Below are 72,089 nucleotides of genomic sequence, written 5' to 3' on the forward strand. Positions count from 1 at the left end.
ATGGATAGATTCCTAGAAACAAGAAACCTTCTAAGATTGGATCATGCAGAATTTAGAAATCTGAACAGTAATGAACATAGAGATTAAACTAGTAATTATAAGTCTCTCAACAAAGAAAATCCTAGGACCAGATGACTTCATGACTGGTACTACCACACATTTAAAAAAGAACTAATACCAATTCTTCTCAAACTCTTCCAAAAAAAAAAAGTGAACAAGAAGGAATACTTTCAAAACTCATTTTATAAGGCCAACATCACCTTGATAACCAAAGCCAGATGAAGATATTGTAAGAAAAGAAACTACAAACCAATAACCCTGATGAAGAAACATGTAAAAACCCTCAACAAAATACTAGCCAACAGGATTCAACAGTACATTAAACAGATCATCCACCATGATCAAGCAGAATTTATCCCTGGAGTACAAGTTTGGTTCAACATTTGCAAATCAGTAAATATGATTCCATAATAACAGAATGAAGGACATATGATTATCTCAATAGATACAGAAGGAGCATTTGATAAAATTCAACATCTCTCAAATTAAAAAGCTTCTGCATAGCAAAGGAAAAAATTAAGAGCATGAAGAGAGAGCCTACAGAATGGGAGAAGATCTTTGTCACTGGCTCCTCAGATAGGGCATTAACATCCAGAATATATTAAGAACTCAACAAACTTAACACCAAAACCCCCAAATAACCAAATTAATAAATGGGCCAAAGAACTAAATAGACAATTCACAAAAGAAGAAATACAAATAACCAACAAATATATGAAAAATGTTCAACATCTCTAGAAATTAATGAAACACAAATCAAAACTACATTGAGATTTCATCTCACTCCAGTCAAATTGGCAATTATCAAGAATACAAATAATTATAGTGTTGGCAAGGATCTGGGGGAGAAGGTACACTCATACACAGTTGGTGGGACTGAAAATTAGTGCAGTCGTTCTGGAAAATAGCATGGAGATTCCTCAAAAAACTAGGAATGGAACCATCATATGACCTAGCTACCCAACTTCAGTATATATCCAAAAGATCTAAAGTCAGCATACCAAAGGGATAAAGCTACATCAATTTTTATAGCAGCACAATTTACAATAATAGCCAAGCTATGGAACCAACCTACCTAGGTGCCCTTCAACAGATGCATGGATTAAAAAAATATGACATATGCACAATTAAACAGATCAGCCATAAAGAAGAATGAAATTATGGCATTTGTTGGTAAATGAATGGAACTGGAGATGGTCATGGGAAGTGTAAGAAGGTGAATCCAAAAAGTCAAAGGGGGAATGTTTTCTCTGATAAGTGGAAACTAGTCCAAAATAAGGGAGTCAAAGAAGATGGGGAGCATTCCACCAAAATAGATGAAAGGTAGGTGTGCTAGATGAAGAGGTTTAAGAGGAGAGAAGAGGTATGGGATAAGGGAAGAATAGTGAAATGAATCTGACCCAACTTTGCTATGTACATATATGAATATACCACATGCTTCTCACCATCATGTATGTCCATAAGACACTAACTTAAAAAAAAAAAAAACTAAGTAAATAGCAAAAAGATCGGTAGAGGAGAGGGAAGGGAACAGGGAGAGGGAAAGGGGAAGTACTGTACTGGGGACCAAATTAAAGCAAATTATATTCCATACTTCTATAATTATGTCAAAATGAATCCTAGAGTTATGTATAAATAAAAGAACCAAAAAAAAAAATTCAACAACAAAGATATAAAAGGAATGTTTCTCCACCATATAGAAGCCCACAGTTAGCATCATGCTTTATGGGGAAAAGTTAAAGACTTTTCCTTTAAGATCAGAAGCAAGACGAGGGTGCCTACTCTCACCATTTCCATTCAAATCATTTTATGTGAGCCTTGATATGTAGAAGACCCTGTCCATCTTGAAACTATTTGCAGGTAATCATCTTTCTGACCAGTTATTAGGCTGGCTGTGGTAGCTCATCGCTTGACCAGTGAAATGGAATATGTATGTTCTGATTGCAGGGTAGGCTTTCAACTTGCTTTCTTGACAGAATTTGGTTGTTGGTTTGATGCTTTGTAATTTTTCTTCTTCATAAATATGGGCTACAGATTCCATATACATCATTCCTTGAACCATATAATACAGCACTCTTTTTCCAAAAGTAATGCTCAGTCCAGCAAACCAAATAATACTTTTCCAAAAGAATTGTCTCAGTCTTCATCAAATCAAATACTATTCATCAAATACTGTTCTTCATATTCAAGTCCTGACCATTTTTGGCAGTATGAAAGCATTTTTAATATAGAAAGCATGATTCTTGCAGTGACTCTCAGATCCTAAATCAACTTAAATTAACATTCCATCTTCCTTGGATTAAGTTAAAGGGTCAACATTGCAAAATTGTGAACTTCTAAGATATCACTTTGAAATGTCTCCTAAATCACTGTTCAACTAAAGAACAAAAAGTTGCTATTATTTGAGGATGTTTCCTTACAGGTGCCAAAGGGCCTTGCAGGCTTAGGCAACTTAAGAAAACTGGGAATGCTTGACAAGGACCTAATGATTCTCTCCTCCATATTTCTCTTCCTTTTTCCCTGAACCTAGTGTCCCATACTGAACTGCATTCCAAAATACCTGCAAATTAGATCCCACAGCCACTATAAGGAGTAAAATTATTTTCCCTGTAACAAAGGCCTCTGCATTTTGACCGATGTCCAAATTTCAAACAAAAAGAAGCTAATTTAGCATGCAGAAGTCCCACTGGGATATATCCGGACCGTCTTTCTTCTTTTCAATTTTACTGTGATCCTGAAACTGCTCTAAAAAAAAATGTAGTCTTCTTAAAAAAAATTCCCATTGGTGCTTGGAAAGAATTTGAGAGGAGGAAAGTCCTCTATGGAAAGTTCCATAGTCCCTGAAACTGCAGAACATAGGGGTCTCCTATTCTGCCTGCACGTGGAGCTGCAGACAGCATGGATGGGGACATGGGCACTGGGAATAACAGGCCAGGCACTGGCAGTGTGGGTGGAACTAAGAGGAGGCCTATGTGTGTCCTGTATCCTCAATCCAAGGCCCTTGCCTGTTAATGGGGCAGTGACTTCCTAACCAGTGAAGATCTCAGGCAGTGCTTAAGCCCTGCGTCAGGTGCTGATAGGGTTCCACGCATGGGACAATTGAGGTCAGCTGGATAATCTAACACCCCTAACCCTCGGGCTGGGAATGACCCTCCACTGTGCAGCTCCTCAGTGCTATCTGCCCCACACCCTTGGCAGTAAATTCACTCGTTCATCATTAGACAAAAGCTCATGGAGCAAATGCTAAATGCCAGGCAATATTTTGGTACTGAACAGAGACCAAAATCCTGGCTTAATGGGACTTACATTTTATTATCTGAAAGAGAAAATATAAATTAAATATATTCACAATGTCAGGGAAGGGTTAGGAGGGCTTAGTGTGAAGCAGGGAGGGTATGATTTTAGTTGAGGTGGTCAGGTCTGAAAATCTCTACCTATCATCGAATTCCCACTGGAACCGGGCCCACAAGACTGGGTGAGACAGTGGATACTATTATGCTCATGTCACAGATGAAGTAAGCAACATTCAAAGAGGTTAAATAACTTATCCAGAAATAGTGAAAGGAGGTACACATCCCAGGTTCTCACTACTTTGCTGTATCGCCTTCTTGGAATGAGAAAAGAGAACAGCAGACAGGTCACCCAAGGCCAGTTATGGCCCCTGAAGGAATCCTAGGGCAGTTGCTATGGCCTCACCAATGCGCACACACACACAGGCCCTTCACCTGTCTTGTCTGACTTTGTCATTTTTTTCTAAGAATTTAATTCTGTTTGAGCTCTATGAGTTCTCACTGCTAAGTGGATCAAATGAGGAGGATTAAAAAACACACAGTCGACTGGGTCCATGTAATATTTGTGCCAATGAAGGTCTGGTTGCTTCAGCCCAGCCTGGCAAGCAAGGCGCGTAATGTTACTCCAAGGCTTACCACGAACCATCGATTACATTTAATAACTCTGTTTTAGATGGGTCAGAGGGCAACATATTTTTATAAATATTTTCAACCCAATTGACTATTCAGGTTAAGTGATATGCTTACCTGAAGAATGCATTTATCTAAATACTGAAAAATGATATCATTTTGTATAACTATACACTCTATGTCTGAACCTCTGCATGTCTGTACACACATTTACGTGCAAATATGTGTGAATAAAGCATTTCAGTCTCACTCAAATAAAAATAACTATTAGAAATTATAATCATTAATTATAATCAATAATCAAATCAAAATAAACTATTAGAAATTATAATCTTTAATTAGTTGTTCTTTAAGAACACGTCTTTTCTAATAATGTGAATCAAGCATTTTTCTTTTTAAGAAAGCAGTCTTTTTTTTTCTTGTAAACAAATGGGATACATGTTGTTTCTCTGTACATGGAGTAAAGGCATACCATTTGTGTAATCAAATTTATGTAGGGTGATGTTGTTTGATTCATTCTGTTATTTTTCCCCTTCCCCCCCACCCCTCCCACCCCTCTTTTCCATCTATGCAGTCCTTCCTGAAATCAGTCCTTTTTAAATAAATGAAGATAGAGCATGAAAGATTTTTATCAGCTCCTCTAATATTCTTTCTACAAAAATATTTACCTGGATGTCTCCCCCTCAATGTCTCCCCCTATATTTTATGTGATAATATTTTTTGTATTGATTTTATATGCTGATATATTTTAGAGCTATTTTCATGCATATGATCTCAACCTATATTTGAGAGAATTTAGGAAAGTCCAAGAATATAAAAACTCTAAAACATGCCTGTTCCCCTCTACTAACCCATGCCTGAATTGTTGACCAGGAGTTCATCTGTTCCCTTGGTTGAAGTCTTGACTTCTCAGCAGTAGTTAATAGTACTCACACACCTGGGGAGAAGGGACCCATCAGTTGCCTTAACAGGAAAACACTTTTCTCCATGGAAAGAGTTGTGACAATAGATCGTCCCTGTGCAGCATGGGAATCCAAGGTCTGGCACAGAACAACACTCAAAACCTCTAAAAGGATCACTGAACCCAAATAGTGGTAGTAAGCGCAAAGCTCTTGGGAGTGAAACAGCACTAGAAATGGTCCCTGCTCCCCCACCTGGTTTGGCCTTCTCTAAGCTGCCTGGAGAGCTACTCTTGCTCTTCCCCACTCTTCTCTGATAAGCCCTGGCCTGCTTTGCAAACTGGATGCACCACACCATCAGCAGGGAATGCTCCCTGGTTCTTACTGTGGACCACGTCCCTTCCAAGCATTCTGATTCTAGGGAATCCTCCCCTAAGCTTGCTGTGGTCTTAACACTCTGTTATGCAGAAGAGGAAACAGAACTCTGAAGACTTCCCGTAAGGGATGAAGGTGGAATCCACCCTCAAGTCCAAACCCCCAGCCCATCCTTCAGATGGTCTTAATCCATTGGGGTTGACCCACTTAAGGTAACTGAGGATTTCGTCCCTTGCTTTGTTGGAAAAACCTAGAAGTCTGATGCACATTGAGTACTGTACTATGATGTGATGCTACTTTCATTGACCCCCACATTACATGGGGCCAATTATTTGCACAGTTAAAGTCTTTCTATCTCACACCTGCTTTTTTCTCACTGTTTTGTTGAATCCTGGGCTGTCACAGTCACTTTGATCTGCTGTCATTTTATTATTTTATATTTCCCTATTCCCTCTTAATTGCTTTCACCAAATCTGTTAGGGTGCTGGAAAGCACAGACCATGCTCCTTAAAATTATGTGTGAATTGAAAGTAAAGAGATACTGAATCAAGTCCTCAGGCTTCACTATGATAAAATATGTATGCAATTTGTACAAACCTTTGAAACTCAAAATGTTTGGGTTATTTTAAATTTAGAATCGCAAACCAAGTAGGCTTTGCTTTTTTTTAAGTTTTTTTTTTGTTTTTTTTTTTACAACGACCATTGTTCTAACAGGTGTGAGGTGATCTACCATGGTGATTTTGATTTGTATTTTCCATGATGATTAGTGATGTTGAGCGTCTGATGACATACCTGTTGGCCATTTCTATGTCTCCTTTGGAGAAAAGTCTATTCAAAACCTTTTCCCATTTTAAAGTTTATTTTAAAGTTCAGGTTTATTTGGTTCTTTTTGTTTCATGAGTTCCTGAGGTAGGAACTCAAGGAGTTCCTGATATATTTTGATATTAACTTCTTATTGGACGCATGGTTTGCGAGTGTTTTCTCCCTTTCTATCTATACATTGCCTTTTCACTCTGTCAATTGTGTGCAGGGATTGGAACACCTGTGTACTACTGGTGGAAATGTAAAATGTGCAGTTGGAAAATAATATGGAGTTCTTACAAAAATTTAACATAATACTATCTTATGATAAAGTGATTCCATTTCTGGATATCTATCCAAAAGAATTGAAATCAAATCAGAATCTTGAAGAGATCTCTCATCAGTGCACCCACACTAGCAATAGCCAAGAGAAGGAAGCAACTTAACTGCCTATCAATGGAAGAACGGATAAAGAAAACACGTATATACATGCAAAGGAGTATTATTCAGCCATAAAGAGAAGAAAGTCCTGTCACATGCTACAACATAGAGGACATTATGTCATGTAAAATAAGTCAGATACAGAAAGACAAATATTTTTTTCTTTTTTTTTTATTGTAAACAAATGGGATACATGTTGTTTCTCTGTACATGCGTAAAGGTATACCATTTGTGTAATCATCAATTTACATAGGGTAATGTTGTTTGATTCATTCTGCCATTTTTTCCCTTCCCCCCCACCCCTCCCCTCCCTCTGTACAGTCCTTCCTTCCTCCATTCCTGCCCCCCTCCCTAAACCCAACTCCAACCCCAACACTAACCCCTCCCACCCCCCATTATGTGTCATCATCCACTTATTAGCGATATCATTCTTCCTTTGGTTTTTTGAGATTGGCTTATCTCACTTAGCATGATATTCTCCAGTTTCATCCATTTGCCTGCAAATGCCATAATTTTATCATTCTTTATGGCTGAGTAATATTCCATTGTATATATATACCACAGTTTCTTTATCCATTCATCAATTGAAGGACATCTAGGTTGGTTCCACAATCTGGCTATTGTGAACTGAGCAGCTATGAACATTGATGTGGCTGTATCTCTGTAATATGCTGATTTTAAGTCCTTTGGGTATAGGCCAAGGAGTGGGATAGCTGGGTCAAATGGTGGTTCCATTCCAAGTTTTCTAAGGAGTCTCCATACTGCCAGAAAGACAAATATTACAGGGGATTCCAGTTATGTGAGATATCTAAAGCAGTCAAATTCTCAGGAACAAAATGCAGTATGACAATTGCCAGAGGTTGAGGAAAGATTTCTTCTAGAAGCTGGGTAGAATGGGAGTTGCAGTTCAATGGGTATAGAGTCTCAGTCATGCAAGATGAAAAAGTTCTAGAGATCTTCTGTGCTACAGTGTGATGTGGTTAATAGTGCTGTCCTGTACGTGTGAAAGTTTTTCAAGAAGGTAGGTTTCATGATATGCTTTTTACCACAGCAATAAAAAAGAAAGCAATTTAATCCCGGCAGCTCAGAAGGCTGAGGCAGGAGGATCTCCAGTTCAAAGTGAACCTCAGCAACTTGGTGAGGCCCTAAACAACTTAGAAAGACATTATCTCACAATGAAATATAAAAAAGATCAGGGAATGTGACTCAGTGGTTAAATCCCTGGTACAAAAAAATATTTATCTAATTCAGCAACTTTTTTTTTAAATGTGAAAAAACTTGAGGCTTAGAGAGTAGGTGGCTTTCTCAAATCACAAGTGGACTAGGGAGAGACCCAGACTTGAGCCCACACACTCGGAGCTCTGCCCCTTCTAATGCTGAGATTGCTACCTCCTTTTCCTCCTGCTTCCCCTACAGAGTCCTCAGAGAGAAGCCCAAGAGTTGAATCAGGCCTGGAGGTGGAAAGACCACGTAACCACAGCCATTGAATCCAACTCACTGCCTCAGAGGGAAAAGCCACCTAAAATACCTCTGACAGCCAGTCCACTGACTTCCACCTGAATAAAAAGATGCGCTAATCCGCATCGCCAAGAGAGCTCCTCCCCTTGTTGAACAGCAACAATTTTTAGGAAATTATCTCTCGTGTGAAATTGCCACTGGACCTTTACATCTTCCATTTATTTATTCTGCCAGTTAAGAAATCAGCAAGAAAAAAAAATGTTCCTTTTTTTCTTTTTCCCAATATGGTAGCCTTTCAAGTATTTGGAGACAACTACCTTCTGTCCCTCAGTTTTTCTCTCCAATAAAATATCTTCACGGTCAGGTTGGACCTCTGAACCCACAGGACGTGAGGCATGTGGTTTCCAGGCTTACCCTGGCCATCTTACCTCCCTCTCCACATAAGCACTAGGCTACTCAGGCTGCGGTTCAGGCAGGACTCCACTGTAGAACACATGTGCTAGATGTGATCAGACTAACACAGCAATCCCCATCCCCATCTAGATACTGCGCTACTAATTGTAGGGTCTGAGGGAATATTAGGTCTTTGGCAAACACACCCACAACTGGAGCAGAAAATATTTCTGGCCAAATAAATCATTCCTAATCTTTTTTTTTAAATTATAATTTAACTGCTGGCAGACGAGTTCATCCATATTCCAGTTGTACAGTTTTCTTTTTACCTGAGTTCAGATCTTTGTTTATCACTTTCAAAAATCCTTGCTATTTCTTCTACGTCCATCTCACATACAGAAAACTGTCATCTGGTAACTGGCCTTTCCTGACCTTGCTGATCTTGGAAACCTTTCTACAACTTCATACAAGCCATTGATGAAATAAAACTTCTGATCATGTCTAAGGCAGAGTCCCATGCAACTCTACTAGAGACTTTGCTCCATCTTTATAATGGTCCATTAATCTGTACCCAGAGGCCAATCACTCACCCAGGTATATATTCACCCAAATAAACTAGCATCCATGTTGCTCCCCTGTTTTTTTCTATGTATCACAAAATGTCAGAATCCCTTCCTTTTTAGCTTACATTTTATGATTTTTAAATTTCATATATGTATACATATATATTTTTCCATTTATTTATTTGTAAGTGGAAGTCAGTCTGCTTTATTCGAATCCTGGTTCCATCACTTACTAGCTGCGGAACCTTGAGAAAATTTATGAATCTCTCTAAGCCACGGTTTCCACACCTGTAAATTAGAAATAACAATTGGTACGGGGCTCCAGGTGGCGGCTCAGAGGAGGGGCTGCATAGCCAGGCGATTAGGTGCAGAGCAGGGTCCCAGGAGCTAGGTGGCTTCTTGCTGGAGGAGCCGCACAGAGACACGCCTAGGGGTGGAGTGAAGTTTCCAGGACTGCGGGCAGATTCTCTGGGAGAGGCAGCCTAAGGAGACTCGTCTGTGAAGGGTGAGGCTCCCAGGCCCAGGAGGTAGGTCCGGGTCCCTGGGAATGTTGCAGAGGAAGACAGCCCAGCCCAGGCGGTAGTTGTAGATTGAGGGGAACCTCTAGGAGGGGAACTGATCAGCAAGATGTCCCCACCGGGTGAGTCTTCCCTGCCGGGTGAGGTTTTCCCACAGGGACGGTAAAACCAGAGACACAGGCACAAACAGGACTTGCCTCAGCCCGCAGCCTAGTTCCCCGTTGGATGACCATTGGTCAACAAGTGGAGGCACCTCTGCCCACTAGCAGGGAATATACCCCACCTGAGGGTCACCACCCCTAGAGAGGCAGCTTCTTCGTGGAGCTACGCATTATCAACTTCCTCCAAGACTGCAGGCTACTGAAGGATAAGAGGGGATATACTAGCAATCTTCAGGGACATTATAAGTCAATAGAGGAAATCTGCAATATCTTAATGACCCACTGATTCCTGAACATTATGAGAAAACAAGGGAAGAAAATGCCCCAAACAAATCTAGATGTTACATCAATAAAATCCAACGACAGCATGGCAGAAGAAATGACAGAAAGGGAGTTCAGAATGTACATAATTAAAATGATCAGGGAAGCAAACGATGAGATGAAAGAGCAAATGCAGGCATTGAATGATGAGATGAAAGAGCAAATGCAGGCATTGAATGATAGCACCAATCGACAGTTAAAAGAGCAAATACAGGAAGCAAAAGATCATTTCAATAAAGAGTTAGAGATATTGAAAAAAAAACCAAACAGAAATCCTTGAAATGAAGGAAACAATAAACCAAATTAAGAACTCCATAGAAAGCATAACCAATAGGATAGAACACCTGGAAGACAGAACTTCAGATATTGAAGACAAAATATTTAATCTCGAAAGCAAAGTTGAACAAACAGAGAAGATGGTAAGAAATCATGAACAGAATCTCCAAGAACTATGGGATATCATGAAAAGGCCAAATTTGAGAATTATTGGGATTGAGGAAGGCTTAGAGAAACAAACCAAAGGAATGAACAATCTATTCAATGAAATAATATCAGAAAATTTGCCAAATCTGAAGAATGAAATGGAAAATCAAGTCCAAGAGGCTTATAGGACTCAAAATATACAAAATTACAACAGACCCACACCAAGGCACATTATAATGAAAATACCTAACATACAAAATAAAGACAGAATTTTAAAGGCTGTGAGAGAAAAGAACCAAATTACATTCAGGGGGAAACCAATATGGATATCAGCAGATTTTTCAATCCAGACCCTAAAAGCTAGAAGGGCCTGGAACAACATTTTTCAAGCTCTGAAAGAAAATGGATGCCAACCAAGAATATTATACCCAGCAAAACTTACCTTCAAATTTGATGATGAAATAAAATCATTCCATGATAAACAAAAGCTAAAAGAATTTACAAAAAGAAAGCCAGCATTACAGAACATTCTCAGCAAAATATTCCATGAAGAAGAGATAAAAAACAAAGAAGCATATCAGCAAAGGGAGGAATTATCCTAAAGGAACTGTCAAATAAAGGAGGAACCAAGATGTGTCAAAAAATAAATAAATAAATAAATAAAATTTTAAATATGAACCAAATGACCGGGAATACAAATCATATCTCAATAATAACCCTGAATGTTAATGGCCTGAATTCATCAATCAAAAGACATAGACTGGCAGATTGGATTAAAAAGAAAGATCCAACAATATGTTGCCTGCAAGAGACTCACCTCATAGAAAGAGATACCCATAGACTAAAGATGAAAGGATGGGGAAAAACATACCATGCACATGGACTCAGCAAAAAAGCTGGAGTATCCATCCTCATTTCAGATAATGTGGACTTCAAGCCAATGTTAGTCAGAAGGGATAAAGAAGGACATTTCATACTGCTTAAGGGAACCATAAATCAACAAGATATAACAATCATAAACATCTATGCCCCAAACAGTGGCTCATCCATGTATGTTAAACAAATCCTTCTCAATTTTAGAAACCAAATAGACCATAACACAATAATACTAGGTGATTTTAACACACCTCTCTCACCACTGGACAGATCTTCCAAACAAAAATTGAACAAAGAAACCATAGATCTCAATAACACAATCAATAATTTAGACTTAACAGACATTTATAGAACATACCATCCAACCAAGAGTGAATACACTTTCTTCTCAGCAGCACATGGATCCTTCTCTAAAATAGACCATATATTATGCCACAAAGCTAATGTTAGCAAATACAAGAAGATAGAGACACTACCTTGTATTCTATCAGATCATAATGGATTGAAGTTAGAAATAAAAGAAAGAGTAAAAAACAGAAACTACTCCAACAGCTGGAGATTAAACAATATGCTATTATATGATGAATGGATAACAGAAAATATTAGGAAGGAAATTAAAAAATTCTTAGAGGTAAATGAGAACAAAGAAACATCATATCAAACTCTCTGGGACACTATGAAAGCAGTACTTAGAGGAAGATTTATTTCATGGAGTGCATTTAATAAAAGAAGTAAAACTCAAAAAATAAACGACCTAACACTACAGCTCAAAGCCCTAGAAAAGGAAGAACAGACCAACACCAAAAGTAGTAGAAGACAGGAAATAAACTCAGAGCTGAAATCAACGAAATTGAAACGAAAGAAACAATACAAAAAATTGACAAAATAAATAGTTGGTTCTTCGAAAAAATAAACAAAATTGATAAACCTTTAGCCACACTAACAAAGAGAAGACAAGAGAAAACCCAAATCACTAAAATTCGGAATGAACAAGGAAATATCACAACAGACACGACTGAAATACAAAACATAATTAGAAGCTATTTTGAAAATCTATACTCCAACAAAATAGAAAATTTCGAAGACATCAACAGGTTTCTAGAGACATATGAATTGCCTAAACTGAACGAGGAGGACATACACAATTTAAATAGACCAATTTCAAGTAATGAAATTGAAGAAGTCATCAATAGCCTTCCAACAAAGAAAAGTCCAGGACCAGATGGGTTCTCAGCCGAATTCTACAAAACTTTTAAAGAAGAACTCATTCCAATACTTCTCAAAGTATTCCATAAAATAGAAGAGGAGGGAACCCTCCCAAACTAATTCTATGAAGCCAATATTACCCTGATACCTAAACCAGACAGAAACACATCGAGGGAAGAAAATTTCAGACCAATATCCTTAATGAACATCGACGCAAGAACTCTCAAAAATTTTAGCAAATCGCATACAAAAACATATTAAAAAGATAGTGCACTATGATCAAGTGGGTTTCATCCCAGGGATGCAAGGTTGGTTCAATATCAGGAAATCAATAAATGTCATTCACCATATCAATAGACTTAAAGTCAAGAATCACATGATTATTTCGATAGATGCAGAAAAAGCATTTGATAAAATACAGCACCCCTTCATGCTCAAAACACTAGAAAAAATAGGGATAGTGGGAACATTCCTTAACATTGTAAAGGCCATCTACGCTAAGCCCATGGCTAATATCATTCTAAATGGTGAAAAACTGAAAGCATTCCCTCTAAAAACTGGAACAAGGCAGGGATGCCCTCTTTCACCACTTCTATTCAATATCGTCCTTGAAACTCTAGCCAGAGCAATTAGACAGACCAAAGAAATTAAAGGGATACGAATAGGAAAAGAAGAACTCAAACTATCCCTATTTGCTGATGATATGATGGTATACTTAGAGGAACCAGGAAATTCCACCAGAAAACTTTTAGATCTCATAAGTGAATTCAGTAAAGTAGCGGGATATAAGATCAATGCACATAAATCTAAGGCATTTTTATACATAAGCGATGAATCTTCAGAAAGAGAAATCAGGAAAACTACCCCATTCACAATAGCTTCGAAAAAAATAAAGTATTTGGGAATCAATCTCACAAAAGAGGTGAAAGACCTCTACAATGAGAACTACAGAACACTAAAGAAAGAAATTCAAGAAAACCTTAGAAGATGGAAAGATCTCCCATGTTCTTGGATAGGAAGAATTAATAATGTCAAAATGGCCATACTACCAAAAGTGCTATACAGATTCAATGCAATTCCAATTAAAATCCCAATGATGTACCTTACAGAAATAGAGCAAGCAATTATGAAATTCATCTGGAAGAATAAAAAACCCAGAATAGCTAAAACAATCCTTGGCAGAAAGAGTGAAGCAGGGGGTATTGCTACTACAAAGCAATAGTAACAAAAACGGCATGGTATTGGTACCAAAATAGAAAGGTGGATCAATGGTACAGAATAGAGGACACGGACACAAACCCAAATAAATACAATTTTCTCATACTAGACAAAGGTTCCAAAAATATGCAATGGAGAAAAGATAGCCTCTTCAACAAATGGTGCTGGGAGAATTGGAAATCCATATGCAACAGAATGAAACTAAACCCATATCTCTCACCATGCACAAAACTAAACTCAAAATGGATTAAGGATCTCGGAATCAGACCAGAGACCTTGCATCTTATAGAAGAAAAAGTAGGTCCAGAGCTTCAACATGTCGGCTTAGGACCAGACTTCCTCAACAGGACTCCCATAGCACAAGAAATAAAAGCAAGAATTAATAACTGGGATAGATTCAAACTAAAAAGCTTTCTCTCAGCAAAGGAAACTATCAGCAATGCAAAGAAAGAGCCTACAGAGTGGGAGAAAATCTTTGCTAATCATACTTCAGATAGAGCGCTAATCTCCAGAATCTATAAAGAACTCAAAAAACTCTACACCAAGAATGCAAATAATCCAATTGACAAATGGGCTAAGGAAATGAATAGACACTTCACAGAAGAAGATATACAAGCAATCAACAAACATATGGAAAAATGTTCAACATCTCTAGTAATAAGAGAAATGCAAATCAAAACCACCCTAAGATTCCATCTCACCCCAATTAGAATGGCGATTTTCAAGAATACAAGCAACAACAGGTGTTGGCGAGGATGTGGGGAGAAAGGTACACTCTTACATTGCTGGTGGGGCTGCAAATTAGTGCAGCCACTCTGGAAAGCAGTGTGGAGACTCCTTAGAAAACTTGGAATGGAACTACAATTTGACCCAGCTATCCCACTCCTTGGCCTATACCCAAAGGACTTAAAATCAGCATATTACAGAGATACAGCCACATCAATGTTCATAGCTGCTCAGTTCACAATAGCCAGATTGTGGAACCAACCTAGATGTCCTTCAATTGATGAATGGATAAAGAAACTGTGGTATATATATATACAATGGAATATTACTCAGCCATAAAGAATGATAAAATTATGGCATTTGCAGGCAAATGGATGAAACTGGAGAATATCATGCTAAATGAGATAAGCCAATCTCAAAAAACCAAAGGAAGAATGATATCGCTAATAAGTGGATGATGACACATAATGGGGGGTGGGAGGGGTTAGTGTTAGGGTTAGAGTTAGGGTTAGGGAGGGGGGCAAGAATGGAGGAAGGAAGGACTGTATAGAGGGAAAAGAGGGGTGGGAGGGGTGGGGGGAAGGGGAAAAAAATAACAGAATGAATCAAACAACATTACCCTATGTAAATTTATGATTACACAAATGGTATGCCTTTACGCCATGTACAGACAGAGAAACAACATGTGTCCCATTTGTTTACAATAATAAAAAAACAAAAAAAAAACAATGCAGTAGAGTGACAAACGTGATTTTGGAAAGAGACAAGAACAATAAATACATTAAATTATACTGACTCTTAAGCCGGTGCTAAAATAATAACTATTTGTTTTAATCTTTAATAAAAAAAAAAGAAATAACAATTGGACCTACTTCTTTAAAGAGATATTGAGAGAATTGAATAAATAAGTTAATTAATCAATATGAGAAACTTGGGGCCTGACCCATGGAGAGCCCTCAAATTCAAGTGCTGGTAATATTGCTAAAGATGATGAAAGCTAGGCATGATGGTGCACCCTTGTAATCCCAGTGACTTGAGAGGCTGAGATAGGAGGATTGCATGTTCAAGGTCAGCCTCAGCAATTTAGCGAGGCCCTAAGCAACTCAACCAGACTCTGTTTCAAAATAAAAAATAAAATGGTTTAGGAATGTGACTCAGTGATTTAGTGCCACTAAGTTCAATTCCCGGTACCAAAAAAAAAGATGATATTAATAAATCACCTAAATGCCAGTTTGCACAACTTTCGACATTAATCTTAGCAAAAAGTTTAAGAAGTAGTGTAAATTAAGTGCTCACCATATGCCAGGAGTTTATGTATACAATCTCAGTTAATTTTTTTTAAAAAAGTAGATATGCTATGTATTTGGAAGTCATTTAACATATGGCAAAATTGAGACTCAGAGTAAATGTATAGGGAAAGACCCACTTAGCTTTAAAATAAGTCAACCAATATTCTAATGGTGGTGTTTCTGGGCCCAAGCCTTTGTTCTACACAGCAACCTCTCTCCTTCTTGCTTCTCTGCCTTGTCATGAAACTGAGATCAAGGGTAGATGTTAATTGCCTACTAAATCAGACAATGAAAGAAGAAACAAGATGGTCGGGCCACTTCCAGTCTCTCTGGTCACAACAGGTTCTTATCATAAAGTAGTATGGATTAATGCGCAAAGCTGCAGCCTAAAACAAAGAAGTCCAAAGAATTGAAGAGTTTGCACAACAGTGTCCACAGCAGCATTTTTCACAAAGCTGAAAGGTAGAAATAACACAAATGTTCATTGATGGATTAATAAACAAAATTTGCTATATATTTACAATAGAATATTATTCAGCTGTAAAAAGGAATGAAATTCTGCAACATGGCTGAAATTTGAGGACATTATGCTAGGGTCAGTCAGACCAGAACACATGTTGCTTGATTTCACTTATGTGGGTGCTCAGAGCAGTCACACTCAGAGACAGGAAGCAGGATGGTGGCTTCCAGGGGCTGGGGGAAGAAGGGATGGACACAGAGCTTCAATTTGGCAATGGCTGCATAACAATATGGATGTACTAAGGCTCTTGAACAGACATTTCAAAATGTTCAACATGGTAAATTTTGTGTTGGGTGCATTTTACCACAATAAACACTTGCTTAGAGAGTCAAAATAAGAATAATGTAATGACACAAGATGCTACATCCCATCTCACTTAATCTTCACAATAATCTCAAAAAGTAGGTCCTATTAATGCTCTCAGTGTTCTGAAGCAGAAGGTGGTTAGGAAACCTGTGTACTCACAGACCCAGTGAGGACTGGAATTATGATTTGAACCCAGGCAGTGTGGCTTCTGAGTTCATGCCCTTATGCTTCAGTTGGCAAAGCCGACTACCAGTCCAGACTCTAAGGGAAACCTGGGCTTTAGGCAATGAGGCACAATGCCTGAGCCATTGTGGAGAACCCCAGAAGGCAGGCTTGTAGTCCTTAGCCCCAGCTGCCCAGATCGTGAGTCCCTGAGCCTACAAAAGGGTGGCTGCTGAACCTCAGTCCTCGAAGCCACCACCACATTTCTCCAAGAGGCAGGGGTTTGCCTCCAGTTCTGAATGCCTTCCCAGAGCCTCATAAATATCCCAGACGTGGGAGACCCAGCTGGAGTCCATTGACAAGACGGCCATGTGGGTGAAATGCCACCACCTTGGCTTCTGCTGTTGCTTGGCACAGAAGAACTTGGGACATTTCCTGGTGGAACTGATTTCTGGTTATTTTTTTTTTCTTTTCCTATCATTATCCTGCTTGATGGAAGGAGAAAGAATATATATTACGGTAGGACTTGTTTTTTCCATTTGCATCTATTTTTTTTTCCTACGTTTCAGATCTTTCTTCTGTTTGCTGCCACCTACACACTCCCAGCCCCGCAGGAAGACAACTGGTGAGATTACATTTGGAGTTAAAAGGGTTCTGATGATGCTACTATTCCTAGGGAAAGATTTGCAAATGAGGGTTGGTACCAAGAGCCAAGTGACAAAGCCACCCTATCAACACCCTCTTCTCTCTTTCCTTCCTCCTCCTCCTCATTAGAGTTGGCTGCAGTCCCAAAGGTTCTGCAATCCCAAGGCAAGTAACCAAACAGCGTCCATGGTCATATCATTAGTCAGTTGTAATTTGGGTTGCAAAAAGCTTTTTTCTAGCAGTAGTTGAAGTACAAGAGTTAAGTGTAAAATTGTTTAAGTGTAACATAATTAGAAACAAATCCAAATTTACAAAAAAAAAAAAATTGTTGGGATAGTACAAGAACTTTTCATATGCTCTTCACCTAGAGACCCCAATCAAGTGCCACCAAATGCTCCAATGAAGTCCTTTGTAGCAAAACGGACCAATCCTGAGTCATGGTTTACATGTAGTTGTCAAATATCTCTGATTTCCCTAGATTGAGAATAGTCCTTCTACTTCTCCCTCAATCTCTTTGATCTTTTTGTCAGTTCCAAGGTACTCATTTTGCAGAATGTCCTTCAACTTGTTTGGTTCAGCCCTTTCTTAGGACGAGGCTCAGGTTATGCATTTTGACAAATTTTGCAGAAGGACTGCTCATTCTTCTCATTGGCATTTGGGGGATGGGGGTGCAGGTGATGTCGATTGGTCCATTTCCTGTTGATCTTAACTTTGATCACCCTATTAAAGTGGTGCCTTTCAGACATCTCCATCACAAAGTTACTTTCTCTCCTTCATGTTTAAGAATTTTCCATGGAGATACTTTAATATCTTAATCATTATCCCACTGTCACTCTTTGGTGTTAGCATCCATTGCTATCTCTTGCCTGGGTTAATTACTATCATTATGCTTGCCAAATGGTGGTTTCCTAATTCCATCAATCCTTCTACATTCATGGGTTGGCATTCTGCTGTGAGCAAAATCTTTGTTTTCTCCCCATGTTTTTAATTCATGTGTTTATTTATATCAATATTGACTCATGGGTTTCTATCTTACTCAATGGATTGTAATCCATCTCAATCATTGTTTTGATGCTCAAATTTATCCTAAATTTGGTTAGCAGGAGTTCCTTCAGGCTGAATCCTACATCCTTTTTGCCAACAGTGACATTCTTTGAGAAATTCATGTGAATTGTTCTTTCCCTACCCCATTTCTGTATTCAACCATTTCTCCAGGAATACCTACCTAACTCTTATCAGTGTAGAATGGCCTTTAGGAGCTAAGTCTAATTGGGAGGTGTGCTCAGACACACTAGGATATTGCTACTCTGAAGACATTTCAGTTTACAGAGCTCATTTCCTGCCTCCTTCAGGTCTTTACTTAAACCTCACCTCCAACAGGCCTTCCCTGTCTACCCTCCTTAAAATGACAACCCCTGATACCATTCTTAGGCACACTCCATTCCTCTTCCCTGCTTTAATTTTTTCTATCACTTACTATCATAAAATAGTAGGACTATTCCTTGTGTATTTATGCTATTATCTCACCCCCAGAAAAAAAATCGAACACCATAAGCTGAGAACAATTTTACGTGGCCAATGCAGATAAAAATGTTTGTCTTCATTAATAAATGGAAAAGATGTATGGGAATTACCCAAGAAAAAGTCAGGGAAGAGTATGTACCATGGTCCTAAGCTTAGGAAAGCTAGAGCCATAAAGAAAATGGCAGGAGACTGAAGTCTGTGGCTGAGGAGCGGTGGGACGAGGGCAGAGTTTTGCAGTTCAGCAGAAGGTTTGCTGTATCTCATTATGTCCCTACAGGGTTCTCAACACAGGACTGACTTAATCTACTTATATTTGTCAAAGAGCACACTGGTCACAAAATGGAGAATTATATGGCAGCAAGAATCTTAGAAGGGATCTTTATCCAGAGGTTGTTGCAGTGGCCCAAGAGAAAGACAAAAATGGTGGCAGGAGAAGCAGTGGAAGATTTTGGAAATATTTTGGAAACAGTCTCCCTAAGAACAGCAGTGATGGATTAAATGTACTGAGTGAGGAAGAGGGAAGTGTCAGGAATGGTCCTCAGTTTAATGGCCTAAAAGTTAAGGAACTGAGATTCCTCCAAATACTAGGAATGGAACCACCACATGATCCAGTTATTCCACTCCTTGGTATTTATCCAAAAGAACTAAAATCAGTATATGATGGTGATACCTGTATAACAATATTTATAGCAGCAAAATCCATAATAACCTAGTTACAGAACCAGCCTAGGTGCCTATCAACAGATGAGTAGGTAAAAAAAATGTAGCATATATACACAATGGCATTTTATTCACCCATGAAGAATGATGAAATTATGTCATTTGCTAATAAATGGATGGTACTGGAGAACATCATGCTTAGTAAAATAATTCAGTGAAATAATTCAGACCCAGAAAGTCAAGGTTCAGACGTTTTATTTGATATGCAGAAGCTAGAAAGAAAAAAAGAGTAAAACAGGAGGGTCTTACAAAAAAATAGAAGGGAAATCAGTAGAGTAGAAGTAGGGGACAAAGGGAGAGGGAGGAACAGAGGGAAAGGAAAGAACTGGGGAATGAGGCAGACAAAATTATCCAATATGCATGTGTAAATATGTCACCGTTCATTCCAGTTTGATATATGACTACAATGCAAACCAATTAAAAGCAAATAAATAGAAGGAAGATCAATAGAATGGAGGAAAGGGATTAGGGGAGGGAAGAGAGGAGGGAAAGCGGAAATACAGGAATTGACATAAAGAAATTTACATTATATGTACTTATGAATAGTCAAAAATGAACCTCATAGCCAAGTGCAGTGGTGCATGCCCGTAATCTCAGCAACTCGGGAGGCTGAGGCAGGAGGATCACAAGTTCAAAGTCAACCTCAGTAACTTAGCAAGACCCTAAGCAATTCAGTGAGACCCTGTCTTTAAATAAAATATCAGAAAGGGCTGGGGATGCAACTTAGTGGTAAAGCACCCCTGGGTTCAATCCCTGATACAAAAAAAAAAAAAAAAATGAACCTCACTACTCACTATTATGTGTACAACATACAATGCACTAATTTAAAAAATCTTAGCAGAGTAAAAAAATAAGAACTTGAATCTGAACTGTCTGGCTTCAAAGTCTCTCATTATATAAACCTTGATGTCTCCAGATACCCGGAGACAAAGAATAAGCCTTTGGAAATGAACTTTGGATCAAGATTTGCTTCATAAAATCTGTCCACACCCCCTCACCTTCCAGGCAGCTAAATACCGCTCTAGCCACATAAATGATGTGCAGGCCCTCAGCACACAGGACAGGCCCACAGCGCCTATGGAGGTTTCAGCAGAGGAACCCCATCAAATCCCAGGCATGAGGAATCACATTCAAGCCTTCTCACCCAGCACCCTCCCTTCCTTTCCTCCCACAAAAATGTTTCTTTTTGTAATTGTCTATAAAAGATTATTGTCTGCATTTTATTTAATTATTCTGTATGAAGTAATTATGAGAGAATAATCAGCCAGTTCGCCGATAATAGATGTTTCATAAAAGAACACAAAAGACTCTAATAAAGGCAGAGCCAGCCCTCATTGCTGTCATTATTAGTTTCTCTACATCTTTAATTTTCATACATTTTTATTGTTTGCCTGAAATTAATTGTCCATTTCTTTCCCCAATCAGGTTTATTGCAAGTAAACCCCTTCTAGGTAGTTATACCATTTGCGTGTTTATCTGGCAAATGGCCCAATAGATCTTGTCAACACTGAAATATCTATCTAGGAGCCTGGAAGGAAAAAATCATAAAATCACTGTCTTGGCGCTCTTAAGAACCTCACAAGAATTCAGCACCTCTCACCACCCCTCTCCCGCCTTCCATCCTTGTTTTACAAATGAGGAATCTGAATAATTGAGGAGAGTTTTCACAGCTTGGGAGAGGCAGAGAACCATGACCCAGATTTCTTGCATGAGTCTAGAATGGTGAAACTACACCAGGATTTAACAGTCCTTCAGTGAAATTCAGTTCCCTATTCTAAGTGTGGTGTTGGGGGTCTCCCACTTCTGTGCACCCTCTACCTTCAACTCCTAGCTCCTAAATAAATCTTACGATGAGTAAGACATCAGTATCATCCAAGAGGCTGTATCGGTCAACTCAGGATGCCATCACAAAATACCACATACCACAGGTGGAGTGCCTTGAATGACAAATATGTTTTCTTAGTTCTAGAGGCTACAAGTCCAAGATCAAGGTGCCAGCTGGGTTGGTTTCTGCTGAGGCCCTCCCCTCAGCGTACAGATGGCTGCCACCTTAGCCATGTCCTCACATGGCCTTTCCTCTGTGCAAGGGAGGAGCGAGATCTCTGATGTGTCTTCCTCTTTTAAGGAACTGGTCCTATCAGATTAGGTCCCCACTTTTACAACCTCGTTTAATGTTATTTACCTGCCTAGAAGATCTGTCTCCAAATACAGTCCCACTGGGGTTGTTGACTTTAGTTTCCCTGATGAAAAGGCCTCAGCGACCCTGTGTCACTCATGCATTGAAGGACTGACCACACGCCACCCCTCTGGTCTCAGTGCCTCCCACTTTGGCAGTGGTCCCTTTTTCCCTATATCTCTGTCCATGAGATGCTTCTTGCAGCTTTCAGAACACCCGAAGCCTCCCCATAGATCTGTCTTTGCTCACACTCTTCCCTCTGCCTGAAAGTGACCTTCCTTTATCTGACTGACTGATTTGGGGCATCAGAATTGCTTCATTAATTTGAGAGGTCCTACATTTCCTGGACCATCATGGATTACTGTCTGCACCTCTGCCCCAGTGTTAAGTGTGCCCACTGTCTTGTCCAACATCTCCCTTGAGTGCAGGATAACTCACTTATCTGTATATTCTCACCATCTAACACAATGCCTGGTACACTAGAGATCAATAAACCTAATGCATTGTGAAGTACATTTTTGTCTTGTGTAAAGTAATGCTAGATTTCTAACCAATAAATCAAAAACCAGTTCAGTACACATACCGAAGAAAGTTCATAATCTTGGGAACCCAGGGAATTTGACTGACTCCTGACCTCCCCCAACCTGCCCTTTTCCCGTCAGTGGTGAAGAGTCTCCCTTTTGGCCTCACCCCTGTCAGAATGCGAAGCTTGAAAGTCAGTGGGCATGAGGCAGTGATTCCCAAGTCTGTCCAATATCCCAAGAACTTACGATGGCAGGTTTCCAAGCCACACCCCTTCAGTTCTGATGATGCAGCAGTCTCTCTAGGAGAGAGTCCAGGTGTTTCTTCGATGTTCCCCAGTGTTTTCAGTGACCAGTCAGTTGGTCATCAGTGGTGTAGGAAGAAAACCTGAGGCTAGCGTTTCTACCTGGTCTAGCCACTGATGAGCTGTATCTCCTTGGGGAGGTCACTCCCCTCTTTACACCTGAACCCAAAGAGTGTTTCCAGATTGGTGCTTTTCAGCTTTGTTTTCTTAGCAATGAAACAAAAGTTTGCACAGATGCCCAGAACATGAAATGGACAAAAGCAGACTTGTACTGTTTGGCAGGGAGTCCCCCTCAGCCTCCTTCTCGATTCCCTTTCACTGCCTCTGGTGTTTGTTTTAGTCAGCTATTTCACTGCTGTGACCAAAAGACTTGACAAGTACAATTTTAGAGCAGGAAAAGTTTATTTGGGGCTCACAGTTCCAGAGGTCACAGTCCACAGACAATCAACTCCATTGCTCTCAGCCCAAGATGAGGCAAAACACTGTGGCAGAAGGGCTTAGTGGAAGAAAGCAGCTCCGGACTTGTCAATCAGGATGCAGAGAGAGAGACTAAGTTTGGCACACCAGGGACAAAATGTACACTCTCAGTGACCCGCCTCTTCCAACCACACCCTACCTGCCTGCAGTGATCATGCAGTTAATCCATTTAAGTGGATTAATGCACTGATTGGTTTAATACTCTCATAACCCAGTCATTTCACCTCTAAATTTTCTTGCATTGTCTCCCACATGAGCTTTTAAAAGATACCATCTATCTAAATCACAACAGGGGTAAAATCCTCAAGGTACTTCCATGTGGGACTTCTAGGGCTTTCTACCATATTATTTGAAAAACCCTAGACTGTCCTTTCTAATTGTGTCATTTTTTGGTAACAAAGTGCTTACTTGGAGATGAGCCCTCTGGTCACTTTTTAGATGGAGCCTGGGAAGTGGTAGGTCATCCTCCAGGGCAAGAGAGAACTCTGAGAATGTGTAGCAAGCCATTTGAAGAAAAAAGGCAAAAGACCTGGGACCAGGTCTGGGGTTCTTAGATCTGGGTGAGCAGAGCAAGCTGGCAAGACAAAATCAAGGGAGGGACAAGTGGCCAAGTGTAGAAACTGAAAGAGAACTGATGTGCCTGTGTGAATCAGCCCGGAATCTAACGTGCTGACTATAGCAAGAGAGGAGTCCTCCCATCTAATTCTTCTTCATGGAGGCAAATACAGTCCTAATAAATCATTGAGACCCCTTTGGCTCTGTCTCAGGACATAGCCATATTCATAGAACTTATATTTAATAACCAAAACCTATGAAAAAGAATTCTAATCCACACTGGTATCTTTGAGATTCAGTTCATAGCACATATCAATGCTTCTCCAAAACCCTCTTTCCTCAGCTTTCCAGCTCTTCCCTGCCCCTGCTGTTCAGGATCTTTTCATTCTAGAAGTTCCTCATTTTCCACATCACTCTTCTTTTTTTTTTTTTGAGTTTATTTTTTTATTTTTATTTTATTTTTTTTGTTGTTGTTGTTTCTCTGTCTGTACATGGCGTAAAGGCATACCATTTGTGTAATCATAAATTTACATAGGGTAATGTTGTTTGATTCATTCTGCCATTTTTTCCCTTCCCCCCCTCCCCTCCCACCCTTCCCCTCCATCTATACAGTCCTTCCTTCCTCCATTCTTGCCCCCCTCCCTAAACCCAACTCCAACCCCAACACTAACCCTTCCCACCCCCTATTATGTGTCATCATCCACTTATTAGCGATATCATTCTTCCTTTGGTTTTTTGAGATTGGCTTATCTCACTTAGCATGATATTCTCCAGTTTCATCCATTTGCCTGCAAATGCCATAATTTTATCGTTCTTTATGGCTGAGTAATATTCCATTGTATATATATACCACATTTTCTTTATCCATTCATCAATTGAAGGACATCTAGGTTGGTTCCACAATCTGGCTATTGTGAACTGAGCAGCTATGAACATTGATGTGGCTGTATCTCTGTAATAGGCTGATTTTAAGTCCTTTGGGTATAGGCCAAGGAGTGGGATAGCTGGGTCAAATGGTGGTTCTATTCCAAGTTTTCTAAGGAATCTCCACACTGCTTTCCAGAGTGGCTGCACTAATTTGCAGCCCCACCAGCAATGTAAGAGTGTACCTTTCTCCCCACATCCTCGCCAACACCTGTTGTTGCTTGTATTCTTGATAATTGCCATTCTAATTGGGGTGAGATGGAATCTTAGGGTGGTTTTGATTTGCATTTCTCTTATTACTAGAGATGTTGAACATTTTCCCATATGTTTGTTGATTGCTTGTGTATCTTCTTCTGTGAAGTGTCTATTCATTTCCTTAGCCCATTTGTCAATTGTATTATTTGCATTCTTGGTGTAGAGTTTTTTGAGTTCTTTATAGATTCTGGAGATTAGCGCTCTATCTGAAGTATGATTGGCAAAGATTTTCTCCCACTCTGTAGGCTCTTTCTTTGCATTGCTGATAGTTTCCTTTGCTGAGAGAAAGCTTTTTAGTTTGAATCTATCCCAGTTATTAATTCTTGCTTTTATTTCTTGTGCTATGGGAGTCCTGTTGAGAAAGTCTGGTCCTAAGCCGACATGTTGAAGCTCTGGACCTACTTTTTCTTCTATAAGATGCAAGGTCTCTGGTCTGATTCCGAGATCCTTAATCCATTTTGAGTTTAGTTTTGTGCATGGTGAGAGATATGGGTTTAGTTTCATTCTGTTGCATATGGATTTCCAATTCTCCCAGCACCATTTGTTGAAGAGGCTATCTTTTCTCCATTGCATATTTTTGGCCCCTTTGTCTAGTATGAGAAAATTGTATTTATTTGGGTTTGTGTCCGTGTCCTCTATTCTGTACCATTGATCCACCTTTCTATTTTGGTACCAATACCATGCCGTTTTTGTTACTATTGCTTTGTAGTAGCAATACCCCCTGCTTCACTCTTTCTGCCAAGGATTGCTTTAGCTATTCTGGGTTTTTTATTCTTCCAGATGAATTTCATAATTGCTTGCTCTATTTCTGTAAGGTACATCATTGGGATTTTAATTGGAATTGCATTGAATCTGTATAGCACTTTGGTAGTATGGCCATTTTGACAATATTAATTCTTCCTATCCAAGAACATGGGAGATCTTTCCATCTTCTGAGGTTTTCTTGAATTTCTTTCTTTAGTGTTCTGTAGTTCTCATTGTAGAGGTCTTTCACCTCTTTTGTGAGATTGATTCCCAAATACTTTATTTTTTTCGAAGCTATTGTGAATGGGGTAGTTTTCCTGATTTCTCTTTCTGAAGATTCATCGCTTATGTATAAAAATGCCTTAGATTTATGTGCATTGATCTTATATCCCGCTACTTTACTGAATTCACTTATGAGATCTAAAAGTTTTCTGGTGGAATTTCCTGGTTCCTCTAAGTATACCATCATATCATCAGCAAATAGGGATAGTTTGAGTTCTTCTTTTCCTATTCGTATCCCTTTAATTTCTTTGGTCTGTCTAATTGCTCTGGCTAGAGTTTCAAGGACGATATTGAATAGAAGTGGTGAAAGAGGGCATCCCTGCCTTGTTCCAGTTTTTAGAGGGAATGCTTCCAGTTTTTCACCATTTAGAATGATATTAGCCATGGGCTTAGCGTAGATGGCCTTTACAATGTTAAGGAATGTTCCCACTATCCCTATTTTTTCTAGTGTTTTGAGCATGAAGGGGTGCTGTATTTTATCAAATGCTTTTTCTGCATCTATCGAAATAATCATGTGATTCTTGACTTTAAGTCTATTGATATGGTGAATGACATTTATTGATTTTCTGATGTTGAACCAACCTTGCATCCCTGGGATGAAACCCACTTGATCATGGTGCACTATATTTTTAATATGTTTTTGTATGCGATTTGCTAAAATTTTGTTTAGAATTTTTGCGTCGATGTTCATTAAGGATATTGGTCTGAAATTTTCTTTCCTCGATGTGTCTCTGTCTGGTTTAGGAATCAGGGTAATATTGGCTTCATAGAATTAGTTTGGGAGGGTTCCCTCCTCTTCTATTTTATGGAATACTTTGAGAAGTATTGGAATGAGTTCTTCTTTAAAAGTTTTGTAGAACTCGGCTGAGAACCCATCTGGTCCTGGACTTTTCTTTGTTGGAAGGCTTTTGATGACTTCTTCTATTTCATTACTTGAAATTGGTCTATTTAAATTGTGTATGTCCTCCTCGTTCAGTTTAGGCAATTCATATGTCTCTAGAAACCTGTTGATGTCTTCGAAATTTTCTATTTTGTTGGAGTATAGATTTTCAAAATAGCTTCTAATTATGTTTTGTATTTCAGTCGTGTCTGTTGTGATATTTCCTTGTTCATTCCGAATTTTAGTGATTTGGGTTTTCTCTCGTCTTCTCTTTGTTAGTGTGGCTAAAGGTTTATCAATTTTGTTTATTTTTTCGAAGAACCAACTATTTATTTTGTCAATTTTTTTGTATTGTTTCTTTTGTTTCAATTTCGTTGATTTCAGCTCTCAGTTTAACTATTTCCTGTCTTCTACTACTTTTGGTGTTGGTCTGTTCTTCTTTTTCTAGGGCTTTGAGCTGTAGTGTTAGGTCATTTATTTTTTGAGTTTTACTTCTTTTATTAAATGCGCTCCATGAAATAAATCTTCCTCTAAGTACCGCTTTCATAGTGTCCCAGAGATTTTGATATGATGTTTCTTTGTTCTCGTTTACCTCTAAGAATTTTTTAATTTCCTTCCTAATATCTTCTGTTATCCATTCATCATATAGTAGCATATTGTTTAATCTCCAGGTGTTGGAGTAGTTTCTGTTTTTTACTCTTTCATTAATTTGTAACTTCAATCCATTATGATCTGATAGAATACAAGGTAGTGTCTCTATCTTCTTGTATTTGCTGACATTAGCTTTGTGGCATAATATATGGTCTATTTTAGAGAAGGATCCATGTGCTGCTGAGAAGAAAGTGTATTCGCTCTTGGTTGGATGGTATATTCTATAAATGTCTGTTAAGTCTAAATTATTGATTGTGTTATTGAGATCTATGGTTTCTTTGTTCAATTTTTGTTTGGAAGATCTGTCCAGTGGTGAAAGAGGCGTGTTAAAATCACCTAGTATTATTGTGTTATGGTCTATTTGGTTTCTAAAATTGAGAAGGATTTATTTAACATACATGGATGAGCCACTGTTTGGGGCATAGATGTTTATGATTGTTATATCTTGCTGATTTATGCTTCCCTTAAGCAGTATGAAATGTCCTTCTTTATCCCTTCTGACTAACATTGGCTTGAAGTCCACATTATCTGAAATGAGGATGGATACTCCAGCTTTTTTGCTGAGCCCATGTGCGTGGTATGTTTTTCCCCATCCTTTCACCTTTAGTCTATGGATATCTCTTTCTATGAGGTGAGTCTCTTGCAGGCAACATATTGTTGGATCTTTCTTTTTAATCCAATCTGCCAGTCTATGTCTTTTGATTGATGAATTGAGGCCATTAACATTCAGGGTTATTATTGAGATATGATTTGTATTCCCAGTCATTTGGTTCATATTTAAAATTTTTGACACATCTTGGTTCCTCCTTTATTTGACAGTTCCTTTAGGATAATTCCTCCCTTTGCTGATTTGCTTCTTTGTTTTTTATCTCTTCCTCATCACATCACTCTTCTGATTCCACCCAACACTCAGATGAAAAATCCCTTTGTCTGGGAAAGACCCTGCCTGACCAAATTTCAAACATGTGCAACCCTACCTTATTGCACATTCACACCTAACTCAGTTCCCTTCCTGAATGTCTCTCCTTTCAGTTGAGTCCATCCCATAATTTTAAGGAAGTTTCTCATTTAGAATACATACTTTCTGAATGCTGTCTCTAATATAGACTTCTTTCTTGAGTCTGAGCTTTGCCATTGGATGCTGCTGGTTTGGACCTGGTCCTTCCTCCCACTACACACCACCCTGTCTCTGGCTGTTCTGATACTGAACAGACTAATCCAGGCCCTGCGGGGAAAGTTCCTGGTAGCTCAGACTCACAAAGGGCAAACACTCAGGAGCCAGGAACCAGAGATTCTTCCGTTCTCACTCTAAAGACTCCTCCCATAAAGCCTGAGTCTCCATGATACTTCAACTTCTACAAAGCGAGGAATTTGACCTCCCTTAGGACAATAACAGTAAATACTTGTGTGACCTCAATCTTTGAAGTCCTGAGTTCTCTCAACTGGGGCAGGACATAGTCCCAGCCCTCATGTACGCTGCCTCTCTCCCCTTGATGCCTCAACCAACATGAATGTGTCTGGTGCCATGAAAAGAGGTGGCTGCCCACTGTAGCCTATGGGCCTCCTTAGGAAACTCTGCCATAGAAGCAGACCTTACCACGTTAGCCCACCTAACACGCAATGCGGTTATTACCCTCCCCATGTTGCTTCTTAATTATTACCTACATCAGGTTGAAATAGATACGGTGGAATCAAGCTGGCTTTCTCGAAGCACAAATGCTGTAGTCTTCATTGCTGGGGAAGTCAAGCTGGCATATGTTTTCAGTAACCACCACTGAGCTCATTTCTCTCTCTCTCTCTCTCTGGGGTAATCCTAAGAAAGAAAAGCATTCAAAATATTATATTTGCCATCCCCTAGTACATTCATGTCATGTGGCACCTACAATTAATGAGTAGTACTTGTGAGGATATGAGTCATTACAGCAGAGCATTTAATTTCATTCTTCTCCAGCGAACTGATTTAATCCACCCTGAGTTAAGCCAGAGCTGTAACACACCTCTGCTGAATAGAGTACCATGAGATAACGTGGTGTGTCCGAATGGCAGCAATTTTGCACATGTACACGGCAGCTTCCAGTCTGGGATCTCCAAGAGTTGCCTCTCACGTGGTAATTGATGGCACCTCTAAGCGTTACATTAAACATTTAATTGAACAGTTAAATGTGGATTAATGAGGCCATTAATTAATACAGCAGGGAAGTCTGCAATTCTTATCTGTGGACCACAGAGAGGATTTCCTCACACCATGCATTTGAAACTCCAACATGAAAATTCAAAATTGTGAAACTGTTGGAAGTGAGGTGGAGGGAAGAGTATGGTAAGAGTGGACATAGTAATGACTGGCAGGAAGAAGATCCAGAATTTGGAGATATGAGTTCAAGACCAGACTCTACTGTTAACAGCTGTGTGACTTTGTGTAAATCACTTTACCTCTCTGACCCTGGTTTCCTTATCTGAAGAATGTAGGGTAAACCACATTGCCTCTAGGAGTTCTTTTATTTAAGCAGTGCTCTGAGCCTATGAATTTAACCAAATGGATTCTGCAAGTGGTGTTGTCATTTAGGTTATTTACATATCTGTTGACTTCAATTCATCAAACATTAGGTGCAGAACACCAGTCTCAATAGTTAAGCCCACCAAGAGAAATAGGAAAGGCCTGGGCTTGGATACTCAACTCCTGCCTTCTACTCTCCTGCTAGCACTGAGATTTTAGAAGTCAACAGATGCATCTGTTTCTCCGGTTCCTCATTCTTGAACTGTAGTCATAATGTACCATGAGGAGTTGGTGTGAGGATTAAATGAGGTACTTTATATGAGAACCAAAAAGTGTGATGTGTGTGAGCTGCCATTCTTTTTATGATTTTCACCCAGGGCTGGGGACACTTGGTTCTGATACTATGTCAGTGTCTATGGCCACTCCATCCTCTCTCTACTCCCTTCCCTTCTCTTTCACTTACCCTCATCCTCACTCTGGAGTTTCCATTTCCCTAAATAAATTGCGAAGTATTTATTATCATGCCTTTTGGTACCCATAATTTTTCACTCACTAGACTCTCAGTAAATTCTTTTATGACTATGCAGTGAAAATGGAACAGGAAGAAAACTCTGTCATCCCAAGTGGGCATTGCCTCTCTCAGAGTCACCCTGACACACTGAGCTTCAAGGGGAGCTTCCTGCCATCCGCCCCATTTCCACAGAAAGGTTTTCTGGATTCTCCTTAGCTGGAAATGAAAAAACAAAAGAATTAAGTAACGACTTGTTTATGTTTTCCCTAAACCAGCAATGAGTAGTGTATTCCAGAGACCTTATTTAACTTTATGTGAACTTCATAAACTTTCATGGGCAGGTCATTTAAGATGGTCTGTAATGAATCTATAAGAGGCATATGGCCAAAGATTAAATTATGTTCAGTAGCATTTTACTACTAAAAATGCATTACTCCATAATGGCATATGATATATAGGAATTCTCTCTTAACCAAAATGACTTGTTTTTTACTATATTAAATAATATATCATTAATTCAAAAAGTATTTATTAGGTACTTATTATAGCCAGGTCGTGCACCGAGGAATATACATAATGTAAAGTGTAAAATGTAAAACTATTTCCATCCATCATATGCACATTCAATTCTCATTGTTCATGGATTCTGTGTTTAAGAATTAGCCCATTCACTAACATTTATGTGTGACCCCCCAAATCAGTACTCCAATGTTTTCACAGTCATTCACAGATGCATGCAGACTGATAAAGTTTTGCACATTTCTGGTTGAGATCAAGCAATGCTCTTCCTTCTTATTTCAGCTCTTAAACTGCAAACAAGGCCCTTTCTGTGCCACCTATGATGTACTTTTATAACTTTTATACTTTTTATTGGTGATTTTGCTGTTGAAAATGGCACCCAGTGCCATGGTGAAGGGCTGTCTGGTGTACAGAGCTCAAGAAGGCTGTGATGAGCCCCAGGGAGGAGAAAATATGTGTATTGGACAAGACTGGTTCAGTCCTGAGTTATGAACTATGAGCAGTGAGTTCTATGTTAATGAATCACCTACTTTTTACATAATGCACCTTTAAACAGAAAACCACATGAAACAATATTTTGCACCATACTGACTGGTTGGCAGAAATGTCGTGACCAAAGGTTTGCAGGAATGTAACCCCATATTTCCTCAGGAGCAATGGTTCAATATTCGCTAACTCAGTGTTTGCAGCAACATTACAAAACATAACTACTGCAAATAATGAGGACTGAGCATGTGTGTGTGTGTAATTAAGTACTAGACACTGACTACAGAGGAGCGTAATTAGCAAATTTATCCAGAGCTTTTCTATTTAGCCTGTTAATCTCACCAGAAGTTGCTAATTTAAATGAGTGCTTCAGTTTTATTAAGACAAATGAAAACTAGTTAGCTCAGTCTTAGGATACAAAGTAGTCAGCCTTAGAAACCACACTTCACTGTGTTAAAAATCTTAATTAAGGAAATTGTGAGGTGGATGTCATTGTGCATTTTGTGACCATAAAACCAAAGTTGAGTCTTCTCGGTAGTGCACAGATTCAGTTCCCCACGCCACACACATATTGTAGACCATGTCACCTCTGTTCACTCATTCATCACCATCCACTCAGCAATAAGCCTTCACTTGGATGTATCGGGTCCCAAATTTCAGCACACAGACAATAGAAATGACAAACCCTCATCTTACACTTACCACAATGGGAAATATGGGAAGAGCACTGAGAAAACTCAGGCTGGAGAGAATGTCCCCAAAGGCCACCCAGAAGAGGAGATGCTTGAGTTAAGAGATGAGGGACACCGCACAGTGGCCTGGGTGGGAACTCTGTGGTGCCAGGGTCTACAGCATTCACTCTGGAAAGTCCTGGAACAGACAGCATGGGTCACACAGAGATGATTGAGTCAGCATCCTCAAAGGTCAGTTTCTCATGAAAGCTATCCCTGGAGACACCCTCTCCTCTAAGAACACATATCATCCCCTTCAAAACTAGGTCTGGATCCTTCCATAGCACTCCTGCCTCCTTCCATCCTTACACTTCCTTGATTAGGATCTGTCTACCAAAGAGAGTGAGGGCAGGGGCCAGGCATTGGGTTCCATGTTGCTCATGTGTTATCTCTGAAGTCTTGCCTGGCCAAAGCTATAAACAACTGAATGAGGATTGCTCAATAAGGCCACCATCTCTTCCCAGGAGGGAGCAACCTTGCTGAGAGGTGTTGCAATGTCACAATAATGGTGGAACTGTCTTTTGTATGGAGTAATAGTTTATCCTGGGAAATCAGTATCCATTCCCTAGGTGTTTTCGTACATCATACTCTGTGTTTTCTCCTGCTTGACCCTTTGACCTAATCCTGAGTTCCAGCAGTAACTAGAACTGAAAAGGAAGAAACCAGGAAAGCTTCCAATCTTCCAACTTACATCCCAAAATGCAGCCTCTAGTCCCAGCAATTGGCCCACGTTCCCAGCTCAAAATGAGACTGACACCTGGGCACCTGGGGCTCATGTGCCTGCTTTGATCCTCTCTCCTACTTCCAGATCTGAGCTTGAGAATCCTACCCCTGGGGGAAATAGTTCATTCTCCTCAGTCCCCTTAGATTTCCTTGCCACAAAGACAGTTTCTCTTTGGGTAGGCAAAGTAAGATAAAGTAAGTCCAAGTGGAACAGAAGCCGTTAACATCAGCATTAGTGTGCCTACCAGGGATGAGCAGGAGGTCAGGACGGCCAGCAAGAAGGTGCAAGAATGAGGTCAGGACTCTGAACCAGAAAGCCTGGCCCTTATCCTGATTCTCACTCTCTGTTTTGGCTTTCTCACTATCAAATTTTCTTGTGGCAGGCAGGTGACTTAAGTAGAGTTGGCCAGGTGGAACAAAGGTAAACCCCATCTGAAGGTTCTAGTTGCTACTCAGATCCCTTAAGAATTTGGGACCAGGTCACCATATCTTATGACTTTTCAGGAGAAAGCAGAAATCTGGCTTGATATTCAAGGAGATAAAGACAAATAGAACCTTGCGCTCATCCTACAAGGGATTAAGGTCCAAGAGGAAAGCTAATGCTTATGCATAAAAGATACTTATACAGTAGCCTGTCTTTGACTATTATCTACAGAGAAAGAGCCCTGAAAAGTTTTATTAAGCAACTTTGTTAGAATAATCTCCTCTCTTTAGTAACCAACAAAACATAACTCTTTCTACCTTACCAAAAAGGAAAACCAATAGGCTCAGCATATAGAATCACAATGTTGCATGGGGACTGTATTGCAATAAGATCAAAAGGCTAATGAAGGAGGTTCCATCAAAGAGGCATCCACATTACGACTAGCATGTTCCAGCAATGATACCATCTGGTTTTCTTCAGCTCCCTTTCTCTTTTCCTTTGCCCTCAACTGAATTCAGACTCAAGTTCATGAATTCCAGTATGACACCCTTTCCTCTTTTTGCTTAGAAAGGAGCAATCTAAATTAATAGATCAAACCAAGTACACAACTGGGTCCCTACGTCAGTTTTCTTGTCTGTGGGTAAATTAATGATAGTGCCTATGTATTGGAACAGACAGCATGGGTCACACAGAGATGATTGAGTCAGCATCCTCAAAGGTCAGTTTCTCATGAAAGCTATCCCTGGAGACACCCTCTCCTCTAAGAACACATATCATCCCCTTCAAAACTAGGTCTGAATCCTTCCATAGCACTCCTGCCTCCTTCCATCCTTACACTTCCTTGATTAGGATCTGTCTACCAAAGAGAGTGAGGGCAGGGGCCAGGCATTGGGTTCCATGTTGCTCATGTGTTATCTCTGAAGTCTTGCCTGGCCAAAGCTATAAACAACTGAATGAGGATTGCTCAATAAGGCCACCATCTCTTCCCAGGAGGGAGCAACCTTGCTGAGAGGTGTTGCAATGTCACAATAATGGTGGAACTGTCTTTGTATGGAGTAATAGTTTATCCTGGGAAATCAGTATCCATTCCCTAGGTGTTTTCGTACATCATACTCTGTGTTTTCTCCTGCTTGACCCTTTGACCTAATCCTGAGTTCCAGCAGTAACTAGAACTGAAAAGGAAGAAACCAGGAAAGCTTCCAATCTTCCAACTTACATCCCAAATGCAGCCTCTAGTCCCAGCAATTGGCCCACGTTCCCAGCTCAAAATGAGACTGACACCTGGGCACCTGGGGCTCATGTGCCTGCTTTGATCCTCTCTCCTACTTCCAGATCTGAGCTTGAGAATCCTACCCCTGGGGGAAATAGTTCATTCTCCTCAGTCCCCTTAGATTTCCTTGCCACAAAGACAGTTTCTCTTTGGGTAGGCAAAGTAAGATAAAGTAAGTCCAAGTGGAACAGAAGCCGTTAACATCAGCATTAGTGTGCCTACCAGGGATGAGCAGGAGGTCAGGACGGCCAGCAAGAAGGTGCAAGAATGAGGTCAGGACTCTGAACCAGAAAGCCTGGCCCTTATCCTGATTCTCACTCTCTGTTTTGGCTTTCTCACTATCAAATTTTCTTGTGGCAGGCAGGTGACTTAAGTAGAGTTGGCCAGGTGGAACAAAGGTAAACCCCATCTGAAGGTTCTAGTTGCTACTCAGATCCCTTAAGAATTTGGGACCAGGTCACCATATCTTATGACTTTTCAGGAGAAAGCAGAAATCTGGCTTGATATTCAAGGAGATAAAGACAAATAGAACCTTGCGCTCATCCTACAAGGGATTAAGGTCCAAGAGGAAAGCTAATGCTTATGCATAAAAGATACTTATACAGTAGCCTGTCTTTGACTATTATCTACAGAGAAAGAGCCCTGAAAAGTTTTATTAAGCAACTTTGTTAGAATAATCTCCTCTCTTTAGTAACCAACAAAACATAACTCTTTCTACCTTACCAAAAAGGAAAACCAATAGGCTCAGCATATAGAATCACAATGTTGCATGGGGACTGTATTGCAATAAGATCAAAAGGCTAATGAAGGAGGTTCCATCAAAGAGGCATCCACATTACGACTAGCATGTTCCAGCAATGATACCATCTGGTTTTCTTCAGCTCCCTTCTCTTTTCCTTTGCCCTCAACTGAATTCAGACTCAAGTTCATGAATTCCAGTATGACACCCTTTCCTCTTTTTGCTTAGAAAGGAGCAATCTAAATTAATAGATCAAACCAAGTACACAACTGGGTCCCTACGTCAGTTTTCTTGTCTGTGGGTAAATTAATGATAGTGCCTATGTATTGGGTGTTGCTGAATATCAAATGGGATTATACAGGTAGATACTATATACATGAAAGACCTGGTATTCTAACGGGTGGGGCAAGCAAGAAGACTGTGGGTTAGGAAGAGCAGAGACCTGTGCCTGGCACAAAGAAGAGTTCAAGTAAAAAGAATCAGTATCCCAAATAGGGGCATGTTTTAGGCAGCTTTTTTCTTACTGTAACCAAAAGACCTGACAAGAAGGAGGAAAAGTTTATTTTGGCTCTAGTTTCAGAGGTTTCAGTTAACAGATGGCTGACTCCATTGCTCTGGACCTCAGGTGAGGCAGAACATCAGAGGGCAAGGATATGGTAGAGGAAAGCAGTTCCAAACATAAAGAGAAAGAACCCTGCTCACCACAGATAAAATTATAAGCCCCAAATACTCATCCCTACTGACCTACTTCCTCTAGTCACGCCCAACCTTCCTACAGTTACCACCCAGTTAATCCATATCAGGGGATTAATCCACTCATTAAGTTACCCCTCTCATCATCTCATCATTTCAACTCTGAAAACTTGTGCATGTTCTTATGCATGAACTTTTGGGGGACACCACATATCTAAACCATAACAGGGTGTGATTACTCCCTTGCTGTGAAGCAGTATACATAATTTCTAATTTACTGCAAATGGAAGAAGTTGGTCATAGCAAACTCAGATTTATTATTAAATGGGTGGTGGATGAACTTTGACCTGGCCAAAGGAGGAAAATATCATTCTTGGTATTCAGAATGTACCATTGCAAGACTGAGTTAAGGTCAGAGAAGAAGAGTCCAAGGCTGTACTCCAGTTTGGAGTGCCATTGGAATATGTCTCTAATTAAAAAAGAAAAAATGGCACACTCAGAATTTTCCAAGATCTTTAGAGTTCTAGAATAAAGAATAGTTTGGGGACAGAGGAGACTTCTGAGAGTATCCAACAGTTTAAGGGGAAGGAAATTCCTTCTCTCCCTCATCACCCTCTTTTTTCTTCCTACCTATCCATCCAGATATACAGTAGGTCTGCATCAGAACATTTGGGAACCCATGCAATTTATTTTTCCAAAGGAAACTTAGTTCTCTGCAGAGTTATATAATGCACCAATTCATCAAGGATACAGTGGGCCTTTCCACGTGGCGGACACCGTGTGAGGCAATGAGGATATTAAACTTGAGAGACACCATCCAGACCTTCAAGGATCTCATAGTCTCAAGCTTATCTTTATTAAGCTCCAGCCCTCCCTTTACTCCTTTGGGGGTGCCTCTGTCCTGAGTGCTCAGAGTGTTAACGCTCTCACAGCAAAATGTCTGATCAACTTCTCTGCATGAAAGTCTCCATGTTTAACCTCTCTGAATCACAGGGCTGTCTGTTTTTAAAAGGAAATGATTTATCTTAAACAGAAAATGTCCCACCCCCTGCCAATTTTCAGCACTCTTGAAAAGGTCGTGGAACAAACTTTTATAAATTGGCTGTATACTGCTGACCCCAAAATGAGTTAGGTATGTGATTCCCAGTTCTGTCTGGATCAGGATATGCCTTGGCCTACTGCGTAGGTTTAGAGAAAGCCCTGCATTATGTAGCTACTTTTTATCATAGACTAGTGGAAAAGCTTATGCTCTGAAACAGAATTGAGGTCCAGGGAAAGAGGGTGTGTTTCTTTCATTATTTTACCCAATTTTAGACAAATGAGCACTTCTGGCATTGCCCAAACAAATATGTTGTTCCATGCACTTTTTGGAATGCCCCAGTCCCCGGGTATAGTCTAGGATGTGACCACATACTGAATGTACCCATCCAAGCTCTCAGAGTGAGCCATCTCTACTGCCCTGTGGCATATGGCAGATATTAGTCTTAATTCAAGCTCAACCATCATCACATTAGATTTTTCTGCCATTCTAGATAACTGCAGAGCCAATGGCTCTCACATTTCTAGGTGTAAAAGAATTGCCACTTCAAAGAGTTCAACTCTTCCCCAATTTTTATTTAGAAAACTGATAATGGTTGAAATAAGCCACAGGGGGTCAAAGAGCCAGGTGGCCAGGGAGCTTATACCCAAGATGAGAAAAGCCTCGCTACCTGCTGGTTTAATAGGCTGCCCTTATTTCTAATGGGGCTTGAGTGGAGCTGAAATCGAGGCGGAGAAACCATATCAGAGCGATCTTAACATTGAACCACCTGACATTGGGTCTGTGGGGGATATTTCATCATTGTCTGCTTGACCTTTGGCCCTTCAGACTTACAGCCAATCATTTCTGGAAGCAGCAACTAAAAAAGCCATTTGTTCCCACCGAATGTACCTGTCCTGATGTGCTGTCAACAGCTGTTTGCATTGCTAACTGTGCCAAGGGAAACAATTGATGCCAGCAAACTCAGATTTCCAACCACCTCTTTTATTTTTGTCACTCCTGGTGCTAATGATGACCTATATTCTCTACCATAATGATTATCTTAAAAGTCTTTTTGGCTTTGAAGAGAGCATTTGAGTCCTAAGTGCCTGTATTGTGAAGGAATATAATGTGGAGAGGTCTATTATCTTAGAATTCATTCGCCTATTTTTTCTTTCTTTCTTTCTTTCTTATTTTTTTTTTTTTGAGGCAGTGCTGTAAATTAAACCGCTTGAGTTGGCTTTGTAGGTTTCTTTTTTCTTTCCTTTTTTTTTTTTTTTTGCATACACAGCAAGGATAACTACACCTCAGATTTATGAGCATTGTGAACAGGTTGCCATAGCAACCACTCTGGCTGCTCTACACCAAATAACCTTGTCATGTGAGCGTTTATCACAGGAACATCAAGGACTGGATTGCACTGTACGCTCTTTGGCTAAACAGCAGGATTTTTCTGAATAATAATTGGTCATGGCCTTTTATTCCACCAGTCAGAGTTAATCATCCTCGGAATCTGAAATTAACCATAATGCATTCAAGGCACAGAGTGCAGCCATTCAAAAATTCCTCTTTAGGGGGAGAAAACTTTGCAATGATCTTTGCTCTTTGTTGCATATGATCATTGTTGTTATTGTTATTGTCATTATCATCGGAAAGCCTCAAGAAGAGAAGGATGAGGATTTGAGAGTGGCATATAGAACTCATTAACATGATGTAAGTAAAATGAGCTTTTTAACTAGCCTAGTATTTATTAGAAATAAAAGATACTTTAAACTGCCACCAAAACCTACTGTTTTTTTTTTTTTTTCCTTTCAGAATATCTTTCCAGGACATTTGATCATTTGAATGGATTTTACTAGGTTAATTTCTTTTCCATGGATACATGTTTTCATACACATCCAGAAAGCTCAATGTGCCTCTATTATATCATTTCAGAAGTGACCAAAATGAGTGGGGTGTAAGGGACCAACAGGTCCCAGTACCTACACAGCATGTGAGTGTGTACGCATGCATGTTACGTACACACATGCACGTGACCCTCCCCCCCCACACACACAGGACAGACTCGAGGAAGAAAATAATTTTATCACAAGGATTCAACTGACTCTCTATCATGGGCAATTATGGTATAGCTAGGGGCGGGTTAAAAAAAAATGTCAGGATTGTGGCCATTCATCAGCAGAGAGGTTTTCTGGTCCTTGAAGGGACATCTCACAAAATTACACTAGAGATGAACCGAAGTTCAGCAAAGTCACCAAACCGTAGCTTGTTTAGGCATCTTAATGCCTCCCCTCTTTGGTGACTTTCTCCCTTACCTCTTCTCTTGGCATGTCCCTGGTCCCTGAATCTTATTTCTTACCTGTCTTCCGTCACAGATATTTGTTGATAATCATCTTCATACCTTATATGTGACCTCATCTAAGAATAGTTACATAAAAAGTTCAAAAATAAACATTAAATCTCCAGAGGAAGAATTTCAGAAATCGGTAAAGAATATTTTTCAAAGAATTGATTGAAGAAAGAGCATTTTTTAAAGCTCCCATCAAGTTATACCTTCCAGGGTGCCACCAACTTTACCAACTTCTAAGACTCTTTTTATGAGAAAGACCTATAGTCAGTTCAATAAAATGAAGCTAAATAATTGGATTTGGAGATAAAAAAAAAATAGCTACGTGGGAAGATTTTGGATGCAGCTTTTCAGGGGAAAGGCACTATCCATCTCATGTCACATTCCTGCTCTTGTCTTTTTTTTGCTGCTCTCCCTTTGAAATAAATGTATATATAGTATACAGCAGGCAGTATGCTGAGTTTTGGAAAAGCAAGAAAACTGTGTGTAGTGGGGAACACAGTAATTCATGTATTCATCAGCTCTCTATTGGATTTCTTGTAAATGCCAAAAACACTACTAGGTGCTAAGGGGGATCAGCAATGGAGGAGACCTGATCATCCTAAGGTCCTTACCAGCTAGGAGGAGAGAATAAAAATGTGTACTCCACCATGCAGCAAAGAAACTTTACAGAATCCAGTCTGGAACCCAGGGCTCATAATGTACACTCTGACCCGGATGATCCCCAGAGTTTCTTCTCAGCTTCCCCTGGTTCTGTGACAAGTGTAGGTGAAGTTTAAAGTGTGAATAAAAAGGCAAATGATTCTCTCTCTGGTGTCTCTTCACTCTTGACCTTCAAACTATTGAGCACAATTATTTTTGTTATAGTTCTAGAAGTTGCTCAAAATGATATTCATCATCTTTTCTCCTTTTTGCATTTATAAGATCCATGAGGACAAGAAGCAATGTGTCCTTTTTACTTTGAGTAGAGTGAGCATTCCTCTTGCTATAAATACTTAATATGAATCACCTCAGGTTCTCCCAGCTTAGAAAAAGTAACTCTGTCGGAAAACTTCTATTATCTAAAACTGCATGGAAGATTGTTACTTTAAGTCATTATGTTTTGAAACAATGATAATTTAATATTTCTCATGGTTTCTGTGGGTCATGTTCAAGAATAGACTAACTAGGCAGTTCTGGCTTGGGATCTTTCATGAGGTGCTATCAGGTGTCAACTAGAGCTATAATCATCTAAAACTTGACTGGAACCCAAGGATACATTTCTAAGGACACATGGCTGGCAAGGTGGTGCTGGCTATGCAAGAGTCCTCTGTTCTTCAACACCTGAGTCTCTCCACAGAACTACTTGAGTGTCCTTACAACATGGTGACTTGGCTTCCTCCACAGCAAGTTATTCAAAACACCTAAGCAGAAGTCTTTGGAGTTAGACTTGAAAGTCATTCTCCATCACTTCTACTATATTTTGTTGATCATAGCAGAAGCCTGTTTCAATGAGGGAGGGAATTGCACAAGGTGTGAACTCCAGGATCCATGGGAGAGGAGGTTCTTGGAGTATAGATACCATATTGGTATCATATCTTTGTAGGTGTGTGATGTTCTGATTCAAAAGAGAGACCACTCTCTTCTACCCATTTTTCCTAACCATGTTGTAGTTGAGAGGTACTCAGCAGAGGATTACTTTGATGTGACACAATATAAAGCAATGGTTGATAATGAGAAATGGTAGTCAAATAATTTTAAACATGCAGAAAATCACATTTTTTAGCTTAAATTTGCATGTGCATATTTATATGCCAGTCTTTTGATGAGATTGATATTTTTAAGAAGGGTCTTCTGCATCATCTTTTTCCCCAATCATTTTCAGATTACATCATTTACATTATCTAGTTCTAATTACTTTAAGGTGAATCAAGAACCTGAAATATATTTTCTGAGCTATGTAAATGCAAAATTCATCAAGATCCTTGTGAGTTCTAGTTAATCTCTTAGGGTTGTCACATACACTCAATTCAACATTGATTCTTTTTTTTTTTAATCACCTTCCATTCGCAGACTCTTTCCAGAACAATCAACTTAGTTTTTACAAAAACAACAACCCTGTTTATTCATATTTCATAGTTTTGCCTAAAACTTTATTATATAAATTATAACTACAACCAGCATAAAATGGTTTGGGAACAAATACAATTGATTCCTGGAAAGTATGCAACTCAATGTGTGGAAGTACAGTGGACCAACCTCCTAGGTAGGAGTATGCTAATCCGAAAGGTTAGTCAGAATGTTTGAAGGATGGAATGGATAGCATTAATTAAGCGGCCATGTGTTAAGGCAAAGTTATGATCAGTATTTTTATTTTGTTTGCATTCCCTTTTAAATGTGAGTCTTATCTTTGTATTCCTTTCCCAAACATCAAATCAGTGCAAGTAACTGCCCTGGTCAGCCCTGGTCATGCAGATAGTCAAAGACTATTAATGAATCCACAATGTTCTCACCAAAATGTAGGAGAGGCCTGAGGGAAACCTCAAAGAATAAGGAGATTAATGAGTAAGAGTTAGTTAGGCTAGGTCCCAAATTTTAGCGTGTTAATACAGATCAATGTCAAATTCAGTGCTGAATGACAAGACCCAGGAATTAAGCATGTCAGCACCCATCTCAAAGGTCAGGGTAGGCTTTTGGGAGGAAGGTATATTGACCTTGGCTTTGAGTAGGATATGAAACATCCAATGTGGCAGGAGGCAATACCATTGAAGTGAGAGTGAATAGGGAAGATAGTTTGTGGAATACTGAGGAGAATATGGAGGAAAGAAGCCGGAAATATGGCCACTCAGGGAAGGCAGGCCAGGGAGGTCCAGCATTTAGATTCACCATAGGAAATGGGAAGCCATGGAAGTTTTCTGAATAGGGAATGAGCAAGACTAATGGAGTATTTGAGGACCATCAACTTGGAGAGACCCAGTGGGAAGAAGCTGGAGCCCAGGCCAGTTTGCAGGGGGTTGTTAGAGAGATTTGGAAGTGAGAGGCGGGAAGGTCCCTGGCAAAGGAAGAGTCAGGGAATATAGAGACCTCAATAAGGAGAAAAAAAAAAAAAGAACAATTTGGGAGTCCTAAGGCAGGGAAGGATAGACACCACAGATGTGTCGTATCTTTGCCCCTCACATATGGGTGTGTGAGGTTCTGATTCAAAAGAGAGACCACTCTCTTCTACCCAAGGTTATAACCAGCCTTGAAAATTTGAGGCTGGGAGATGAGAGAGATAATAGTTGGTGCCATCTATGGAGTATGAAAACTTTGGAAGGGAGGGGACAGTGTGAGTGAGGGAGTGCAACACACAGGCCGAGTGCGAGGTGAGTGTCAGCGTCCTTCTTCCCCCTCTGGGGGCCCTGGTCCTCTGCCTGCTGGATCTCTGAGTCCAGAGGTAATTAGGCCTTAAATAAGCATGTGCCTTGTTTCAACCGATCCTTCTTTTTACATCCTGTGCAGACTCAGCCCAGCTCCCCCAGCCTCCCGTTTCTACCTTTTCTTTGCTCTCCCTCCTAACTTGCTCCTCATCCCATTACCTTACATTTCTCCCTCATTAAGGAGGAGAGGCCCTCCGTTAGGACTCACACCCACTGCGTCACACGTCACTTAAATATCTTTATCACTTTCCCATTGGGAAAAACAGTAATTGATGGTATTTCCATTTATCTTCCCTCTCTATGCTCCGTTTGGGGAAAAGATGACGGTTTCAAATAGCTCATTAATTATTTTCCACTCAGGCTCAAGTTGGATTCCAGCACTGTCCTTATGGGACCCAGACTTCCCACAATCCCATAATGTTTTATGAGCAGTTTTACAATCCAGACGCTGTATTATCATGTCCTTCTGAAAGGTGGTTATGTGGATCATCAGGAAACGGGAGCTGAAAGACAGGGCAATCTGCGACAGCTTGACAGTTAGTTCACACCCCTGCCCTGGTGAGAGCCTTTTGCTGGAGTGCCTGTGTTGAGGGGCCTCCGAGGCAGGGCAGGGTGAATGCTAATGTTTTAAAATGCTCTCACATTTCATCTGAGGAGGTGTACCAGAACATTCTATGGATATGGGACATGATCAACCAGAGGCATGCATACAAAGATAAGCCAAGCTTTCTGACAGTTAAAAAATCTTTAAGACTTTATTTTGCTAAATATATCACACATCTGACATTCCACATGTCTATTAACTGTCCTAAGTGGAAACAAAAACTTACAGATGATGACATACAGTAATTCTAACTTGATGTTTTATGTTGAGAAAACAAAGTGAGCAGAAGTCCTGGCAACTGGCATGCCTTCGTCTCATCCCTAGCGTTGGGGTCATATGCTCCATTTTTTATTTACCCTGTCAGACTGCATCATTCCAACTAAGATTGATTGAGTCAGTGTGAAGTTTTTCCCATCCTTTATTCACCTCTCTTTCACTTTTCCGTAAGAGAGAAATAACTGGAGCTGAGAAGAGGAGCTTTTGCCCACTGTGTTTGAGACATGCTGACCAATGCCACTCTTGGGACTGACTTCCAGAAAGATGGCTGAGAGAGGGAGGGCCAAGACTTAGCATAACAGCATCAATTATGAATCCTAGCTGAAGCCCAGGCAGATGGGATTTCCTGTAATAAAATGGGGTTGGGAAGAACAATGTTTAAAAGGTCTGGGGTGAAGCACACTAAAAAGAACACTGAACTTGGACTTGGAATCTGCTTCTGACTTTGTTACCAAATAACTCCGTGACCTTTATGTGCCTCCATGTTCTGGTGTCTAAGGGCTGATTCTGTAGACTCAGAGCCCATTCAGCTCCAACACTCTGGGATTCTGTGAAGTCTTTGCATCTGGGAGATGGTGCGCAATGATTGCAGTGAACACAGGCGGAAGGGGAACGCCAAGGAGAGGCTAATGGGAAACACATGGTGTGGATGGCTACAGGCAGGAAGAAAGGGAGTAGGGTCAGCGACCTGGGGACTCCCCCATGAACACTTCATTTCTCCAGGGGCAAACTGTTTCCAAAATCACAAGTGAGCATAGGCACAAAAATCTGGATGCCCATAACTTACTTTTTCATAGCTCATCAGAGAGGAGTAATTTATAATCATCTCGGTTGACTCTCAAAACACCCCTGTGAAGTGGACAGATTCTATTATCCTGTGCTTGCAAATGAGGTGACTAAGGGTCTGGGAAGGTTCTTAGAGATTCCCAATATTTATTGTTCGTGAGCTGCGTTGTTCAAGACCCAAAGTTTCCTGGGTCCTTGCTCAATGCAGCTTGCTAGAGTAACTACTTACATTTCTGCAAAACATTTAATTTTAAGTTGTTGAAAACTATAAATAAACTATATTTATTCTGTAGAAGCCCTATCAGTTGGGAATGCTAGGGGTTATTTCTCCTATTCTAGAGGTGAGGATACCAAGGCCTGGGTGAAAACTAATTTTCCCCAAGTATCCTATTCATTCAACAGCCCTCTCCGAGTACTTGTGATCTACCAAGCACATCCGGGACTTGACCATCTGATGACAAAGACAACTGTGATCTGCAAATGTCATGACTCTGGTTTCCTTTAGGAGCTATGAGTTTTAAGGTGCAAATAAAAGTTCTCCAAAGAAGCTTCCAAATATGGCATGGACAAAATGACCCTGGCAGTGGTAATGATCCATTCAAATGCTGTTCCTCCATTGCGTACCCTTATGTTAAGAGGGCACTAAAACCCCAGAAATAAAGACTCAGGAGATCTGTAATAATTCTAAGAGATATGAGAAATAATAGCAACAGTGAATGACGGCACCTAACCGGTGGAGGCCTCAACATTGATTTGAAATAGGCTAAGTAGGCGTGAGTGCTGTCCAGACTCCCAATGCTATGTCCTTTCTACCTTCCGCACGTCATGATTCCATAGCCTCCTCCACCCTAGGGCTGTGACCCTGGTTCATTCCCCGCAAATCGCCCATGTTAAGTCAACAGTCCATCAGGGGCATAGGCTGTCACAAGGGCAGGACCTGGAGGACCAGCCCTTAGAGATGGCTCTGATGATGTCTGTCCTGGGAGAGGACAGCCTTGGTTGCACTCTGCCTCTCAGGACACTCCCTCAAAGTACTACAAGTGCTTTCTAATTATATGTCATCTCCTGGAATTCGTCCTTCTGTCAGGTCCCCAGTATGGAGGTATGTGTCCAGAGCTTTCTAGTTTGTGAACATTGCAGTGACCTTCTACAGATCCTCAAAGCAACATCATTTCCACCACGTTTCCCTTCAAACCCTTTCCTGTAGATAGCTAACACAGCCATGGTGCATTCAAGAAAAAAAAAAACAAGAAAGAGACTTCATCTACTTGGAAAACTATGTGCAATTTCACTTCAGAAATGCTGTCTCTCTCAGAGGGAGATCAGTAGAGTAGATGAAAGGGACCAGGGAGTGGGAGGTGCGGGAGCAGGAGGCGGAGGGTGGGGAGAGTGCTAGGGAGTGATATTGGCCAAATGAGACTGTCATGGTGTGTGCATGGACAAACATGTAGCAACAAATCCCGCCATTATGTATGAACATAATGCACCAATAAAAAATGTGGGGGGAAAAAAAAAAGAAATGGCGCTTCTCATCCATTTCTACCCAGGATGCTTTTTGAGCCTCTGGAAGTAGAAGCAAGTTTGGTTTGAGTCACTCACACTCCCTTGCGTAGTTCCTTTGTGATTAAGGGACAGGGAGACCCTGGGCGCAAAGGAGAAGCCTGTGTCCAGGAAGGGAGCCAACCCAAATCTCCTCCTGACCCCCCAGGTCCCTCTTCTTGCCTTTGCTTCTGTCTCCCCACCACTCCTCTTACTCAGCCAAGCCCCAACTCCAGCACCCCTTGCTGGTTCTTCCCAGACCTTTCCATCCCTCTTGAACCTTCCCCTTTTCTGGGCTATGACAGTCAGTCTTTCCCTTCCTCCCTGAGGGCCTCTTGTCATATTAACCTCAAATTAAGAGCTAGTTTGCCAAATGGGTAATTGTGTCTTCTAACCGGAAAGTGGGCCCCCTGAGGACAGAAGATACTTCCCTCATCTCGGTTCCTTACTAAGCCTTACATTAGCTCATCACAAAGCATAAGATTGTTGGTTAAAAAACTGAGTTTTAAGAGGAACACACCCTTATTTTAGTGCAGATAACAGAATAGAGTTGAATGGGCTAAACCCATGTATACTCAATGGAATAACAGCCCTTCAATAAAATTGGACTTTTTCTAAGGGAAGTAGAGTGCTGTGCCAGGGCCTGGGTCCTGGCCCAGGAAACGCGCTTTGGTCACATGTGCCTGTGTGAGGAAGTACCTTCTTTGCAGCTCCTGGACCACCCATCACAGCAGCAGGAAATCGAGTCATCTGCTGTCCTCCCTCAGGGAATGACTGCATCACAACCGTCTCCTTTCACCTCCTAAGATGCCAAATGCATTCATTCTTTCTTCAGCACAGAGCTGGAGAAATATTTGTATTGGCTGAGTTGAGACAGTGGGTCATTTTACTCAGTTAATAGTGGCCGAGTCATTCCAAAATACCTTCTGAGGGACATAAGTAGCAGAAAAGTGGACACCCCACCCCCTTGCACTTGAAGAATGTGGGAGAGATTCTTTGTATTTGTCATGGGGGAAACCAAACCCCTGTTCTGATGTTCACTTAATTTTTCTTCACGGGGAAACCTGTTGACTTCTCCTATTAGTGGGGTTGGAAAAAAAGGCACCGGGCCTGAAAACCAGGAGGCCTGGTCTCACCCTGGCTCTGTGCCCACCCGCCTCCCCCCATTCTTTCCATAGGACCACACCACTTGCACACCTGCCCGTCTCTTAGTGCCAAGCGATGGGTTCATCTGGGTGGCAGTGTTTCCCTGGAAGACCACCCTGAAGTTGCTGCTGACACTCAGGCTTTCTGCTTGAAATTATGAGCAGCAGGAGACCAACATTTAAGGTCCATGCTATGTGTGCAGAAAGGTGTCAAAGTACTACCTGGAGGGTCCAGGGACCAAGTCCCATCCCATGCACCAATCCATGTATAACCAGGAAAGTCCCTTAAGTTTCTGTGTTTATTTCTCTGTGCATTAGAAACAATGACTCAGATAACTCCCACCCAGGGATTTCTCTCAGGGCTCTTGTGAAAATTATATGGGATCAGAATTGTGACTATATTTTAGAAGTAAGATGATGTGAAGAAGCAGGTGGTTGTCAGAACTTCGTGGTGTATGTCCAAAAGGACAGTGCAGGCCAGAGACAGTGTCCGGTCTAGCTTGGCAGCCTACTATGTGATCTCAGTTGAGTCATAAGGTTGCTCTGAACTTCTCTTTCCTCATCTGTGAAATGGGGATTAAAATAACTGCCCCACCTTTCCCCTAGAGTGCAGTGGAGATCTGAGACAGTGTATATGAAAGAACATTGACACGGATATTACACCAGGTTCCAGAAACAAAGAGTTCACCATTTTTGGCAAGTCTATCTGGATTGAAGGCCTTTTGTTCCCTGTTAGAAAATCACCCTCCTAAGAGGAAGTCCTAGAGGGAGAGATTATATGTAAATTACCCAGCCTCTGCACCTGCATTACTTCTGAAAGTTGTGTCGCTCACACAAGCAGCGCTGGCCTGGGAATTGAGGATGGAAGCTAGCCATTTACAGGGAGAACTCACAAACACAGCCAGTCTCTGGGGATAACATATACTTTAGCAGTATTATATCCAATTCAAATAAAACAACACCTTTCAAGGGCACGGTGTCACTTCTTCGGATTGTTGGATAGAAATGATCCATGTTTAAGAAGCTATAAAATGGTGACCACAGACCATAACTTTAAAATAAAAAACCTGCTTTTCCGAATTGTAACAGACAAAAAAATGTACACAATATTGGAAATGTGGAGGGAAGATGGAGCGAGCAAGAACAGATAGCAGAGAGCCGAGCCAGCAGCAGACAGACGCTCCGGAAAGGGAACTCTTTCCTGAGGGTGGGAGGTCACGGGAGCCCCTTGGGCACACCACCCCCCAAGTTGGTCCCAAAACTTGGTTTGTACTTTGAAAGGCAGAAAGGAGGGGACAGTGCCATGGGCATGGTGGGTCTAGGTAGTGAGGTGAGCAGAAGGGAAGAGCAGGTTTAATGACAGACTAGACTAAATCCTGAGACTGCACTCATCAAAGACCCTGTCCTGTGTAACAGCCCAAGTCAAAAGAAGGAAAACTAAATAAAGATTCCATCTGGCTTCTCTTTAATAAACACAAGACATAAGAAGTTCAGCTTTTCTGAAGTCATTCGGGATGACTGAATGGCTAGTCTCAATGACGTCCCACCCTTGATTCTAGATTTCAGGAAACAAATCGGCCTCTATTGCTCTCATGGAAAGAATCCATGCACATCTCCTGTAAGCCCTGCAGCCGTCCCTCACCAGCACCCACAAGGATGAGGCGTCTGAATACAGGGCGGTACACTACCGAATGGGATGGGAGAGGGCAAAGGAACAAAGGTAGAATTTACACTTTTACATATTTGGAGGAACATTGGCCCTGACCCAGAATGAGGAGAAGCCATGCAGGAAAAAGAAGACAAGGACAATGATGTCCAAGTTTCATATCCATCGGCATGAAAAGATGTTCACGATACAGCATTAAATTCAAAGAGTCCTTTGTAAAATAATAATACTGTATTACTGTACACCTTAAATTTTTATAGAAAGAAAAACACATTGCATGAACAAACACTGTTTTTTTTTTTGAAGGCTAAATCCGTCAAACCAGGAGACTGTCCTAGCAATGACCTGACTGTTACCAATTTTGGCTGTGGCTAAGCAGAGGCTGTCTCTCTGTGCAGTATGATTGGAGAGGTGGGGACTCTGAGCAGAAGCATGCTGCCAGGCTCGGGGTGGGCCATCTCCTGCCCACACCCAAGGTGTGTCAAAGAAAGAAAACTAGCCCAGTCCTTGGCTCCCTCTGGTCAAGCCTGTCTGATGGAGAGTAGGCAGCTCCTAGGGCCCTATTTATAGTCAGAGAGACCTCTCCAGACTAACCCATCTCAGAATAGAATTAATGGGCATTTTTAAATACACGTCAGCCTCACAAACATTCTAGTCTTTGGCAACTGTGAAAAGAGAATGGAAACCTGAAGTGTTTGAGTTTGATCCTCCACGTTACCTGAAGGGTACCTGGAAATCTCCCCTTGTGGCTTCCCCGAGTGGCTGAGTTTGAATCTCAGCAGTAAGTACCTGGGTCCAGTGAAGGTCTGAGATGGAGGAGCAGAATGAACCTGGTCCCTTGATTAAAGTTCATCTCGTTGCACCCTAAAGAATGACAGATATTCACTTGACGATGAGCAAGTTACTTTGGCCAATTATTTTTCCAGGCTTTAGGGAAACTCGATAATCAGGTTTGATTACCTTACTGAGCTACCTCTTGCTTTCCCTTTCATGTATTTCACACTCAGACTGTTATCAAAACAAGGGCACCTTAGGCAATTCGTGTTTGGGGTGGGTCTTTCTTGACAACTTCCTTTCTTTGCAAATGTTTGATCAGTTTACTAAAGCATAGTGAAACTTTGGGAAAGGTCTCACAATCTTTTGCTCAATCATTGCTCAGACATCATCACTTTTGCAGATCAGGAAAATGGACTTTGAGATTTAAGTAACTTGCCCCAAATCACAGGGCTGCTTAGTAGAAGATCTGGGGCAAAAACAAGTTCCCAAATTACTAACCCAGTGTTATTTCTTTCTACAGCTTTATTTTAGCAGTTATATTTGTTGAAAAGTTTGCTCTGAGAGATTAGAGAAAAGTGTTAAGACATGGCCCCTACCATGCTGGCTATAAATCAAGTTGATTAAACAAAACATACACAAGAGAATGAGAAGGCTCTTGTGATAACTGGTGCAGTACTGACTACAGCGGACGTCAGTCAAGGGAGAGATTGGCGTGGACTGGAATAATTGGACTGGCTCTCTCTGTGGAAGAGGACTGTAATATCAGGGAGACAATGAAGAGAGAAGTTGGGAAGGCGAGTTGGAAGCAGAGTAGAATCCAGGCACAGAGGGCTTGCAGAGGTGGGGACTTCCTAGGAGGGGAAGAAGGGAATCATCTCTCTGCCTACAGGGCCAGTGAGATTTGTGGAGCAGTGAACTGATATGTGGAATGGACTCCCTGGCTTTTTAGCCCTTGTCCAGTATGACTCCATGTTTAATGAGACTCCTTGGCTGGCTGTGGGTGACTTTTTAGAGGAAGGAGGAAATGACCCGGGAGGGGAGTTAAGATCCAGACTTGAGATAAGAAATATTTAGAAAAAGATGAGAAAGGAGGTAGAAGATCTTACATAATCTACGTTGCTTTTTACTTGGAAGCAGTCATATCATGTTTCATTGCTAATGAGATAAGGCTTCATGCTTGTTAGGCAGAAGGAATAGCGCTCTGAATGGTATTCTGTGTGCTGAAGTTTGACAGTGACCATTAGACTCTCACGAGATTTCTAGAGAAGGTATATTTTGAAATAATTAAGATATTATAGGAACAAAAATATATTGTCAGTCTAGCAAGGGAATGAGTGGTGTGAATGTGTGCATACGGGTGTGTGTTTTCTGATTAATGAACGAATCCTCATCCCTCATGAATTAGTTCTATAACTTGGGTGATTCACTAAGCCTCTCTGTGCCTTAGTTGCTTTACAGTGAAATAAAGATATTAGCTCTTACCATATAGGATTATCAAAAGAAGTCAATAAAATAAAAATATCTCATTACAGTGTCTAACATATAGTATGCACCCAAATAATGTTAGTTCTCTTTCCTATTTTCTATTGAGACTCACCTAGCATAGAGTAAAACCCTGGGGAAGGGGACTATGGGGGCACAGAAGGCTGGCCATTACCTGAGCCAGAAGGGACAGTGTGGTTAGAAACCAGCAATCGTGGGTGCAGTGATGTATCCCCCGTGTGCTGCGGGCAGAGGGAATGTACCGTGACCACAGGTTCGTGGAACTGGTCAAAAGCTGGTGGTCTGGCATGACTGCTCATGTGACCCTCAGTGCCAAGGACTGGGCCTCATAAGGGGCAAATCAGTGTGAGACAATCCATCCAATAAGCCGATGGCAGTGAAAGGCTGTTGTCCAAGAGAGGAAGGAACACAGGGCTCCGGTGGAACCCTTGGCCCTTGGAGGGTTCCTGTCCCTCCAGCAGAGTCTCTTTTGTCAGGTTTCTTGACAATGGAAGCTGTTCAACGCAGGCACTGAGTGCAACAAGCCGTGGTTTGTGTCGTCAAAGGGGAGAGGAAACCCTGCACAAAGCTCCGCTGCTGAATATCACTCCCTCAGCAAGACAATGTCTCGTTTGAATATTTGTTCTTAGTCACTATTTGTTTTTATTCTAAGCAGCCATTAACCTCCTACTATTCTCCATCTTTTATAATAAAAATAGCAGCGTTAGAAAGGATAACAACACTCCCAGCACGGCACCCTCCCGCGCGCTGTTCCGCATGGCAATGAAGGAATGAAAATGACAAGACACTCCTGCGCAGAATGATAAGGCCAGGGGCCAGGCGGGAGGCAGGGGACTGCTGGAACGGAGCTTCTGCTGCAGCTTCCAGGAAATCGGCACTATGAGACCATCCTCCGAAGCAAGTAGCTAGAATAAAGGGGTCATTGACTAATAAGTAGCACGGAATACTCAGTCTCTGATGTGACCCTTGCCCACAGGACATAGATCTGTGCAACCCAGGGAGTCCTCTGGGGTGTATCCTAACCCAGGAGGCCAGGGCACCTAACCTTGGTGCTGGGAAGCAGCCAAAGTCATGCAGGGGATGGCAGGGCCCCAGAGAAGTCACCTACTCCAGTTTCTGTGCCATACCCTAACTCCCAGGTCTTGACCTTTTATCCTGAATGTGGCCTTGTAAATTGGCCGTGAGGTGTTCATGATTCCTGGACTGTCTCCTGAACAGATCCGGACCTCCCCTGCCATTTTAGTCTTCCCTACATGGTCTTCTGCGTGTTGAGGACAGAGTGGTGGGAAACATCTGAGCCAAGATGGAACTTGATGGCCACAGAGACACAGTCAAGAGTCTACTGGGTTGGTCAGGGGCCTTGAAATCCAACTGTAGGGGCAGTGGTTTATCTGAGATTTTGATTCCCACTTCTTAGCAAATAAATCTCTTTTGCACATTTTTTTCACAGTAAATAGATAAATGAGAGCCCCAAGACTCCATTTGTCACTGCAGCAGACGTGTTAACAGTGTTTCTCCTTCCTCTCCTTCCCCAGTCTCTCTTCATCCTCCTCTCATTCCTGGAGTTGGGATTCTTTAACTTTTTTATCTCTTCAAAATGAGTCTTTACTTCCCGCGAACATCCTTCTCAATGAAGATTAGAAAGACAAAGTCTTAACCCCATCATTTACTAGCTGAGGAAGTATGGGTGAATCCTTCACCTACCCAAGCCCCAGTTTCCCCTTGTGTCCAGTAGGGATGATAGGATCCCTCTCACAGGCTGATATGAGAGTTAAATGAAATAGTGCCTGTGAAGAGTGTAATGCGCTGCCTGTAAGAGCATGAGATCGATGTTATTATATAATTGATGGAATTCTGTTACCAGTACTCTTAGCCACACAGGACTATTGACTTTTCTCGAATGGCATGTCAGTTTGCCTCTGACCACGTCTTCATCTCCACTCACCCTTATCTTCCTAGACTTTTTTCTATGATGCATATAAAAGCTTTAGTCATTTTTAAGAGTTGTCTCAAATGCTTTCAACTATCTTTAACTCTTCAGACAGATTTGCTCTATCCTTAGCTGTGAAATTCAGAGGTCTCCATATTATTCTTGTGGCAATCACCTTGTTCTACCACATTTCTCCTCTTGTACCTGCTACTGGGTTAAAAAGTATCTAGAAGCTTGGGAATATTCAGTGCCCAGTTGAAATCAGTACTTGTATGTTAGATTGCATTATCTTTGTGCATGTGTGTGTGTGTGTGTGTGTGCTGAGAATTGAACTGAAGGGCAATGTATCACTGAGCTACACCCTCAACCCTTTTCATTTTTTATTTTGAGAAAGGTCTCACTAAGTCCTTGAGGGTCTCACTAGGTTGCTAAGGCTGACCTCAAATTTGTAATCCTTCTGCCTCAGCTTCCCAAGTCACTGGGATTACAAGCATGCACCACTGCATCCAGCAGTTCACATTATTATTATTTTTTGTTTGAAACAGGGTCTCTTAAGTTGCTGAGGCTGGTCTTGAAGTTGCAAACCTCCTACCTCAGCCTCTGGAGTAACTGGGATTATGGCGTGTGCCACAGTGCCTGACAGCAGGTCACATTATGTTAAAGTTTGTTTCCTGATATCTGTGTTTGGAGCTGGGAAGTAATTGAGCTTAATTTGATTCAAAGGAAGACAACATGAGTGTTTTTTAAGGTCACAGAATATGCAGACCTGTGTAATAATGAGACAAAAGATACAGAATGGGCATGGTGCTACTGAGCAAGTTTTGAGGATGACTATGTTTAAAAAGAAAAGAAAGTGTGGCTTTGCTCCTGTGAGAGGGGAGAACGGATGCTGGGGAGGGGACAGGTGCCAGCCTGGCTAACTCCTCCCTGCCTTCAGTTCATCCCATGCCCATCATCCTGTTCCTGACTCGTGCATCTTCCCTCAACACCAGATGGGCCTTTGCAGATCCTCTTCCCCATCTCTGTGGGTTCAGAGGACCCTTCCTTCAATTTCTTAAGTTTTCCACCTCTGAATCATGGAACCCCACAGTCAGAACACTTGCCTGACCTCTTTGCCCTGATTTCATAGATTATCTTATCTGGGTTCATCTGTAAAGTATAAGCCTCCAGGCAGACACTGTATCTGCCCTTTCTTTTCTTGATTCATGGCCAGCCACAGAGAGGATCCTTAAGAAGTATTTGTCCCAAGACTAATGAGTTGGGAGTCCCTCTTACAAATGCAGAAGGTCTTCCATGCTATAGAGAGGGTTTCACTCCGACAACTCAGAGATGTCAACTAAAAACAGTTAACGAGTCAAGGAAAGAGTTGTGTGACCTATTTCATATTTCAAGGACTAAAAAGGTTGGCAGCTTAACTCAATTGAATCAGGCAGTTTTACAGAGCTTTGTTGTTTTTGTTGACAGTTTGTCCAATTTTAAATAATTTCAATCCATTAAACTGTTTTGCACATGTAGATGGAACCAGAGGCAATCTGGTATTTCTTGGACAAAACCAAATGCAGGGAAAACCCAAGTGTTGGGGCGGTCCTTGGAATTGCCGTATTGTTAGAGGGTTTACTAACTGTCAGCCTGGAGGCAATCTATTTTATTAAGAGATTGAAAAATAGTTTAAAAAACCAGCATGTGAAGATTTCAATCAGAAATAGATGGGCACTTTTTAAACTGCAATTGGTTTCTAAAGAATGGGCAAGATAAGAATTGATAGAGGTGAATAGCTATCAAAACGTGGGATGAAAAAAAAAAGAAGCAAATTGCTACCTACTTGAAGTGAATAGCTCTTGTAATGTAATGGGTTTTAAACTTTAAAATTGTTTTGTACTATGACATACATAACAGTGGAAGTCAGAATTGAGAGTGTTTATTGGTTTTTTCCAATGGAAGATTGCCTGTTTGCTATTTGAATAATAATCTCCATATAAAAATATGGTAATGTAATTATGCTAACTAGTATTTTCTATAATTCAAGACTCTGTTTATAATAATATATCATATTTTGCAGTCAGTTAAGAATGCATTTGTCCCCTCCACCTGGGCCCATATATAGGGAAAGGAACCTTAATATACAGTTCTTCACAATCTGGTCCTCTCTGGAGTTTTTCTGGAAGGTTGATGCAGTGAATCTTATCAAAACTATTTCATTTACCACATGCTGCCAAGTGGGAATGAAGCTGATTCTTCAAAATTTTGCAGATAACTTTCTTTGACTAAACTCAGAAATGAAAATATGCTAGCATAAAAATATTAGCCAAATTCAGTAACAAAGGAAGTGAGTATTTTAAATTATTTTGGAAAACACAGATAGAATAAGTCAATTACATCTGATATTACCCATTGTGTTGTTGAGAAATTTATAAGTTAAAAGTGAGTACTTTGTCATCTAGAATTTATATTACATACAACAACAACAAAAAAAAATTGCTAAGTTGTGGATGGATCTTTGAGTTCTCTTTTAAATTTGAATTGTACTAAAACAATTCTGGCAAGATTGATCAGCTCTTATTTTTATATAAGAACATCAGTAATGGTGGAGGTCCTGGGACCTGGCATACAAACCCCCAAAATATTGATTAATGGAAGAATAGCAGCCCATGAGCAGTGGCTGGTGGCTTGTCCCAGGGCTTTGTATCGACCCTGTTCTATAATGTAATGTTCAATAGTCTTAATAACTAGAATGAGGATACAAAAATCTGTCATTTAAGTAAAGTGATAAACATACTGGGAGTTATGTTGTCATTCAAACTGGCTTCCATGGCTACTACAATAAACCAAATTTAACCTTCAATTTTATGAGGTACAAATGAATGTCTATGGTTAGATTTCTATAAAACTCACAACACAAATATATTTAGGCTTATTAAATATAAGTAAGATTAAACGCAAATTTCTTTATTGGTTTTCTAAAAAATTCACAAAGAAGCGCATAACAGGGAAGATGTGGCTAAACAGCAGCGTATGGCATGCCAGAGGAGCTCTAGCAGTGCTAGGACTCTCTTCATGGTAATGCCATGCCAAAGAGGGGAAGGCGATTGTCCTTCACTGAACTTGACACGTTTAAAGTTCTTTGTTAAGATTGGGAGCACCAATTTTAATAAAGAAGTCGACAAATTGGATTAAATTGCCCAGAATGGTGAATGAGAAGCAACTAAAATGCAAAAGCTGTTTATGTTGGGAAAAATAAAGCATCTGTCTTCAAATAAGTCTGGGGCAATCAGATGATGAGAACATGGCTTTACTCTAGCTGCCCCCAGAAAGTGGTACATCTCTAATGGAAGCCTGAACCACAACCCCCAAGGCCCTTGGACCACCCAGCATCGTTAGTGCTTCCATTATAGAGGGAGGAACTGGAAAGGAGGGAAAGTTGGAGAAAACTCAAGACAATATTATGGATCCCTCCTTCCAGCAACAGAGAGAAAACCTGTCCAAAGTGCCTTCATTCCCTTATCTCCCCATCACTCTTTCCCCTTCTCCCCTCTTCCAAGAGTTTCCCCTACAATTCTTTTCTTCTACGAGTCTTGAAAAAATAATGATCTGACCAGAAGTGTGTTGATTTAAACCTCTTGCAGCTCCTGGTTATCTTTCTATTTTTGTTCTATCACAGTGACAGGTGATTGGAGGCAATGATAAATCCATGCACTTAGAGCCTTGATTGCCTGAATAAATAGGTTGGATCGCTTTGGGAATTGGATAATTAAAGCAAAATGGAGGTGCCAGTGGGATCAGAGACTGAGGAAGGGTGGCTGGATTTTTCATGTTGGAAAAATCTGTCATTTAAGTACTACCAAAAGATACAAATTCACAGCAACAGATGGATGCAGGGGAGAGGACCCTTGATTTATGGAACCGAAATGCAAATGGAAAGGAAAGACACACCTCACTTCTTTTTCTCCCAAAGCATGTCAGTCCCCTACTCAGGACTCTAGGTTGGGGCGAGGTAAAGAGAGCAGAGGCTGGCGTCCTTAGGTGAGTAAGTGCTTCCTACACCCTGCCCTCCTCCCCATCACACACTCACAGCCCTCTGTCTTGTTCTTTCTTTTCATCTTCCTTCCATTTGCTTGTCACCCTTTAACCATTGTCCTTAAGACAATGTCATGAGACTCCAAAATCTGTAAAAAACACTAGAGAGGGACTAAGACACTGCTGTTATCTCCAGACACCAAGGGCACAGAAAAGAGGGTAGGGCCATAATGCTGTTTGCAAATGGTAGAAACCCACCTCATGGTGATAGTCATTCACCCAGGACCACACTTCCTGGCAAGAAGGTTAAGCTATTTTCTCCTCCTGCTGCTGGTCAGATGAGCTCTGTCCAAGCAGGCATACCCACCATCACAGGAACACTGGGAGGTCCCACCCCACTTGAGCCTCCCATCTGGAAGCTGGCACACTTATTCACTCCAGCCTGTGGCCACCCTCATCTCATGGGGCTCCCATCTTTTCCCATACACACCAGTCCATGCTAAAGCTTAAGCATTTGCCACGTGGAAAGAACCTGGCCACTGCCCTCCAACCGCACCCACAGCAGCAGGGAAGTTGGCATCATCACAGTGAGGGCTCATGTTGCCAGGCACTGTGCTAAGTATATCACCCATGTCTTAACCCTCAGAATCTCCATGGTTTCCCATTTTACTGATGAGGACTTTGAGACTCGAAGAGACTGACTAACTTCTCAACAGATAAGCAACCCCAGAAGGAAGTTTCACATTCACACTGGGAACAAAACATGCTTATAGTGAACCTGATCCCCTGCTGCCTTCCTGGGAACTGTGCAACATGGCTGAGGAAGACCTCTACCCCTCTGACTTCTTATTGGCCTTCGAGGTGCAGTCCTATAGCCAACAGAACAGCCACAGGGCACTTGATGTGTAGGACTGCACTAGGCACGGATGCCACAGAAGAAAACAGCAGCATATGCTGTCGAAGACGGAGAGAGAGAAAAAATAGATCTCCAGTAAATACAAACCGTAGGAAGTTCTTTGCAAATGGTGGTGCCCACAGAATGTGTGTCGAATTTGAGTAATAAATAAATAAATAAATAAATAAATAAATAAATAAAGTCACTAGAGTTGAACCTATAAGATCATTTCCCTGAGAGTAAGTAGCAAATCAGAACCTCTAGGCAGGACTGGCTCAGGCAGGTGGTGAGGGGCGGGGGCAATGCAGTGTGGGGATGTCCCCTCCATTCCTACTGCCACCACAAGGTTTCCTGAAGAACACAAAGAAATATTTTTAACTCCACAACTAAGAGAAGTCACCTCCTGCTATCTGTATCTACATGTACAAACTTGTTTGAGAGAGTTCAGGAGCAACTTTAAGGGAAGACTTTGTGCGTGCGTGTGTGTGTGTGTGTGTGTGTGTGTTGTTATTGTTGATTATAATGATGTCCATGTATGCAAGAAAAAGAGAAAGCCAGATTGAGTAATTAGTATACCTTTGTGTAAGACTCTGGTTGTTTAGGATGATTTTTAATAGCCAAAGCAACTATTTAAAGCAAACCTACTCTGAGGGAGGCTAAACATTACCATTTTCACACACACGATCTGTGAATGAATTCTGTCCCTCAAATTGGAATCTAGGAATAAAAGTAACCCAGTGATAGGGCAAGAAAGTTGAAATTAAAAGTAAAAGCTCATGCCTGTCTGATGGTAGGAAAATGAACAGGAAGACCATCTTCTGATGCCAAGCAGATAATCCAGTGCCAATAAAGTTTCCTAGCTAAGAATTTGGCAGGGAGCTTGGGGGATTCCACACAGAGTTCTTTATCTCTCCTATCAGGCGCTGGGCACCTTCTGTACAATATTGCCTTAATTTTCCCAGTGACCCTAGTAACCCTGGGGCCCTACCTGCTCAAGGGAAAAGAGTGACAGGCCTGGTATTGTAACCCAGGAAAAGGTGCCTGGTTTGCTTGTCTGTTCCCAGCAAGTCGTTAACTTGAGTTAGAATGAGTGATTTGGTACTCCACAAAGTATTCAGTAAAACAAACTTTTCAGGCAATGCTTTCTGTATTTTCTGAAATATTTGCTTTTGTTTTTCTCTTTGAAAAAAAATTAAACGAACAGCTATTTATTGAGCAACTACAGTGTGCTTAGCACACTGGTAGGTTCTGAGGATTCAGGGATGAACATATCCAACATGGCTCTTGCTCCTATGATGTTTAGAGTCTAGTAGGAAAAAATGCCAATGAAATAATTGCATGCAATTAGTTAAATAATTGTAACTCATCTCTACCCTGAGAAAAAAAACACAGAGAAGAGATTTATCTACACTTGATGCAGAGTTTGAAAGTAATGGTTGGCACCATATCCACAAGAGCAAGGTGTTGGGTTGGGAGACAAGCATGGCAGTGCAAGGAAAACCACGAGAGAAGCATCTGCTCTAGGAAAGGAAGTGGTGCCAACTGGTCTTTGCACCTACAGAAGACATCTCCTCCAGGCTCTGCCTTGCCCAGAGCAAGAGTGGAAACTCTGAACTGTGTTCTTAGGAGCAAGACCACTCCCTTACAAAAGATTAATCCAGCTCTGAAAAGCTGGGTTCAGTGTCCAGTAATCATTTTAACTGAATGCTCGCCTTTCCCATGAGTTTCTTTGGCATTATTTAAGCCCAGTTGTAATACTGTTCACAGGAAGCTAAAGGGTGACCTTTGTAAGTTGATCAAATCATAAAGCTAATGAAAATGGATAGCTGGGCTTTCCAAAGGGACCTGAATATAGGCCCCATCCAGGCAGCTCAGTCCAGGCTTCTTTACATGCAAACACTGTTTTAAAGAAATTATATTTTCAAATTCTTTCTCTTCTTCACCCTAGCCTGAATCAAATCCAGAAGGCTTGCTTTATGACTTTTGCCAACACATGCAGTGAATCCCATATAATCGTTCCCTAGGGCTCCATTGGCTGCCCACCTCCACCCTCAGCCAAGTCCGTCAAGGGGCACTGATGCCAAGGCTATACAGCTGAGCAGAACTGATCCAGATGTTGGAAATCAGAGGGGTCCTCTTGGTACCAGGCCCCATGTTCACATTAGCAATTAAGTAGCAGGTGAACCCCAAAAGCCCAGTCCATGAGTGATGGTCCTACTGGAGGTCAGGTCTGACTTCCACAGCTTTCTATGGTGGAGAGAATTATAAGAGCGAGACACACCCAACCAGAGCCCCAGCACTATGTCTTACTAGGTGTGTGACATTTGGAAAATTATCCTTTCAAAGCCTCCACTTTGTGATCTGTAGGTGAGCCCTTAGAGCCATCCAAGACCCAGAGGCATTACACTACAAAAGAAAATGATTGCTGCCGTTGTCACTTGGGCTCATAGATGAGAATCTGCCAGGAATTGGGAACAATGGGTAATTTGAGTTGTTGGATCTCTGGCTGGCATGAGGTCACCAGGATGTTGGTCCCCGTTCTACCTGGAGAATAAAGAGGCAAAATAAAGAGCTTCCTGTCTGAGTGGTGCTGTATTGTGTTTCGATTGGCGTTAATCTAGTTCCCCATTTCTGGTCTCCTGTTTTTGGCTGGTCTCTGAGGCTACACTATTGGCTTGCAATCTGCCCCTGCCTCCCTTCTCATGGACAACCATGCCCTGGCCTCTTCTACTTGGCTGTCAGACTGCAGCCCATTCATGCCGATGTTCCAGCCTGATAGGTTTGGAAAAAAAACAAGGTCCCTTTTTACAAGTAGAGTTTTACATAATTCCTCAGCTTGGGAACCCTGAGGACCTTTCATGCAGAGATTCTAAGGATAAGTCTGGAAGTGCCCTCCTGCAGAGGGATTCAAGATTCGAACAAGTTGGGAATGGAGTCAGATCCAAACTGGCAGCCATCTACTGCCCTGGGGGCTCCCCATTCTCCACCCAGTCAAAATCCTGAAACAAAAGAGCCACAGCCTATAAGGCAAGACCACCATGGATCTTGGCTTCAGAACAGACAGTGGGAAAATGCTCCTGAGAATGGGGCAGTTCCCATTCAGTGCTGGCTGGATGGTTAGATGAGAAGGCCCCGGAGGAATCTGGTGTGTTTGGCATCAGTGAAAACGTCAAGTTCAGCTTTCCCAAGCGGGTGTGTGTGTGTGTGTGTGTGTGTGTGTGTGTGTGTGTGTGTGTGTTTGGGTGTGTGTGAAGTCTGCACGCATGATACCAGGAAGCAAGGGATCTTCTGACCACAGAGGCCAGGCATGAGGGAACATTTTTGTTCCTAGACCTGATTTTCCTTTCCACTCCTGATGTATTCAGGAAACTTGACCCTCTCAGAAACTACGAAAGCAGCACACTGCATTTCTGAGCCTCAAAGGCCTTCTCTGGGCTAAACAAAGTAAAAGGAGAAGATGGAACCAGGAAACTTTATTTTTCTAATGTCAGCCCTTGGCATCTGATTGAGGAGAAATATGGGGAAAAGAGAGAACCGGCCAGCCTCAGGAAGCCGAGTTACTGATGGGGTGTGGCCTGGGAGCACTGGCTACCCTGTCCCAGGCTGAGAGAGAGCATGTATATATCTGATTTGTAATAGAGGAAAAAGTGAGCTTTTCCTTCCTTTACCAGCACAGTTCCCAGGTAAAAGCAGCAGAGCAGGCAGAATGGAGGCTAAATATTGGTTTTGCCTCTTGACGGCTGTTAGACCTTGGGTTACTTAACCTCTCTGAAGCTCAGTTTCTTGGTTGTAAATGAGAATAATAGGATTCAAATGCTCTGTAGTAACATGCTAGGGCTTCTGTAATAAGTCAGGTAACTTATACAACAGAAATCCAATGTCTCAAAGTCCTAGAGTCTGAGATCAAGGCATTGATTGGGAGAGGTGCCACCTGAAGATGTGAAGAAGAATCTGTCCCAGGCCTCTCCCCTAGCTTCTGCTCATTTTCTGCAATCTTAGGCAGTTTCTGGCATTTGGAAGCAACAACAAGGTCTCTGCTTTCATATTCATATGTTGTCCTCCTTTCGTGCGTGTCTTCATGTCCAAACTTCCTGACATACTAGATTTAGGGGCCCACTTCACTCCACTATGAGCTTATCTCCAATGACCCTGTTTGCAAATAAGATCACATTATTATATACTAGAGGTTAGGATTTCACTGTATGAATTTGGGGAAGACACAATCAACCCATAATAGGCTCATAGTAAAAATTTAAAGTGAGGTTTATACATAAGGTTCTTAACACAGTCCCTACTACAAACTACATGTTCAATAAAGTTTTTATTATTGTTATTTTTCCTAAGCCCTCATTTGCTAAAAACACATTTTTAGTTCAGATGATTTGAAAAGAAACAACTTTGCATACATATCACCCATGCCATCTAGTTTGCTGAGATGTGCATATGTATGGGGCCTAAGGAGGACCCTAGGTTGCAGGAATTTTTAGACTGTGTCCACATGGTATGGGCCCATGGGCCAGCTGAACTAGCAAGTGTGTGGTTATAGATGGACATGTTTTGAAAACTATTTGGGAAAGTCTTCTGGTTCCAAAGTCTAAACCCCCTGAACTTAACTATGAAGCTCATTTTTTATTTCAATTAACAGTTTCCCATCAGTTGCCAATCACTCAGATCTCATTTTCAATGATAACATGATGCATTCTGCTTCTTCATTTAAATGTTGTAATGGGGCACCTGGGTACATATAAGCTTTGGAAAGGAAAGGAAGAAGACCTGGACAAAGGGGCCTGTCAGCAGTCAGAAATTCCCAGAAACACACCTGAAGAGTAGGCCACCAGGCAAAGCCCAGGGTTAGGAATTGAAAACACAGTAGAGTACTGTCAACAACTTTGCAAATGTGACTGTATTATACACTGTCAGCATTGTATGGAAAGCAGGATTTTGTGCATGAGCTAAAGATCTGAAGGCCTTTCCAGAGTTTCTGAGGTGTTAGCAGATGAGGGTTTGGGCCTGGGAGACCTGAGGCTGAGTTCTGCCCTAGATCTGTTGCAATTTTGCTGGGTGAATATGGGTAAGAGTCCTTCCTTGCTGGGCCGCAGTGGCCCATTAGTAAAATGAGTGATTGAACAATCTGCCCTGTAGGCCCTGCTGGCCCTGATCTTGTTATTCTAATCCTGGCTCACATCTAGCCCCAAAGTCAGTTAAAAAGAAATGCCCCTGGATTATGAGCATCATGAAGGATAATGCTATTCCTCAGTTTAGGTTTCTTCCTGGCTGGGCTGCTGTTGTGCTTGGACTGTGCATCTGGAGCTAGCAATCAGGGTAGGATTGCATGGAGATCAGTTACTTGTATTAAAAAGGGAACTAGTCAGGTGCTATGTATGGCACACGCCTGTAATCCCAGCAGCTCAGGAGGCTGAGGTAGGAGGATTGCAAGTTTGAAGTCAGCCTCATCAACTTAGCAAGAACCTGTCTCAAAATGAAAAAATTAAAAAAAAAAAAAAAAAAAAAAAAGCTTGGAGATGTAGCTTGGGGATAAAACACCCCTGGGTTCAGTACCTCAAACAAGTAAATAAATTAATAATTTAATGAATAAATTAAAAATCATAAAAAAATAAATGAGCAAGGTACCATGTGACAGGAAGCCTGGCTCAGGCTGGCTCGTGCCTGTCTCTGAAGTGTGGAAAGGCACTTTCTCTGAACAGTGTCCGTGAATCTGATGAATTCGGTTATTCGACTAAGCAGAATGAAACTAGAGAGCCAGCTTCCTCTGTTTTATTTTGCCTAATGGCTGTAGTCAACAATCATGCCATGAACCCTTCAAAAAAAAAAAAAAAAAGTGGAAGCCAGGGGCGAGGTTCTCAGGTGGCTATGAGTCTGCAGCTCTTTTTCAGACGACCTCTCTTCTGGAGTCCTGCTGAGAAAGTGGAGAGGTGGCTGGCAAAGTCTCCATCAGCCACAAAGTAATTGGATCACTTTGTTAATTCAGTTAACAGCCCGTTGGTTCAATTTCCTTTTGTAAATTTAGATTTGATAGCCAATAGCTGGCACCATATAATGTGCTTCAAAAATATTTGTTAAATGAATTAATCGATGATTGAATGGAACATTGAGAGAATGAATGAATAAGTGGGTGGGAAGCTTGTAAAGGGAAAAAAGCTACAAATAAATTTTTTAACTCTTCATGTCAGATTGACATTGATTTTGACAGAACATGAAAGACATTTGTGGTGAAGGATCCAACTGTTTATTTCTTGGAGATCAAAACCAAGGTGCCTATGTTTAGAACCCAGCTGGGTTTTTTTCCCCCACTTTTTCCTTCCCCTACCCCTCCCATCCCATTTCCCTCTACACAATCCAAAGTTCCTCCATTCTTCTCTTACCCCCCACTCCCCACCCTCCATTATGTATCAGCATCCACTTATCAGAGAAAACATTCAGCCTTTGGTTTGGGGGGATTGGCTTCTTTCATTTAGCATGATATTCTCCAATTCCATCCATTTACCCGAAAATGCCATAATTTTATTCTTCTTTCTGTCTGAATAACATTCCATTGTGTATATACTACAGTTTTTTATCCATTAATCTATTGAAGGGCATCTAGGTTGGATTCATAATCTAGCTATTGTGAATTGAGTAGCTATACACATTGATGTGGCTGCATTACTGTAGTATGCTGATTTTAAGTCCTTTGTGGAATCCAGCTATTTATCACACTTACTACCTTCCATTTTTTGTTTGTTTGTTTGTTTTGGTTTTTTATCTTTAAAATGAGGCAATGGTAATACAAACCTAACTCAAAGGAATCAGGGGAATTTGATGATGTGTGAGCACTCATCACAGATAGTCACCCACAAGATTAGCTTGGATGAGCCAGAGTTGGCCCTACATGTGCATCACAGGGGGAGTAGGCAGCTGCCCTATGTTATGAGTTCAAGGGGTAGATGAAGCCCTTCTCTTCCAAATCTTATCCCACTGATCTGTGGTGTCCCCAAAATTCTTACTCTTAGAATTCTCTTCAAGCTCAATAAAATGTCAAGAGATGTCACATTGGTGACATGAAAGGGGGAGCACATTCTGTCATTAACCACTAATTGTTTCCCAGACTTCAAACTCCCTTTAAAGGACAGAGCAGTATCCATAGTCATTAAAGCCTTGACTTTGGAATCTCTGGGTTCAAAATTGGGTTATGCAATTTACTAGCTATGTGGCATTAGGCAAGTTCCTTAGCTTTCCTGAGACTGAGTGTTCTCGGTTGTGAAGGACTAATAATATTTACCTCTTAGTGCTACCCTAAGGATAATAGGGGGTAATGGATATGTAACTCCTTGCATACCTCGGTTCTAGGGAGTTATTGAGCCCACTTACCACTTTCTTAACCACTGAACCACATCCCCAGCCCTAGGGAGTTATTCTTATTGGTTGATTACCTTCCCCTTGAAGAGGTTCTTGAGAACATTGTGAATGGAATAGTTCTACTCCCCCAAATTTCATAATTTGAAGCTAACCTCCGCTGTGATGGCTTTAGGAAATTAGGTTCTTGGGAGGTGATTAGGTTCAGATGAGGTCATTAGGGAGGAGCACCCTAGGTTTTAGTGTACCTATTGGAAAAGGAGACTGGAATCCTCTCTTTCTACCAAGGGAGGACATAGTGAGAAGGGGGCTGCCTATAGTCCCGGAAGAGAGCTCTCGCTGGAACTCAACCACACTGACAACTTAGTCCCAGACATCCAGCCACCAGAGCTGTGAGAAAATAACTGCATTTTGTTGAAGTCACTCAGTCTATAATATTTTGTTATAGCATCCTGAGCTAACTCATACAAACATGACAGGCAATTCTCAAAGTTCTACTGCTATGGCAGCATTACAGAAACACGTTCTGGCTCCCAGTGTGACCACTTCGAAGGACACAGCTCATCTTCATGCAGCCTCTTCCCCAAGTCCCACAAATCAGTGCAGTGTTCACTGCTCCACGCTGCAAGCGAATGCCAGAATGAATGAAGGACGAGGGAAGGTCACTTGAATAAGGTAGTGTCGAATAGGGAGAAGAGTAAGATGGGATGGGAAATGGGGAGAGTGGTCATTCCTGCTTCCTATGACTGTCCATGTACTCCCTCTTTTTACTCTCTCCTGCCCCACTCCTCATCCCCCACCTTTATGCAAAAGGAAGTGGAGAAAGAAATTTCTCCTCTTCCAGAGATCTCTTTTTTGGTTTATTAATTTGCTCTTAGCGTTTCACAGTTCTGGTTGCTGGGAGGCGTTCCCTATGTCGTGTTTCCCAGTCACAGCTCCTGGGGCCAGTCACAGCTCCTGGGGCCAGTCACTTCCCCGGGTAGATGCCCAGACCCAGAGAGAAAGTGCCAAGCTAAAGAACACAAGGGCTCCTGAATTCTGATCTTGCTTGATTTAGGAACCACATTCCTCTTATGACTGGAACCTCACCCAGTCTCTTTGTCCCAAGAAAGAATCAAGGACACCATGGCATCTGGAGACAGTCACCTCAGGATATCCAGATTTTTCACCTGCACTTTTCCAGGGAGAGAACCGGGCCCAGAAAGGAGTGACGAGAAACACAAGTAACACAACCACACACAGTACCATATTCGGGTTGCAGCAGAGAAAAGGGTTAAATAGAGATTTTCTTCTCATATCTTACTGAGATCATTTTCATGGCCCCAATCTCAAGGGAAATGAGCAGTTTGCACATTTACCGTTTCCTATCAGCCGACCATCTGTAGGCACACCTTTCGCAGACAGCGTCTACATTAACTGGTCACTTTATCATTGTAATATATTTGGAAAATCAAAAACCAGCTGTTATAAAGCTATAAACTGGAGACTTTATTACATATTGTTTATCATTGCCTTAGTATTTGGAGATTCATAATGCATGGACTTTGAGATCTATCTGTATTGCCAAGGAGGCCAAAGTTTATTTCCCTAATAATATGCAAATGGAGCCTTTATACCAGATAATGAATAATCACTTTAGATTAAAGGCTGAATTTTCTTTTAGTGGTACTGGCAGTGCAGCCTTTTGCATGCAGTTAATAATTAATTTAAAGAATTACCACTTCAGTGAGCCCTGCTTACATTATTTATTAAGTGTAATTAAAGTATTTATTAGTCAAGTAATAAATGAGGGACAACCCCTAGCACCTTAACGGTGTTGTAAAATAATCACAGACCATGTTTATCTGCAAAGCAAGTCTGAGTGTGGCTCGAGTGTGTTAATAGATTATTCGTGACCATGCAGTGTGCTCTTCATGTACCTCCGCAATGGGTGCACGTCCGCCATGCCCACGTGCTTCCTTTGCTTGGTTCATTCTAGAGAAAATGGGAGTTTGGGTTTTTTTTTTTTTTTTCACTGATAATTTGTGTTTGTTGATTTAGAAGAAAAATAAAGAGAATTTCTTGGTTCAAGCTAATATCCCTTCCTGTTCTACCATTTGCTTGCAGCTCAAAACAGTTGATGCAACATTGCCATCTTAGAATTTCAGAAAGGCAGTCTTCATAATTAAGATGACTGTATAAATAGAGTTCCTTTATATTAGGTAAAGGGGAGTGAAGAGACAGGAGTGGATATGGGGGTGGGAATGATAGTAGAGTGAAACAGACATTATTACCTCATGTACATGTATGACGGTATGATCGATGTGATCCTGCAATGTGTATAATCAGAAAGATGAGGGATTATGCTCCATTTATGTATTCTCTGTCAAAATGTATAAATGCATTCTACTGTCAGGTACAACAAATTAAAACATAAAATTTTTAAAATTTTTATAAAACGTAGCTTCAGAAATAAAAGGTGATTTTTTTTGCAAAAAAGATGACTGTATAATTGATTATTCAGGGAAATTTTTAAGAATGAAAGAGGTTTTTGTTAGTTATCACATGCAAATTGGAAGTGTTCTAGGTCAAACAGGGCCTACTATCAAAAATTAACATGACTTGTATCCATCCATTTGGGTTCCTTTTAGCAATAAAAGATATAAAGTGATATGAGAAATACTATGAGAATCAGCTTCTAGTACTGGCTGCTACTCAAGATGTAAGGTTTTAGATAAAGCTAGACCCCTGCCTTCCCTCAATTTCAAGCAACTTTGAGCTGTATGGAGTCTTCCCAGGAACTCTACCCTTCTCCTCCACCCAGAAGTGACAGCTCCCTCCTCTCACCTTAGAGTGTTGCTCTCTTGGCTCATATCTCCCTGGTTTGCAGCACCATTAATGTATTTGTTTTTAACTCTACCCCATGGAGATATTGCAAACTTTATGAGGAAAGAGAGACTGCATTTGCAGATTTTTAGTCCTTCCAACATTCTGCTCCTGGTTCCTCGATCAAAGTAGATAGACTGTAAATATTTACTAATATTTACTAAATAGATTTATGGCCGGGAAGTCCAAGGCCTTGTCTTTCTGATCAAGAAAGACAGTGAAATTTCAGTCTGGGATCACTGACCAGAATCTGCTACGAAGCAGATGGCCCTGTGGAGTGGACATAAGCACAGGAGGCTGGAACCAGCAGGCAGCCATCCCAGGGGCCATTCTAGTCAACCATGGGAATCGCATGGTTGAACTCCCAACATGGAGAAGTGGGATTTAACTGAAAAATCAATGCACAAAGCCTCAAGGTTCATTCCAGTCAGGCCAGGACTTGGTGACCCTATGGTATCATGCTGTCTTTTTTTTCTGAGCCCTTTGTCTTGAAAGTTCTCCATCCTATGCTCTTCTGACCAACAAGGATAAAGTCTGTGAAAATGTATACAGTTTCAGGTTTTCCTAAGTTTACCCAGATGGTTCAGGTACCTCTGCCCATCCCTCCTCTTCCTTTATGTGAACCCCACCTCCCCCATATTCCACCCTCTCTGAAGCCTCCCCTGCCACCTCTCTCGCCCTTTCAAAAGCTCACATTGTCCATGCCTCCATCTTAACCCTTTGCATCCTTGAAATGCTCTTCCCCCTACACATAACCCTCCTGCGCTCCAGGGAAGAGGGATGCACTCCTTCTTTCTACATGTCCCTTGGGGTTGGGCACACAGTCAGCCCTTGGCAAGTAAAAGAAGGGAGACCTCACTCAACCTCCTGTCTGTCTGTCTGCTTCACTCATTTCCAAGGCTGTCCCCTGAAGGATATGATCACTTATCAGAAGAGATCGTCATATTAAAAAGGCATTTGGCATTTAGGAAAACAAACCTAAAGAATCAAACTTTTTGTTTTAATAACAGTCAGCACTATCCAGCCCAACTTGTGGACTTCTAAATTGATTTGTCTTCCGGTCCCTTTGCAGAGCTGTTTCTAGGCGACCGACAGGTTGGCCGTACATCATGTGCGCTGAGGCCTCGCGCTGCAGCAGCCTCCTCCTGACCTCTTAATCAAGCCAAGAGCTGGGGCACAGACAGGAGATATGCCATCACTTACAGAAACACCCAGCTGGCATCAGTCCCACAAACCATCTGCCTGTCTCGCTATGGTCAGACTATCTGCTAATGCCGCCTTCTCCTACAAGCCATTTATGTATTTCCCCAGCCTTTTTTAAAAAGTGGAAAACAAATAGCATTATTGGCCGTGCTCTGCTTGGCTGCAGCTGTGAATCACAAAGTTGGAAATCAGTCCAAGACGGAGTCAGACAGCACCTTCTCTGCTTGGCGGGGGAGGTTCGAACTGCTGATCTAGCCCCATTTGATCTTTGCTATTTTATTTATTTATAAATTTGACACGGCCTTGTTAGGCAATATCTTGCTGTTGTGTGTTTCCCATTCTTTTTGTGTTTCCAAAGGGAAAGGGTCTTTGCTTTGTGGTAACCCGGGGTCAACCTTTTTTCTTGGCCTTGTCAGAAGGTAATCAGCCCGAAGACACTGCTACCTGAGAATTATATACAGCTCTTAGCAACAGGGATGGGAGAGGGGTAACAGGCTTGACAAGATTCCCCTAGTCTTGTTGCTACTTACCAAAGTCAGTAATAGATCACAAATACAGAGTAGTGAACAGAACCTGATGAAATTGGGGCGGGACCCTTGCCCATCACTATTGCTCAATTCAGTGAAATGTGGGAGATAGCATCAGGCTGTCCAAATGGCGGTCACACAAGCCCCGTGTCTGCAGGATAACACCCTGACAGTCTGTTAATCATCCAATCCACGAATCACTGTTGACTACATCCTCTACACCTGTCTCAGTGAGCTCCCCAGCAGCAGACCCTATGGTCAAGGTCGGAGTGCAAACCATTTAGTTGCGGAACTGCTGCTAAAAAGGAGAGAATTAGAGAAAGTAACAGAGGGGGAAAAGGCAGTATATAAGAGTGCATCCATTAGCCAGCTACTGCTGTGAGCCACGAGAACCCAGCTCTCAGGGAAATTCTGGGAAATTGTTCCAAACTCATGGCTTGGAGCCATTTCAAGGGGCGAGGGAGCTGGGGTGTTTATACACCAACTTCTGAAAGTCATCCATTTGAAAGCTGCTTCCAGAAGATGATAACTCTTTGAAACTCTGGCCTGCCATGTATGTAAATAGCAAGCCTTTCCCAATCAAGGCTGAAGAGAGAAGTCTCTAGGTGCAAAGAGGCAGATACCAGCAGATGTGGCTTACCTAGGGCCTCCTGAAGACTTCAAGGAATATGAGGTTCCTGAGAGCTCCAACTACTCTATCCCTAAGAGAGGAGACTCCAGGGAAGCAAAAGTTTAAGACACTTTCTGTGTGCTATACCCAATCAGTTTGGAATAAAAAACTACCAGAAAGCAATTCCATGCTAAAGGCCTAGTCAAGACTAAGAAATATAGAAATTCAGGGGAAGAAAAAATTATTATATGACTATTAAAAAAACTTAGAATTAAATTAGAGTTTGAAGAAAGGTTAGGATTTGGACTATGGAAAGGAAGAGAAGAAGGAAGAAGATAAAATATATTTATTCCCCAAATTGTGTATAAAAGTCAAACAAATAAGTAAACAAATTGAGACCAACGAACTCTTTTTCTTCTTCTTGGTGTTCATATTATCTTCTTAGGGATAGTTAATCTGTAGCCACAATTAGCCATTTTTCTTTAAATTTCTAGGCATCTTCATTCAATAATCCAATAGATTTGTATCAGATGATTTTCTTTCCTATATGAAATTTTTAAGAATTGTGGATCATTGACAAAGTATTCAAAGGACCACATACATTCTATTTTGAAAGATTGTTTTGCTGGTTACATGCCTCTTGATTTTTCTGGTCTCCCATTCTGCCAGCTATACCTCAGTTCACTGTAACATTTTAGGATTCGAGTGGTGCTTATAAAATGGGTGAGGACAGTTGTGGACTTGTCCATTTGTGTCACTATGATGGAGGATTGGGTTCAGGTGTAAGTTGTGTCCTGGGATTATGATTTGACCCTGTGGCAGGCATGTAGGTGAAGCGATTTAGCCCAGGGTTTAGACCCAGAGAAACCTGGTTTTGAACCTCCTCAAGTCTCCCATTTACAAACTTCATGACTTTAGGAAACTTGATCCTATCAGCCTCAGTTTGCTCATCCCTAAAATGGAGGTAAATACTCTCAACTATCAGAACATTTTTCAAGATTAAAGTGAAAAGGATTGTACCTATAAAATAGGTAGATCAGGGCTTGATACAATGATGACATATTGCAAGTGTATTATAGCAGATTACCTAAGCATGCGGCCTTCTGGTCTCAGTACTTCTTATCCCGTGATTTTACATACTACATACTAAATCCCTTGCTTGTTTGAGATGTGGGAATTTAGAATTTCTGATTGGATAACTTGCATTTTAGTCAGTATTTGCCTTTGAGGTTTAGGATAAACAATACAACAGAATAGAAATTGAACTTTAGGTTAGTATCCTAGAAATCAGTTTTAAGAAACTATGATATTTTAGGTGTTGATGACTTTTTTTGTCATTTGTATTTTTCTCTCCATCACCACACGCTAGAACAACACTGTGCTTCTTAGTGAGTGTTGTTCCCAGGATGGCTATTCTGTGGTGCTCACAGTAGGTCATAAGTCAAGGTCATGAGGGACTGAGGCTCTGTCAAGGCAGGGGCGAGGACAGTCATGTGAAAAATGGTCACGGGCCAATGCATAAGACCTAGGGAGCTTGGCTAAGGTCTGAGGTGGGGCCTGAGGAATCTTTCCAGCAGATCAGAGATCGTCCGAGATAAGGACTCAAGTGGAGGACAAGTGTCTTTCTCCTAGTTCATAATTGCTTGAATGTCCATGCACTTATCTTTTAACCCTGGACAAGCAAGAGAGAGCAAGAGGAGGCTCTATTCATAACCCCAGTGAGGCGACTGTGCAACCAGGACCTTCCA

The sequence above is a fragment of the Sciurus carolinensis genome, chromosome 15 (assembly GCF_902686445.1).
Source record: "Sciurus carolinensis chromosome 15, mSciCar1.2, whole genome shotgun sequence".
NCBI classification, from domain to species: domain Eukaryota; kingdom Metazoa; phylum Chordata; class Mammalia; order Rodentia; family Sciuridae; genus Sciurus; species Sciurus carolinensis.